The sequence below is a fragment of the Myotis myotis genome, unplaced genomic scaffold (genome assembly GCF_014108235.1).
Source record: "Myotis myotis isolate mMyoMyo1 unplaced genomic scaffold, mMyoMyo1.p scaffold_m19_p_6, whole genome shotgun sequence".
Lineage (NCBI taxonomy): Eukaryota > Metazoa > Chordata > Mammalia > Chiroptera > Vespertilionidae > Myotis > Myotis myotis.
In genome coordinates, this window is record NW_023416368.1 from 46,981,556 (window position 1) to 47,053,644 (window position 72,089).

At 38.3% G+C, this 72,089-nt stretch overlaps 1 pseudogene; it reads right to left on the reverse strand.

Moving 5' to 3' along the window:
* Positions 1-9,070: 9,070 nt before the first annotated feature.
* Positions 9,071-34,321, reverse strand: LOC118657957 (annotated as a pseudogene).
* Between the last annotated feature and the right edge of the window lie 37,768 nt (positions 34,322-72,089).

A 72,089-nucleotide genomic window follows, 5' to 3' on the forward strand; every position in this document is an offset into this window, starting at 1 on the left:
ATGTTTATATCTCTCTCTCCCTCTCCCTTCCTCTCCGAAATCAATAAAAATGTATTTAGAAAAAATAATTTAAAAAATTACACATACATAAATATCCAATAAATTATAAGCTCCTTGAAAGTAAGGACTATATCAAGTCTCCACTACATGTCTAGCAATTAAATGATGAATATTCAATGAATAGTTTTTGAATGAAAAAGAGAAAAAAGAATAAATTATTAATAAATATTATACCTGTCACATATATTTATTAATAATTACATTTAAATCATAGTTAAATAAGAAATTCATAATTGTTATTTGAAAAGGTTTCTTTTCCCTGTGTGTTTATTAATATGAAATAATGACTATTGAATTATAAAAGTACATTTTATCAAATATACTTTAAGTATGATGTAAGTCATAGTTAGGTCTGATAGGATGATACTGATCATATTAGACCATAGAAAGATTCAAGCATGTGCAGAGATTATAGGATGCATTTTTAATTTGATATTACAAAGAAAAATAATGTTTTGAAAGCTCAAATAATGATTTTACATATGGCCACACTTCAGTGTAAACAACAGATAGTTTAGACAAAACAACTTTTGTCTGATTGAATTGTGCTTATTATATATAGACTAGAGGCCCAGCACCCACAAAATCATGTGTAAGTAGCTCACCGCCCTGCCCATCGCCACTCGTAGCTCGCGCGCCCAGCCCTCTGCTGCTCAGAGTCCTCCGCAGCTCGGCTCATAGCTCGCCGTGCAGCCCTCCACCGCTGGTAGCTCTCCGCTGCTAGTAGCTTGTGCCCCGACCTGCCGGTGGGGATAGCCACTGCTCATGGGCGGGGGTGGGAGGGGTACCGAGAGGTGCTCCATGCACCTCCTGGTGACTGGTCGTTTGGTCGTTCCAGCATTATGCCCACTGGCTTTTTATAATATAGATTATTCTATATATAATCTTCCATAAAATATTATTCCCTGGCTTAATTATTTCTCTCCTAGTTTTCTTCAAAATGATTTCTAATGATGCAAAAGTGCAGCATCTGGGTAGAGTTAATTGGCTGGCTGACTTAGCCACTTCCTGTTAATATCATGTTATTGTGAAAACAATATTTAAAAGACCATAGCTAAATATAAGCATGATTAACTATCTGGAAATTCTACAAACACAACAAACTTGACTTACCTAAGTAGAATTTTTTTTTTTTTTACTTAGTTTTTAGCTCCGTTGTTTTTAGCCAGTTATAAGCATTCTAAAAATTTGACAGTGGAAATTTCTGTCAGTCTAAATAAACTGAAATCTTCATGTTCCAGATTCAATCTGAACATAATCTCTGTCAAAGGGGGCCATTTTTTTTTTAATGTCCTAGCTCCTTTTCTTTTTCTTATCTACTTTCCCACTAGGGACCTATTAGAGAAATTCTATCACAATATACTGATTCCACAGGTAAGACCCTATAGTGTTCAAACCTAACATATAACCCTAACAGTCAGGAGGAGGGAGCATGAATGCTGCATGGGAGAGGCAGTGACAGAAAGAGATCCCAGCAGTGTTGGAGCTCCTTAGGGAGCCTGTCAGCCTGCCTTTCCGTGGAGACCTGGACCAAGGAAGCAGTGGTCTCAGTTCTCTGAAGAGCATCTTCTGAGGTCACAAACATTGCCATTGCTCTAGATATCTTTGTACAATATTTTGTCTACTCTTCTATTGAGTCTCTGAAACTCTGGGATCTGTTCAACACACTCTGTTTAAATGAAAAACAAGAGATGATGAGTGAAAATGTTACAATGAAGCAATGTTCATAGCAATCGTTTGTTTTGCTGTTTGGTCAAATATAATCCCCGAGAACCCCATTCTTATTATTTAAATATGGAAACTAATTAGTATTAACTCAGGCAGGAATTTCCCATGTCAAATCTCTGGCATCGCTGGCTGTATCTGTTATGATATTGCATAAAAAATGATGAACTGCCAATTAGTTAAGAAAAACGATAGATGTTTGCAAGTATCTCAGTCTAATGAGACCGTCTGTCTTATAAAACTTTGTCACTAAGAGAGAAACCTAACCATTTACTTAGGCCTAAAGGAGAAGCAAGCAGTTGGGAGCTAAGTAATCTTATACTTTAAACAATCCTTACAGTGACAAAAGAAAATGATTATAATCTGTGAAATACTGAATTACGGTTGGCATCTGCAATGTTCTGACTAAATGGGTATGTCTTTGGGAATTCAATGTCTGGAAAATATTAGTGGCAGATAAAAGACAAGGGCAAACTTGTAAAACAGAGAAAGGTATTTTACAATATTGTGTCTAAGTATTTAAGACAAATTAATTGGGAGATATATATATATATATATATAGGGGAAGGTGAGGGTGGATTTTCTAAGCCATCCTATATAATAAAAGAGAAACATGCAAATTAACCATTCTCTGTAACTTGGCTATACCCACAAGTCATGCCCACTGGCCAATCAGGAGCAAGTATGCGAATTAACCCAACTAAGATGGCAGCGGCCATGGAGCTGGAGTGAGCAGGAGGCTTGGGTTGTCCCCAGTGATGGAGGAAGCCAAGTTTCCTGCCTGCCCTGGCTGGCCCTGGGCTCTGCACAAGGCTACAAAGTTTCAATTATAAAAGATAAATAAATCCCAGATACCTGCTTCCAGCCTGAAAAAAAAAAAAGAAAAAGAAAAAATGGAGAGGCTGGGAGCTTGGGTTGCCGGGGGGCATGGCCAGCATGAAAACGGCCATCAGCCACTCACCCAGGCTGGCCAGGCACCCGAACTGGACCCCCACCCTGAAGGGGCTGTGGGAAGCCTGAAAACGGCCCTCAGCCCCTCACCCAGGCTGGCCACACCCCCATGGGGTGAGGGTCCCCGTTGGGGGGCTTGACCAGCCTGCAAACAGCCATCAGCCCCACACCCAGGCTGGCCAGGCACCCCAGCAGGAACCCCAACATGATCCAGGACACCCTTCAGGGCAAACCAGCCAGCCCCCACCCATGCACCAGGCCTCTATCCTATATAATAAAAGGGTAATATGCAAATTGACCCTAACAGCAGAACAATTGGGAATGACTGGTCACTATGATACACACTGACCACCAGGGGGCAGACGCTCAATACAGGAGCTGCCCACTGGTGGTCAGTGCGCTCCTACAGGGGGAGTTCTGCTCAGCCACAAGCCAGGCTGATGGCTGCTAGCACAGTGGTGGTGGCGGGAGTCTCTCCCACCTCCTCAGCAGCACTAAGGATGTCCGACTGCAGCTTAGGCCTGCTCCCTGCTGGCAAATGGACATCCCCCAAGGGCTCCCAGGATGCCAAAGGGATGTCTGACTGCCAGCTTAGGCCCAATCCCCCGGGGAGTGGGCCTAAGCCAGCGGGTGGACATCCCCTGAGGGGTCTCAGACTGTGAGAGGGCACAGGCCGGGCTGAGGGTCCCCCACGAGCACACAAATTTTTGTGCACCGGGCCTCTAGTCCTTGTATAAAGGACAAGGTTTCATGGAATCCCTGTTAGTATTTAAAGAGTCATTTGCATCTTAGTGATCATTCCTTATCTCTTTATCACATCTCACTTTTTGATTGTTTCAGTAATTTTGGTAAGACCTATTCTATGAATGAAGTCACACATATTTTGAGACAGCTCAGACCCTAAAAACAAGCTCGCTCATCTCCCAGGCACTATGAATTTTTAACCACACTACACAGTATTTTCCATGTTATGCCCTTCCCTGGGAATGGAATGGTTCCCCTGCCCCCATTTCAATAAGCATGGCTATTGCCTCTTCAGGCATCAAAGCATGGAGAGCTGCGAGCTCATCCCCAAAGGAGAATGTGCAGAAGAGGCTGCGCTCATCTCCAGACTTGGTGTAAGCCTACTGCTCAGCAATCTAGAAACCACTGAGCAGATGCTATTTCTACTGAGCAAAATTCAGAGGGGGGAAAGGCCAGATAATGTGCTGCTTCCTAGTTTCCTATGATGCTGTTATGAAATATTTGCCTAATGTCCTGAGGGAGAACAGTGTTTATGCAAATAATGTCCCTCCTCTATTTAGAAGTGACTGGGTTCACCATAATTTTTTTAAAGGCCCTAATAGAAAAAACACCCACAAAAACAAAACAGCAAAAACAATAAAACCTGCCACTCAGTGGTCTTGGAGATGTTTGGGTAAATATTTCTGTTGTTACTGTAAACTTAAAATCCATGAGACAGCTTACAGAACCGATACTCTAGTTTACTAAAAAATATTTATCATGTGAATTACCAACTTTCAAAAATTATTTGAAGCTTCCTATGAAATGCTGATCGCTACTTTTTAATGAACCCAATTTTATGGATTTTGCAGTGTGCTGACAAAACCCTTATCAATATTATACATTGTTAAGATACAAGTTCTTACTCTTTTTATTATCTATTTATTGGGATTCTGGATTTACTGTAGTTATTTCTTAAATAAACTCTGCATTTTTATTTCTGTATTCATTCAGTTTACATTTACTGCCTTATTTTCAAATTATAGTTTTATTACTCTGGAGAACAAATTATCTCTTTTAGGTTATTCTCCTGAATTGAGGGTACATTTCAAATAACAAGGTGCACAGGAAATGCTGTCCCTGGTAAGATCACCAACAGATAGTCCTCTTCAAATGCTTTCAGTAAGTGCAGTTTTCAAATTTTATCTTTGGAATAATATGGCATTGAATATTAATAAAAATGAGAGTTCACAAAAGCTACCCCAAACTCATTAGCATTCATGAGACAAAAATAAAATTAAGATAAAAGAAAAAAATAATGATAGAAGTGAGTGCTCCAACTTCTGATGTTTTCAGAAAAAAGCTTTCATTTTTATTTTCAAGTGTTTGATAGCAACACTTTTTAAAAAACTTGCCTTAGATCTCAGTATAAATATTCATTTGATTGTTCTAACTGATCAACACAAAGTCACTAAACAAATTTTTTGAGTTGTACTTGATCCTTTAAACTGCATGAGTACTAGGTCCATAATTATCTTATTTACCTTCTTCTCCCTGACATTAGCCCAGGTCCTGGTGATTCTTAAACCTCTCATTTAATATGTTTAAAAAATACCCAGTGCTAAAACAGATAAAATATCCATCTAGTCCAATTAAATATATATTTTGGCATGAACCATATATTTGAGTAGAAGTGAGATTGCATTTTTGTTTTGTTTTGTTTTGTTTTGTTTTGTTTTGTTTTGTTGTTGTTGTTGTTTTGGTGGTGGTGTTGTTTTTTTGCCAGGCCAAGCATAACTGTTCTAACCCTCCCCCTTATTTTACTATTATTTAGGAAACAATAATGCCAGTAAGGCAAAGTCGTTAGAGTAGTCATGATTGGCCCTGCAGCACCCAGGAAATGTTTTCAGATGGTCTTATAGAAACAGAGACATGGATACATGCAACAGACTGACAGCTCTCAGAGTGGAAGGGGAAGGGAAGGGGAACTGGATGAAAGAAGGGGAAGAGATTAGCCAAAGAACCTATATGCATAACCCACTGACATAGACAACAGTGTGGTGATGGCCAGAGGGAAGCAGGGCAAGGGCTGGGTAGAGGTGGGCAAAGGGGGCAGGGGAGTAGAGACATTCGTAATAGTATCAAAAGAGTAATAAAGTTTAAAAAACCTTAGAAAAAAGGTCTCATTTTCAAAACTTACATTTTTCGACTATCTAAACTTTTTCATACTTTATATTATTTACGTTAAAATTTTGTATTTAAGTATAATATGCATATTTTGTGTACCCTCCAAGAATAGGTCGTATATGCTACATAGAGTTGTACTGATCTTCTTTATCCTATTTTATAAGTGAAGTTATTAAGAAGAATGACAAGTACCACTTGCTCTCTTTTCAGATTTTATATAATTTAAATTATGTCAACGGCAAGGTAAAGGTGGGGGTGGGGGTGAAAAATTTGAAAGCTTTTCTGAAGCCACACTCTTTCCTGTGTTCCTTGTTATACTAAGATACTACAGTAACAGTGACATCAGTTACAAGAATGAAAACCACATCACTGAGGTAGCCACGACTTATTCACAAGTAGATGTAGCTATGGCTCCTAGGACTGAAGTTCAAATGGAAGAGGTGGTTATGGGGACCCGTGCCTTTGGGATAAGTCCCCTGCATCTAGGACTCCATCCTTTGAGGAGGTTAGCCAGGTTGGTACTGGCACCTGGGGGATTTGGTGGAGAACTTAAAGATCTGGCCCTGAGGTAAACATACGTGGCAGCTGTGCCCTTATCTCTTATCTCTGAGTGCTGTTGGGTCTGGGAGTTAGCAAACAGATATAATATGTGGACAGAAAGTTACTCTTGATGCTGAGGTGAGAGCTCTTAATGAGGCAACACTGTCAACTAATTTAAAAAAATTGACTTTGGGTGGTGGGCACATGGTCCTATATACAGATTTTGTAACTTAGTAATCCACATATGAAACCTATATGTTCATGTTGACCAATGTCACCCCAATAAAATTTAATGAAAAAAAATCTCCATGCCGAAACCGGTTTGGCTCAGTGGATAGAGCGTCGGCCTGCGGACTGAAGGGTCCCAGGTTCGATTCCGGTCAAGGGCATGTACCTGGGTTGCGGGCACATCCCCAGTGGGAGATGTGCAGGAGGCAGCTGATCGATGTTTCTCTCTCATCGATGTTTCTAACTCTCTATCTCTCTCCCTTCCTCTCTGTAAAAAATCAATAAAATATATTAAAAAAAAAAAAAGAAATCTCCAGGTTTCCAATTTCCCTCCAGTACTATTGGAAGAATAGAGTAGGACTGGCAGGGGAGAAATATGATTTGTAAGTTCTCGTTCTTTGTGTGACAAAGCAGAGTACAAAGTAGAATATTTTAACTGAGAGACAACAAATTAAACACACACACACACACATCATTCATGAACTGTGGCTTTACTCAGTAAACCCAAAGTGACTAATTTCATGAAAAACAAACACTGAAATTGCTTGAAATAATGAAAAGTAAAAATATGCTAGGAATTAGCATAATTTGCTAAATAAATATTTATTGGCTAATGGTTATGATCTCAAATAATGAAGCATCTCAGGGACTTTCTGCCCATGGTTTATGACACATGCTGCAACAATGCCTATTGCCAGTGGACTGAAACTGGAAGAGCATTAGGGTTTCAGAGTCTAAACTTTTAGTACTTTTGTCTTCTAAGACGATGTAACATTTTCCTTTTCTTCTGCAGGTACAGGTAGGACACTCTGTTCTACTTGGACAGGGAAAGGTGGAACCTTTTGCTCTTCTTTTTTTTCTTTTTTTTTTTTTGTCTCTCACACAAAGGAAATTTACAAAAGTAATAATAATATCAAAAGAGGAATCAACCAAAATATTAGCAGGTAATTCATCTTTTGTGCTTTTCTGGCTCTGTTCTAAGGGACAAGCCACTATCAATAGTGACTCCACTTCCTTTTTTCAGGCAGTAGGGAGGTTCCTACTCTTAGTTGCAATGACAGTTATTTCTGTTGTCATAGACCCTGTTCATATTGCAGGTGTCAGATGAACAAATTATATAGAAGTGACACAGAGACACACTTCCTTTCAATGCAGAAGTGTCCCACACCACACTCTGTACCAACTTTCACATCACCCATGTCAGGTATATTCATTCCCAAATGGTGGACTGTACCCCAACAGGTGACAACATTGAAGTGGGTCCAATGCACAGTGGAATGCTCTTACAGATGGGGAATTCCTGTCACACTCTCACACTGAATCCTCCTACAAAATATCAGAGGTGCTACATATGTACATAAAATGGAACCACAGTTCCCAAAAAGATCCCCTAGGGCAGTGGTCGACAAACTGTGGCTCGGCCTCGCGAGCCACACATGGCTCTTTGGCCCACTGAGTGTGTCTCTTCCACAAAATACCGACTTCTGCGCATGGGCCAGGCAGTTTCAATCACACTGTACGTGTGCACCCGCACGTGGTATTTTGTGGAAGAGCCACACTCAAGGGACCAAAGAGCGGCATGTGGCTCCCTAGCCGCGGTTTGCCGACCAGGGCCCTAGGGTGTTCATTTTTCTGTAGCAACTCTGATGTGTGCACTCCTGGCCTCCTTGACAAAAATGTTCTAACGTTGTTCATCATGGACAATACATTTCTTTTCATAGCAGGAGCCTTCAACACTGGCCTTGCATGGCTACTCAGTGTGCACATACACATCTTCTGGAACAGGGGTCCTCAAACTACGGCCTGCGGGCCACATGCAAATACAAATATTGTATTTGTTCCCGTTTTGTTTTTTTACTTCAAAATAAGATATGTGCAGTGTGCATAGGAATTTGTTCATAGTTTTTTTTTTTTTTAAACTATAGTCCGGCCCTCCAATGGTCTGAGGGACAGTGAACTGGCCCCCTGTTTAAAAAGTTTGAGGACCCCTGTTCTGGACAATCATAGGATGTCCCATCGCACCACTCTGGGAGATCACATGCCTTTTCCTCTTTTCTACAAATGCTGCCTGTTGGTAAAATCTGCAAGTGTTTGCAACAAAGCCCCAAAGCACAGACAGCCTCAGGTTTCAGAGTGCAGTTTGACTGACAAAACAGGTCTTTCCTCCACAAATCACCACCACCACACCTTTCCTCTGGTTCTACAACATGGTTCCCACAGCCTGTTGGGATGATGATTACCTTTTTACTTACTAAAGAGAACGAATGTCCCAGCCTTCAACTTATACTCCACAGGTGAGAAAAACTGCTGAATTTAGTTCCATTCTTTGGGTATGGATTCATTATGTACCTAACATTCCCACACAAACATCCGGGACCATCATGTGGAATGCCAAAATTATGACAATAGTATGCGGCAAATTCTGTGAGCCGGGGTCCATGAAACTAGTAATCCCACAATTCAATTTATTGCTGCCTGCTTCCATAGAAAAACCCGTGCCATAATCCCCATACAGTTTGTTTTACAATAAGTTGTGCAGTATCATGGGTCACACGGCATTAAAGCCCTCTCTTTTCCAGATGCAAAATGCTGGCCTTAAAGAATTCAGGTTTGTTAACTCAAGGAGATTTCATTAAGTCCACATTGCAATTCCAACTTAAATCACATTAATGGTCAGTTTCTTATACATATGCTCTACTGTATTAATAGTTGAGCTCATTTCGGACTGCACAGTCATGACATTACTTTCCAAATAAACACATCGCTCCTTGTCTATCACCAATGCCAGTTAAAGTGTCCCATTGTAGGCTCCCCAGCTGCTGTCATACCCACTTCGCAGCCAAGTGGAATTATCACTCTCTTAAAACTCCAATTGTAGCTATTTCTTCTTCTGATAATGCACATCTCAGGGGTGGAAATTATGTCTCCTGTGTATTAACTTTATATAAGATGTTCAAATGTGGTAGGAAGCCTCTTGGGCTCTATTTCATAAATAATATCATATATATGTATGATCATATATATGATACATATGTACTATATATATATATATATATATATATATATATCATATATATGTATCATATATATGTTCCTTGAAAGCCCCCAAAACAGGTACTGAGGGTAATCGTGGTATCTGGGTGCCCTTCCACATAACCTCGATGGTAGCTATAATTCTGGACAAAAGACTGGTCACCAAGGAGGGCACCCTAGTCTGTGTAGGTGAATGCTGGGAGGTATCCAGCCAGCAAAATCTTATTGACCTTCATATGAATGTGTCTCTGACCCTCAAAAATGCATGCTGAAAGAAAGCCAGCCTCAGCACTTCAAGCTGATGCCAGTGCTCGTTACCCTCATGGGAATCACTACTCCGGGGACTATGGCATTGGGAGTGCCCACCTTGGGACAATCCGAAAGGAACAGACACACCCCAGCCAGAGCAGCAGGTGAGTGTTCCTCACTGACAGCCATTATTCAGAACACTGATGAGAGTAAAAGAGGACAGGGCAGGAAACATCACTGTTCTGTGAGATCACACATTATTTGTCTACCTGGTAATGTTTTCTGACTTATTTCCTTAGCATATTGCCCTCAAGGTCCATGTTGTCACAAATGGCAACATTTCATTCTTTTTTTATGGCTGAATAATATTCTTATATTCTAAATATATATATATATATATGTACATATATATATATATACATATATATATATATATATATATATAGAGAGAGAGAGAGAGAGAGAGAGAGAGAGAGAGAGAGAGAGAGAGAGAGAGGTAATATGCAAATTTGTCCAGGACTCTGTAATGGTCACGACTGAACAAATTTGCATATTACCTCTTTATAGGCTGTGTGTGCAGATGAGGGGGGGGTGGGGGCGGGGACTGCTGCCCGGTGAGGCAAGCCATGGATGGCGCAGGAAACCAGCAGGCGCGCAGAGAGCAGGGAGCAGGTTCTGCCAGTCACTGCAGCCACGATCAGGTCCACAGAGAGTAGGGTGGAACAGGACCCACAGAGAACAGGAAGCAGGGCCAGCCAGACGCCACAGCCAGGATCAGGTCCAAAGAGAGCAGGGTGGAGCAGGCCCGCAGAGCGAGTGGGAGCCGAGAGGCAGGAGAGTGTGCCCAGGCCGCCTCTACTGGGAGACAGCCCCCAGCAGGCCCGCCTTTGCACGTGAGCTGCAGAGGAAACCTTTTTTTGCAGCTCATTGGCTAAGCTCCCTGTACACCACTCTCAGTGTTCTTGATAACTTTGGTAATAAGAATCCAAGAAGGTGATCTAGGGTTTTTCCAGCTCACTCCTGGAGGAAAAAATGAAGGTGCACTGCTGGAGGGGCTAAGACATGTCATATCCTGCCCTAGCCGCTTTGGCTCAGTGGATAGAGCCTCAGCTTGTGGACTGCACGGTCCGAGTTCGATTCTGATCACGGCCCCTCCCTGGCCGGGGCCCAGGTCAGGGCTCATACAGGAGGCAACCAATCGAGTGTCCCTCTCACACTGATGTTTCTGTTTTTCTCTCTCTCTCCCATGCTCTCTAAAAATCAATGTAAAAATATCCTCAGGTGAGGATAAAAAAAAAAGAAAAAAGAAAGAAATGTCATATCCTATGAAAGACACATCCTGATAATGCCTAAAGAAAGTTGTCATTTTTTTGTGGTAAAGGGACTGGAGTCCGGGTTGATGAAAACACCTTGGCGGCCATCAGTGGCAGCAGCAACGGGGTGATGGGGGTGGCACCTTCCACTGATCAGCCTGCAGAGGGAGGCCAGACTGTGGTTTAGGCCTGCTCCCCGCTGTCAGTAGTACATCCTCTGAGGGCTCCCAGACTGTGAGAGCAGGCAGGCTGGGCTGAGGGGAACCCCCCCACCCACCCAGTGCATGACTTTCGTGCACTGGGCCTCTAGTATACACATTAAGAGAAATGTATTTGAAACAGAGTAGTCTATTAATAATTTCCATATATATTAAATTTTACATAACTTCAATGCCAAATATAGTAGGATATTTTCATAAATCATGGTATATCTATATAATGCTATACATAAGCACTTGCTGCCAGAATTAAAAAATATGTGCACCCGCATAAAAAAAGGCATACAATTTTTTATAGATATTAGTTTGTATGTTAATCATATTACAGGTGTTCTTGCTCCAGCCACCTCTCTTTAACAAATGATCTAAAGTAGATATTTGACAGGGACCATGGAAATGCAATAGAAATATAAGTAAAACTAACGTTGTACAGATTCTCAAGTATTTGACTTCAACTGTTAATATAATAACTTGATACAACTTATTTCAAGATAATCTGTCAATAATAAATGTGAATGTACATACATTCAGATACATGCTTAAAGAAACACATTAACAGAAGCTTATCACATAAGGACTTTTAATAGTATAAAATATTAAAATCAACTTAGGTATATGTAGGTAGATAACAGATAATATGTTTTATGTGTTTGTGCCAATACACAATGAGATCCAAAGTAACAGCTGAAATTATTGAGTTAAATATAATTCCCAACCTGCAGAGATGTTCACAATATATTGTGACAAGATAAAATTTTTAGTACTTATACTACAAATTATTCCTTTGGTGAAGCTGTGGAATAAATCCTATTCTTAAGACTCTAAGGTTGTTCTGTGTTCCATTATGCTCTGATGCCTTCCAGTCATATTAACAAAAATTAGCATAAATATAACCCTTGTGCCTTAGATTCTCCTGATACAAAGAAACTCTGATTAATTTCAATTTGGGGCATGGGTGCCTGGCAATATAGATCATCCTTAATTTGAGTCAAAACTCTCATCAATCTCTAGAGGAATAAAATAAACCAACGAGATTATTTGTTTACTCTGGCAAATAAATTCATAAGCAACTAGAAGGAAATGCTCATAACACAATTAAGACAGGAAAACAACACTGCTAAACATTATACCTATAATGGAATACGTATTGTGATAGTCTTAAATAATCAGATATGTGGGAAATATTAGAGAAGGAAGGATGGAAGAAAAAGTGAGTGAAGGGAGGAAGGAGATGAGTGAGTGGAGTAGGCCTTAATTTTATTTTTCAGAGTCTTCAATATGATTCTCACATACTTTTTCTAATGTATGCTCCACCCACGCTCTTTTTAAGCATGTCATAAATCAATAAACCGAACTGCTTTATTTTTCTCCTGTACATTCTCTCAGGCTACTGTTTCCATGACTTTGTACTATACCATCTACAGATGTATCCTTTACAAAGATTTGTATGTCTAAATTTTACCTGATTTTGAAGAGCAACTCAATGACCATCCTTTTCACAAAACCATCAATGAAATAATATCTGAACACACACAATTATATTTTACCTAATTTTTTTTAATTTTTACATATGTGTTTCAATATGCAAATACATTAGATTATTTGGAAAAATAACTAACTCAAGGGCTGGTTCTGGGAAGTACAAAATGGGACTGTAATATCTCGCCACGCCAGAAAGATAGGAAGCACTTAAATGGATACATGTCACAAGGACACAGGTACTGCCTTGAATCGGCTTCCAGGGACCAAATCTGGGACAATTCGATCAACAGAATAACCAAGAAGAGTGATGAGTTATAAACCTTGAATTAAAATTAAAATTCACAAAGCCATACTTGTAACAAATGGTAGACAGATGGTTGGATAAGTGGATGGATAGATATATAGATCGATAGAAAAAAAAAAGTGAGCTCATGCTTTCAGTAAAAAGGCCAAGTGTGAACTGTTGAATTTAGAGGAAATAATAGAAATAGAAGTAATAATTTTGTATTCATTATATTAAAGACTGAACCAGGCAATACTCTTCACTAAATGATTAATTGGAGAGGGGGATGGTGAGGATTTAAAGTGTCCCAAGGTAGATTAAATATTGAAGATTAAAGTGAGTATCTTAAAAAGTCACAGTATAGATTGCCTATTAATTACAAAAGAAAAAAAAGTAGTAACCCAATAGTGAAAAAGTTTCTAAACTCAGTACAGTATCTGAGTAATTCTATATTAGTTCTAATGGGCCAAAAAAAAAATAGCAAAGGTTCTATTTAGTAAATAATTAGATTCAAACAACTTAATAATCATTATAGGCAAAGGCTTAATAACCATTTCAAAAAAATATACATATGTTGAAAGAAACAATGAACTATTGGGCATTGAGCAAATTCTCAAATTTGGAATCACATTAAATGCTGTAACCCTCTACATTGCATTTTGTGTACTGGTTTTCACCCCAGTGAACACTAAACACCTAGGTTTGTAAGGCTATAACTTCTTTGAAACAACATAGCATGATGCAATGTAACTGTGAGGTTTCCTCCAGAAAATATTATGTACAGTGCTTGGTAAATGTTAAGTATCATTGTGTTCCCTAGGAAATTAAAAATTTCTTAGAGCACCCCATGTTTTTATTTTGGGATTCTAGGGTGCACTGGAACATAGTTTGAGAATCATGTTTATAATAAGCATATCAGATAAAACCCTAACAGTGTGATAAAACTTAACATTATTAATGAGGGGCAGATGGACATCATGTGCCTCTAGATATGATACCCTGAACAGGACACAATATCACTTAGAAAGTATTTAGGCTAGTAATATAAAACCTAAATCTAAAAACGAGGAAGCATCAAACCAACTTGAAAGAATTTTGTTTTAAAATGAAAGTTACCACAAAACAACAAAAAATATTGGGAAGTAATTTTGAATAATATCAATTCACAAAGTACAATGAAAAGCCAACAACTTTTTTTCCATTTAGGGAGACTAAAGAGACATGACAACTCAACATAATACTTGATCCCAGACAGGATAATTTATGAAAGAAAAATAGGTCAATTGGCAACTGGAATATGGAGAGCAATTTGGATAAAACTATTATGTCACTATTAAATATACTTATACTCATAATTGCACTGAGCTATATAAAAGGATATTTTATCCTTACAAAATGCATTCTGAAGTATTGGGCAATGATAACATATAACCTACTCCTATATTGTTCATAGAAACAAAAAGATAATGAAGGAATGAAAAAGAGAAAAGGGTACATCACATGAGGTAAAAATGTCAGCAATAGCTCAACATGGGGAAAGGGTTAAGGAGACTTCTTTTGTTTTAGTATTCTTTATAATATTTTAATAATTTTTATTTTGAAATTACTTGCACATAAAAGTAAAAATACAGAAGTAACTGTGTTTTAATTTATCTACTTTATAAGTATTTTACAAGAATTTTTAAGGAATTCTGTTGGAAACACAATGTTTTTCATTATATTTATATATATATATATATCCTATATAATAAAAAGGTAATATGCAAATTGACCCTAACAGCAGAATGACTGGGAATGACTGGTCACTATGACACACACTGACTACCAGGGGGCAGATACTCAATGCAGGAGCTGTCCCCTGGTGGTCAGTGCGCTCCCACAGGGGGAGCTCTGCTCAGCCACAAGCCAGGCTGATGGCTGCCAGGATAGCGGTGGTGGTGGAAGCCTCTCCCACCTCCTTAGCAGAGCTAAGGATGTCTGACTGCAGCTTAGGCCTTCTCCATGCTGGCAAGTGGACATCCCCTGAGGGCTCCCAGGATGTCTGAGTGCCAGCTAAGACACAATCCCCCAGGGAGCAGGCCTAAGCCAGCAGGTGGACATCCCCCAAGGGGTCCCAGACTGGGAGAGGGCACAGGCTGGGCTGAGGGACCCCCCCCAAGTGCACAAATTTTTGTGCACCGGGACTCTAGTATATATATAAAAGGCGAATATGCTAAGTGTCCAGGTAATGACATCATGTAGCAACACCTGGCTTTCTCTCCCTAGCAACTAGCCTCCTTATAGTTTCTTTAGATCAGGAACATGACTTGGTTTATAGCCAGGTGGAAACATTTTACACTTTAACCACATGTCTGTGAAGTGTTTTCTGTGCCTCATCTCATTTGATCCTCACAGATGTCCTGGATTAGGTAGATAGGAGACTTGGTAGAATCCTATTTTCTTTTTTTTTTTAATTTTTTTTTATTGATTAAGTTATTACATATGTGTCCTTATCCCCACATTACCCCCTATCCCCCTCCACTCATGCCCTCAACCCCCTGTTGTCTGTGTCCATTGGTTAGGCCTATATGCTTGCATATAAGTCCTTTGGTTGATCTCTCCCCGTCACCCCCACCCTCCCCTACCTTCCCTCTGAGGTTTGACGGTCTGATCCATAATTCTCTGTCTCTGGATCTGTTTTTGTTCATCAGTTTATGTTGTTCATTATATTCCATAAATGAGTAAGATCACGTAATATTTATCTTTCTCTGACTGGCTTATTTCACTTAGCATAATGCTCTCCAGTTCCATCCATGCTCTTGCAAATGGTAAGAATTGGTTCTTTTTTTTTTTACCACAGCATAGTATTCCATTGTGTAGATGTACCACAGTTTTTTAATCCACTCATCTGCTGATGGGCACTTAGGCTGTTTCCAAATCTTAGCTATGGTGAATTGTGCTTCTATGAACATAGGGGTGCATATCCTTTCTAATTAGTGTTTCTAGTTTCTTGGGATATATGCCTAGAAGTGGGATCACTGGGAAAATGGGAGTTCCATTTGTAGTTTTTTGAAGAAACTCCATACTGTTTTCCACAGTGGCTGCACCAGTCTGCATTCCCACCACCAGCAGTGCACGAGGGTTCCTTTTTCTCCACATCCTCATCAGCACTTATTGTTTGTTGATTTGTTGATGATAGCCATTCTGACATGTGAGAGATGGTACCACATTGTCGTTTTGATTTGCATCTCTCAGATAATTAGTGACTTTGAACATTTTTTCATATGTCTTTTGGCCTTTCTTCTGTCTTCTTTCGAAAAGTATCTATTTAGGTCTGTTGCCCATTTTTTGATTGGGTTGTTTATTTTCCTTTTGTTAAGTTGTATGAATTCCCTGTAAATGTTTGAGATTAAACCTTTATCAAAGATGACATTTGCAAATATGTTCTCGCATGAAGTGGGCTTTCTTGGTTTTTTGTTAATGGTTTCTTTTGCTGTGCAAAAGCTTTTGCTTCCAGCAAACAAAAGCCTGGGGCCAGATGGCTTCACAGGGGAGTTTTACCAAACATTCAAGGAAGAACTAAAACCTATCCTCCTCAGACTATTCCAAAACATTCAAGAGCAAGGAACACTTCCAAGCACATTCTATGAAGCCAGCATCACTCTAGTACCAAAACCAGATAAAGACAACACAATGAAAGAGAATTATAGGCCAATACGCTCATCAACATAGATGCCAAAATCCTTAACAAAATTCTAGCAAATCAGATTCAGCAGTATATTAGAAAGATCATACAACATGATCAGGTAGGATTTATCCCGGGGATGCAAGGATGGTACAGTATTCACAAATCAATAAATGTGATACATCACATAAACAAATTGAGAGATAAAAATCACATAGTCTTATCAATTGATGCAGAAAAAGCATTTGACAAAATCCAACACCCTTTCTTTTTATTTATTTATTTATTTATTTTTTTATTGCTTAAAGTATTACAAAGGGTATTACATATGTGTCCATTTTATCCCCCTGCCCTAGACAGTCCCCTAGCCTCCCCTATACCCCAATGTCTTATGTCCACTGGTTATGCTTATATGCATGCATACAAGTCCTTTAGTTGATCTCTTACCCCCCTACCTCCTGCCCCGCAACCCTCCCCGGCCTTCCTGCTGCAGTTTGACAATCTGTTTGAGGCAGCTCTGCCTCTGTATCTATTATTATTCAAAAGTTTATAATGGTCTCTATTATCCATGAATGAGTGAGATCATGTGGTATTTTTCCTTCATTGACTGGCTTATTTCACTTAGCATAATGCTCTCCAGTTCCATCCATGACGTTGCAAATGGTAAGAGTTCCTTCCTTTTTAGAGCAGCATAGTATTCCATCGTGTAGATGTACCACAGTTTTCTAATCCATTCATCTACTGATGGGCACTTAGGCTGTTTCCAGATCTTAGCTATGGTGAATTGTGCTGCTATGAACATAGGGGTTCATATATCCTTTCTGATTGGTGTTTCTGGTTTCTTGGGATATATTCCTAGAAGTGGGATCACAGGGTCAAATGGGAGTTCCATTTTCAGTTTTTTGAGGAAACTCCATACTGTCTTCCATAGTGGCTGCACCAGTCTGCATTCCCACCAGCACTTGTCGTTTGTTGATTTGTTGTTGATAGCCAGTCTGACAGGTGTGAGATGGTACCTCATTGTTGTTTTGATTTGCATCTCTTGGATGATTAGTGACTTTGAGCATGTTTTCATATGTCTCTTGGCTTTCTGAATGTCCTCTTTTGAAAGGTGTCTATTTAGGTCCTTTGCCCATTTTTTGATTGGATTGGTTATCTTCCTTTTGTTAAGTTGTATGAGTTCCCTATAAATTTTGGAGATTAGGCCCTTATCAGATATGACATTGGCAAATATGTTTTCCCACACAGTGGGTTTTCTCGTTGTTTTGTTGATGGTTTCTTTTGCTGTGCAGAAGCTTTTTATTTTGATGTAGTCCTATTTGTTCATTTTCTCTTTAGTTTCAAGTGCCCTAGGAGCTGTATCAGTGAAGAAATTGCTTCGGCATATGTCTGAGATTTTGTTGCCTTTGGATTCTTCTAGAATTTTTATGGTTTCCTGTCGTACATTTAAGTCCTTTATCCATTTTGAGTTTATTTTTGTGTATGGTGTAAGTTGGTGGTCTAGTTTCATTTTATTGCATATATCTGTCCAATTTTCCCAACACCATTTATTGAAGAGACTATCTTGACTCCATTGTATGTTCTTGCCTCCTTTGTCAAATATTAATTGAGCATATTGGTTCGGGCCGATTTCTGGGCTCTCTATTCTATTCCATTGATCTATATGCCTATTCTTGTGCCAGTACCAGGCAGTTTTGAGAACAGTGGCTTTGTAATACATCTTGATATCTGGTATTGAGATCCCACCTACTTTGTTCTTTTTCAGGATTGCTGCCGCTATTCGGGGTCTTTTTTTATTCCAGATGAATTTTTGGAGAGTTCGTTCTAGATCTATGAAGTATGCCGTTGGTATTTTAATGGGAAGTGCGTTGAATTTATAGATTGCTTTGGGTAGTATGGACATTTTAATGATGTTGATTCTACCAATCCATGAACACGGTATGTTCTTCCATCTGTTTATGTCTTCCTCTATATCTTTTTTCAACGTCCTGTAGTTTTCTGAGTAGAGGTCTTTTACCTCTTTAGTTAAGTTTATTCCTAGGTAGCTTAATTTTTTTGGTGGGATGGTAAACGGGATTGTTTTTATAATCTCTCTTTCTGAAAGTTCACTATTGGTGTATAGAAATGCCTCGGATTTCTTGGGGTTAATTTTGTATCCTGCTACATTGCCAAATTCATGTATTAAGTCCAGTAGCTTTTTGATGGAGTCTCTAGGGTTTTGTATGTATAATATCATGTCGTCTGCAAATAAGGACAGTTTTACTTCCTCTTTTCCAATTTGGATGCCTTTTATTTCTTCTTCTTGCCGAATTGCAATGGCTAACACTTCCAGTACTATGTTGAACAGGAGTGGTGAGAGGGGGCATCCCTGTCTTGTTCCTGTTCTTAGGGGAAATCAACACCCTTTCTTGATAAAAACTCTCAGCAAGGTGGGAATAGAACATAATAAAAGCCATATATGACAAGCCCACAGGGCAATAGATGGGGGGCAGTGTGTTCCAGGATCACCCCAAAGAGGGTGGCCCAGGCCACCCTCTGCGGGGCGATCGATTGCAGAGCCCTGGCCTGGTGGGTGGGGCCTCCCTCTGCTGGGGGATTGATTGCGGAGCCCTATGATCAATCGCCCCAAAGAGGGAGGTCCAGGCTACCTGGCTGGCAGTGCTGCAGCAGGTAGTCGGGGCCTCCTTCTGTGGATCCTCCCCTCCCCATCGTTTTGCAGAGGGAGGCCCAGGCCACCCAGTGGTGGAACTGCAGTGGATGGGCGGGGCCTCCTGTTGAGAGGCAATCGATCTGGGGGCCCGTTATTGATTGCCCCTCAGAGGGAGGCCCCGGCCATTGGCCAGTGACGCTGTGGTGGGTATGTGGGGCCGGCCAGCAATCGCCCCATAGAGGGAGGCCCAGGCCAGTCAAACGATCACACCCCACACCCATCTCCCACAGGGGGAGGCCACCAGGCACAAATGGAAAGCAGTACCAGCAGCCGGGGGAAGGAAAGCCCCGATAGGCCCGGAAAGCTGGCCAGGCCTAGGGACCCTACCTGAGGGGTCCCAGATTGTGAGAGGGCACAGGCCAGGCTGAGGGACACCCCTGCCATGCGGGCCCCCCCACCCCTGCCCCCATGCACGAATTCCATGCACTGGGCCTCTAGTATGTTAAATAAATAAAGGCTAAAATTACCTCAAACTGAGCATATTACAAATAAATTCAGAATCTCTTCTGTATGTCCTTACCACAGAAAATCAAATATGTCTCCTTCAGTATTTGCTATCTCAGTGATTGATTCTATTTACTTCTATGAATATGATAAATACTGAGAAGTCATACTTACCTTCCCTCACATATTACATCTTATCAGTCAATAATAACCAAATTCCACTAAAATCACCTTTCCCTCCCTTTCTACTGTCATCACACTAGTTCAAGTTGTCATTTTACCCTTCCCCCTCCTTATTAGTGACTTAGCTTCTAACCAGTCTACTTGCAACCCCTGTATACCACAGTTCAAAATATACCACAGTAATATTTCATGAATTTTTCCAGAAACGCATATTCCTTTTTTGTATACTATTTTTTTTTCTGCTTAAAAAACAACCCCTCCTATTGTTTTCCTTGTCCTCTCAATTATTTTCTTACTTAACATTTTCTTTATAGATATCTACTCGATATTACTAAATCAAGAGCTTGTCCCTAACTAGTTTTGCCCTAACTAGCCAGACCATAATGACTTCCTAGGCTCTATGAGCTTATAGCTTGATGAACTTTTATTTACATAACTTACAGTTTACTTTTAGTTACTACACTACACCACATTATGAGAGAATGGCTGGTATCTGCTATTTTCTGATTGCTTTACCTGCAGCACAGTTCCTGGCCCATGGTAGGAACTACCATGTAGTAATAACTACTTGTAGAGTCAATAAATAAACAAAGAACGATAAATGCTTTGTTATGGGGAGACATAAACACCTTGTTATATGCAGCTCATATTATTTAGTAATATCATGAAACACATAATTCAGTTCTGCAGATCAGCAAAATTTACCATGTGATTCTTAAATAAGGGACATGCAGGGCATACTTATGGAAAGGCATGGGGGAGGGGGCATGCTAGACAAAGTTTTCCGTTATGCTCTACAAAACAATTATATATTTTCTTTAATGGAAGCTTATAGATATTCAAATGTAAGATTAATTAGCTGAGTGAAGGTATTCCTACAGAGAACTAGAATGATTTTTGTTGTTGTTCTTACAAAACTTAATATAGTAACAGAAATTAGAACAGTAGTTCCAAATGCTAAAATGTCAGTCATGTGAAGTAGAACAAATTAAATCTTACAGGATTAGTGAAGGGATTTGTTTCAGGATCTGGGATAGAGCTTAGCCTGTAAGGGTTGTTAGCTTGTTCTAGGTATGTGTGTTGGAAAATATCAAGAATAAGTAGCCAGTTAAATAATTACAGATTCTATGCCTTAAGTGAGGTTTATAAAAGTTTTAATTGTAAGTAATTCATAGTTAAATCCTTTGATGCATGTCTGAAATACTTTTTTTGTTTGTTTATTTAAATAATCCATATAGTCTAGAGACCAGGTATTCAGGTAACAGAGGAGTTAATTCTGTTCTAAAATTTGTAAACTCACATCTATTTCTTCCTGGTTTGAAAGACAGGGTAAAGAGGGTAAGCAGGAGAGGTACCAATGACCTGACATTAATTATGATATTTGTAAAGAACTCAGATGTGTGCCTGACACATAGAAGCTGACTTATTATAATTGTAAAGTTATTATTATTTTAGATATACCCCCAACCAAAATATATTATCCCAGATGAAGATTTATATTATTTATTATAACACCATTAAAAATCTGAGATTTAGGTTTAGAAGTATGCATCTGGACACATTTGTATACCATGAACAGATTTATTTTGATGTTAATTTGTGAAATTTCATGGAATTATTATATAGTAATCTATAACTTACTTTATCTGATCATACATGTCATAAAAGGCTAATCCCAACTACTCAAACCATAAATAATTAAGTCTATGCATGGATATTGTGTCAAGAAGTTTGACAGTTATCCTATATAATAAAAGGCTAATATGCAAATCAACCAAACAGTGGAATGACTGGTTGCTATGATGTGCACTGACCACCAGGGGGAAGAAGCTCAATGCAGGAGTTGCCCCCGGTGGTCAGTGTGCTCCCAAGGGGCAGCGCTGCTCAGCCAGAAGCCAGACTCACGGCTGGTGAGTGGCAGAGGTAGTGGAGGGAGCCTCTCCCAATTCCATGGCAGCGCTAAGGATGTCCGACTGGTGGCTTAGGCCCACTCCCCACCCCCCGAGGGCTCCTAGACTGCGAGAGGGAGCAGGTCAGAAAGCCAGGCTGAGGGACCCCCCCCCCCCCCAGAGTGCAAGCATTTCATGCACCGGGACTCTAGTGTACATGTAAAAAGCTAAGCTTCTGAAAATACTCCCATTATTTCAGGGTCTGGAATGCGTTAATGAATTTATTTATTTACTAGGGGCCTGGTGCATGAAATTTGTGCACTGGAGGGGGGGGGTCCCTCAGTCCAGCCTGCTCCCTCTCACATACTGGGAGCCCTCAGGGGATGTCCTACTGGCGGCTTAGGCCCACTCCCTACTCCCCCTGGGAGTGGGCCTAACCCGCAGTCTGGCCTCCCTTTGTGGGAGGCAACCGGGCTGATCAGGGGATGGCACCAGCCCCATCTCCCCACTGCTGCAGCCACTGCCAGTCACTGCGGCCACCAAGGCATTTTCATCAACATGGACTCCAGTCCCTTCACCATGAAAAAATGACAACTTTCTTTAGGCATTTTCAAGATGTGTCTTTCATAGAATATGACATTTCTTTCTTTTTTTTTTTTTTAATATCCTCATTTGAGGATATGTTTCCATTGATATTTAGAGAATGTGGAAGAGAAAGGGAAAGACAGAGAGAAACATCAAAGTGAGAGGAACACTTTGATTGATTGCCTCCTGCATGAGCCCTGACCTGGTCCCCAGCCAGAGAGGAGCCTGCAACCTAGGTACATGCCCTTGGCCAGACCCTGTGGATGGCAGGCCAAGGCATTATCCACTGAACCAAACCAGCTAGGCATTATCCACTGAACCAAACCAGCTGGCCCTCCAGCAGCGAGCCTTCATTTTTTTTTTTCTCCACGAGTGTGGTGGAAAAACCCTAGATCACCTTTTTGGATTCTTATTACCCAAGTTACTAAGAATATTACCAGTGGCATACAGGGAGCTTAGCCAATGAGTGGTCAGAAAAGGTGCTTCCTGTGTAGTTCACTCCAATCGCTGGCTCCTCCCCTGCCCAGGCATACAGCCTCTAGCCGAGGCTGTATGCCTGGGCAGGGGACCCCCAGGCTCCTCTGATTGTTGGCTCCACCCCTGCCCAGGCCCCTGCGATCACCGGCTCCGCCCCTGCTCAGGTCTGAGGCTTCTGGCCCAGGCCTTATGCATGTGTAGGGGACCCCCAGCCTCCTCCGATCGCCAACTCCGCCCCTGCCTCCTCCATTTGCCGGCTCCTCCCCTATCCAGGCCTGAGGCCTGTGGCCTGGGCAGGGGACCTCCAGCGCCCTCTGATTGCCTGCTCCGCCTCTTGGCATCCCCCTGCCTCCCCCGCCACCTGCCTGGCCAACAGACCTGGACACTTCAGCAGTGGGGCTGAGGGGACTAGGCGCCACCATCTGTGGCTATGGGCGCAGCCATCTTTGTGATAGAGTGACAGAGTGATGGCTAATTTGCATATTACTCTTTTATTAAATAGGATATTTTTCTTAATTGATTAAGGGATTACATATGTGTCCTTATCCCCCCATTGTCCCTGCTTCCCCCAACCCCCCTCATGCCCTAACCCTGCCAGTGTCTGTGTCCATTGGTTAGGCTTATATGCATGCATACAAGTCCTTTGGTTGATCTCTCCCCCTTATCCTCACCCTCCCCTACCTTCGTCTCTGGAACTGTTTTTGTTCATCAGTTTATGTTGTTCATTATATTCTACAAAGGAGTGAGATCACGTAATATTTATCTTTCTCTGACTGGCTTATTTCACCTAGCATAATGCTCTCCAGTCCCATCCATGCTCTTGAAAATGGTAAGAATTGGTTCTTTTTTTACCGCAGCATAGTATTCCATTGTGTAGATGTACCACAGTTTTTTAATCCACTCATCTGCTGATGGGCACTTAGGCTGTTTCTAAATCTTAGCTATGATAAATTGTGCTGCTATGAATATAGGGGTGCATATATTCTTTCTGATTGGTATTTCTAGTTTCTTGGGATATATTCCTAGAAGTGCGGTCACTGGGTCAAATGGGAGTTCCATTTGTAGTTTTTTGAGGAAACTCCATACTGGTTTCCACAGTGGCTGCACCAGTCTGCATTCCCACCAGCAGTGCACGAGGGTTCCTTTTTCTCCACATCCTCGTCAGCACTTGTTGTTGATTTGTTGATGATAGCCATTCTGACATGTGAGAGATGGTACCACATTGTCGTTTTGAATCGCATCTCTCAGGTAATTAGTGACTTTGAACATTTTTTCATATGTCCCTTGGCCTTTCTTCTGTCTTCTTTCGAAAAGTATCTATTTAGGTCCGTTGCCCATTTTTTGATTGGGTTATCTTCCTTTTGTTAACTTGTATGTGTTCCCTGTAAATGTTGGAGATTAAACCCATACTGGTGATAACATTGGCAAATATGTTTTCCTGTGCAGTGGGCTTTCTTGTTGTTTTGTTGATGGTTTCTTTTGCTGTACAAAAGCTTTTTATTTTGACGTAGTTCCATTTGTTTATTTTCTCTTTAGTTTCCATTGCCCCTAGGAGCTGTATCGGTGAAGATATTGCTTCGGCATACATCTCAGATTTTGCTGCCTGATGAGTCCTCTAATATTTTTATGGTTTCCATGTATTTTTAAGTCCTTTATCCATTTTGAGTTTATTTTTGTGTATGGTGTAAGTTGGTGGTCTAGTTTCATTTTTTTGCATGTAATCTGTCCAATTTTCTAAACACCATTTATTGAAGAGACTGTCTTGACTCCTTTGTTTGTTCCTGCCTCCTTTGTCAAATATTAATTGATGATAATGGTTTGAGCCAATTTCTGGGTATTCTATTCTATTCTATTCTATTCTATTCTATTCTATTCTATTCTATTCTATTGATCTATATGTCTGTTCTTGTGCCAGTACCAGGTGGTTTTGAGAACAGTGGATTTGTAATACAGCTTGATATTTGGTATTGAGATCCCTCCTACTTTATTCTTCTTTCTCAGGATTGCTGCAGGTATTTGGGGTATTTTTTTATTCCAGATGAATTTTTGGAGACTTCGTTCTAGGTCTGTGAAATATGCCATTGGTATTTTATTGGGGAGTGCATTGAATCTGTAAATTGCTTTGGGTAGTATGGACATTTTAATGGTGTTGATTCTACCAATCCATGAACACGGTATGTTCTTCCATCTGTTTATGTCTTCCTCATCTCTTTTTTCAGTGTTCTATAGTTTTCCGAGTACAGGTCTTTTATCTCCTTAGTTAAGTTTATTGCTAGGTATCTTATATTTTTTTTTGGTTTGATGGTAAATGGGATTTTTTTTTTAATCTCTCTTTCTGTAAGTTCACTATTAGTGTGTAAAAATGCCATAGATTTATTGGCATTAATTTTGTATCCTGCTACACTGCTGAATTCATTTAGTAAGTCTCATAATATTTTGATGGAGCTTTTAGGGTTTTCTATGTACAGTATCATCTCATCTACAAATAAGGATAGTTTTACATCTTCTTTTCCAATTTGGATACCTTTTATTTCTTCTTCTTTTCTAATTGCTATAGCTAGTACTTCCAGTACTATGTTGAACAGGAGTGGTGAAAGTGGGCATCCCTGTCTCATTTCTGTTCTTAGGTGAAATGGTTTTAGTTTTTGCCCATTTAGTTTTTGCCCATTGCCCATGATGTTGGCCATAGGTTTGTCATATAGGGCTTTTATTATGTTGAGGTATGATCCCTCTATTCCAATTTTGCTGAGAGTTTTTATCAAGAAAGGGTTTTTGGATTTGTCAAATGCTTTTTCTGCGTCAATTGATATGACTATGTGATTTTTATCTCTCAATTTGTTTATCTGATGTATCATGTACATTCAAAGAAGGACTAAAACCTGTCCTCCTCAGACTATTCCAAAACATTCAAGAGGAAGGAACACTTCCCAGCTCATTCTATGAAGCCAGCATTAACCTAATATCAAAACCAGATAATGACAACACAATGAAAGAGAATTACAGGCCAATATCCCTCATGAAAGTAGATGCCAAAATCCTCAACAAAATTCTAGCAAATCGGATCCAGCAGTACATCAGAAAGATCATACACCATGACCAAGTAGGATTTATCCTGGGCATGAAAGGATGGTATAATACCTTAATGAATGTAATTCAAAAAAATGTTTTAAGCTTTTACTACATTCAGTTTGTAATCCTAACAGTTGAGGATTATAAATGTTAATCAAATTGTATCCTAATTCTCAAGAAAAACTTAGTCAATTTAGAAGAATAGACACACAACAATAAAATCATGAGAAATATCACAAATATTGGTATTCTGAAGAAACACCTACTTCTGTTCAGGATCCCTGAGTTACAGATTGCTATGTATTCTGTATAAACAAGGTACCGTTTAAGAATGTTCATTTTAGGATTTTGATAGTTTCCTTTCCTCCAGGGACCACTAGTCAATACATTGGTTGTGTAGTTCTTGAGAGAGCTTAATAGTATCTCTATTTACCATGATCAACTGAGATTTTATATTAGTCTGAGTTGTTTTCAAGAAATGGCTGGATCTCTCATCTCTGAAGCTCCTGTTTACCTATTATTGTGCCCAGTGCAGGCATCCATTTTTTGAAGTAAGAATACTTCTTATATTTTATCTGTGGTTGGTTAAACATCTGCACCTATGAACTACCTTGCTATTTGAGTACCGGTACTGGATGTCATATACTCCTAACCAATCAATTTCCACAAATCCTGCTCCTGTGCTTTTTAGTTTGCTTGTTGTTACCATTCTAAGGATACAATATGGGAGAGCTCCCCTCTCTTCAGTAACTAGGAAAGAGTCCTAATATGTTGATTCCATGAGCCTTTCCTTGGTCTCTTCCCAAGGAAAGAAATAGCAAAGGTCAAGGAGAATTCTGCATAGACAATTCCATGTACCAACTCCCTTCATAAAAGTGGAGAAGAGAGAGAATGAGAAACACATATAAGAAATAAATTCCATGCCCATATATTCCTCCTCAAAAAACCACCTTGCTCCATCTCTTTGGATCTACTGTGGTCTATGGATATGGGTCATGAACCTGGGTCTGACTCATACTAGTATTTATAAGTGTGGGCAAGCCACTCCAACACACCTAAACATTGGGATATTATTTTACCTATTATAAGAAAAGACTTTCTGTTTGCTTGCCTGGGAAAGTGTGAAGACTGAATGGAGATAATATTTGAGGGCTTTGAGGATTATATGTGATTGGTTTCTAACCTCTTTTCTAGTTGAAATCCCCTTCTCTAAGTCTTACATCATTCCTAATAATCAAAACTCTCACACATCAAGGAAATAAAGAGATTGTCAGAGACTCATAATATTTTACATAAAAATGACACATGAAGACTGTGATTTATTTTATATGTAGTCTCGGCCCCTGTTCCTGGCACAGAGCTTCTTAAAACCACTGACATTTCCTAAGTCATGACAGCTATAAAGGTGTCTTTAGTTATGTTAGTAGGGTGATTTGGAAAGCACCTAGGTAACCTAAGTATGGCAGATGGTTGCCAGGGGACCCAAGCATATGATTAGAGTATTGGAACCTTCAGTTTCACACCCTGACCTCTAGGGAGAGGAGAGGGACTAGAGGTTGAATTGATTCCCAATGATCAAAAATTTAATCAATCCTACCTATGTAATGAAGCGTCCATAAAAACCCAAAAGGCAGAGGTTTCAAAGAGCTTCCAAGTTGGTGAACACCTGGAGATATGAAGAAAGTGGTTATCCCAGAGAAAGCATGGGAACTCTGAGACCCTCCAATGTACTTTGCCCAATAAGTCTCTTCCATTTGGCTATAATAAACTAGTACCCTAGTACATAAAATGTTTCTCTGAGTTCTGTGAGCTGCTACAGTAAACTAATCAAACTTGAGGAAGGAGTCTTGGGAACCTTTTCCAGCGGCCTGATTAGAAACACAGGTAACCACCTGGATGTGTGATGATTCAAAGCTGGGGAGCAGTCTAATAGGACTGAGTCCTTAACCTGTGGGATCTGATGCTATCCTCAGGTACATAGTGTCAGAATTGAACTGGATTATAGGACACTCAGTTGGTGCCTGAAAATTGCTTGGTGGTGTGGGGAAAAAACCCACACATTGGAATTGGTGTCAGAATGATAAGGCTGGCGCCCTATTTTATTGGCATCTCTAGTCCCATTAGCCCCCCCCTCCTATGTAAGGCAGTTACTGATAGATGTCAGGCATTGCTTTCCTTCTAATTATTTTATCTTTTTTTATATGTTTTTATTGATTTCAGAGAGAGGAAGGGAAAGGGAGAGAGAGCTAGAAACATCAATGATGAGAGAGAATAACTGACTGGCTGCCTCCTGCATTCTCCCTCCTGGGGATCCAGCTCATAACCCAGGCATGGGTCCAGATAGGAAATTGAACCGCGATCTCATGGTTCATGGGTTGATGCTCAACCACTGAGGCACATGAGCCAGGCCCTCCTGATTATTTTAAACATGTAGATATCTCACCCCCACAAACACACACACATATGCCCAGACATAGGCAGCAGAGTTCAGTGACTAAGAAAACAGGCTCCAGAGTCAGTCTTACTCCAAATATTAATTCTGCTAACCTTGGTGTTTCACTATGTTTATACATAAAACAGGGAAAATAAAATTATCTTAAATATAGGGCTGTTGTGAGGACTCAATTTGATAATATACACAAAACAGTTGTAACAGTACCCAGCATATAGCAGATGTTAGCTAATCATATTTAATAGATATTATATAATACACTAGAGGCCCGGTGCACAAAAATTTGTGCACTCGCGGGGGGAGGGGAGGTCCCTCAGCCCCACTTGTGCCCTCTCACAGTCTGGGACCCCTTGGGAGATAACGACCTGCTGGCTTAGGCCTGCTCCTGGGTGGCAGAGGGCAGGCCCAATCCCTAGGTGCAGTCCCTGGTCGGGCTCAGAGCAGGGCCGATTGGGGAGTTGGGGCGCCGCCCCCTGTCATGCACAGAGCAGGGCGGATCGGGAGGTTGCGATGCCACCCTCAGTCACACTCAGAGTAGGGCTGATTGGGGGATTGGGGCACTGCCCTCTGTCACACTCAAGGCAGGGTCGATGGGGAGGTTGCGGCGCCACACCCTGTCATGCACAGAGCAGGGACAATCAGGGATTTGGGGCGCTGCCCCCTGTCACTCACAGAGCAGGGCCCATCAGGGGGGTTGGGGCTCCGTACCCTGTCACGCACTGAGCAGGGCCCATCACGGGGTTGGGGAGCTCCCCCTGTCACACACAGAGCAGGGTGGATCAGGGGTTGGAGCACCACCCTCTATCACCCACAGAGCAGGGCCAATCAGGAGGCTGGGGCGCTGCCACTGTCATACTCAGGGCAGGGCCAATGGGGAGGTTATGGCTCTACCCCATCACACACAGAGCAGGGCCCGTGGAGAGGGGGTTGGGGCGCCGCCCTCTATCACCCACAGAGCAGGGCCGATCAGGGGGCTGGGGCGCTGCACCCTGTCACACACAGAGCCGCAGGGTGATCAGGGCGTTGGGGAGCTCCCCCCTATCAGGCACAGAGCAGGGCTGATCAGGGGGTTGGGGCACCTTCCCCTGTCACGAACAGAGCAGGGTGGATAGGGAGGTTGTGGCCCCGCCCCCTGTCACACACAGAGCCGCAGGGCGATCATGGGTTTTGGTTGCTGCCCCCTGTCACACTGATCCCGGTGCCTGGAGGCCTCTCAGCTCCGCTGATCCCAGTGCTGGGAGGCCTTGCGGCTCCGCTGATGCTGGTGCTGGGAGGCATATTACCCTTTTACTATATAGGATAGAGGCCTGGTGCCCAGGTGGGGGCCGGCTGGTTTGCCCTGAAGGGTGTCCTGGATCAGGGTGGGGGTCCCCACTGGGGGCCTGGCCAGCCTGGATGAGAGGATGATGGCTGTTTGCAGCTGGTCACACACCCTTCAGGGTGGGGGTCCCCACTGGGGTGCCTGGCCAGTCTGGGTGAGGGGCTGAGGGCTGTTTTCAGGCTGGTGGGTGACTGAGGCTCCCAACCGCTCCTTTTTTTCTTTTTCTTTTTTTATTCTGGGCCAGCTTTAGCTGTGGCTTCAGCTCTGAGGCCTCTGCTGCTGAAAGCAGGTATCTGGTTTATTTGGGTTCTATAATCTCGAAACACTGTATCAACTCCAGCTCTGAGATCCCGGCTGGCTGAAAGCAGGTTTCTGGGGTTTTGTTTAGCTTCTATATTTGTAACATAGTTGCTTAGAGTTGCAGCTCAGAGGCCCGCAAGGCAGGCGGGGAACGTTGGAGTCCTCCGTCACTGAAGCAAGCAAGCCTCATGTTCGCTTCCAGCTGACTGGCTGCCGGCCACCATCTTGGCTGGCAGTTAATTTGTATATCACCCTGATTAGCCAATGGGAAGGGTAGCAGTCGTACGCTAATTACCATGTTTCTCTTTTATTAGATAGGATGGAATTTTTCTATATTTTAAAAATTAGCCGAAACTGGTTTGGCTCAGTGGATAGAGCGTCAGCCTGCGGACTGAGAGGTCCCGGGTTCGATTCCGGTCAAGGGCATGTACCTGGGTTGCGGGCACATCCCCAGTAGGGGGTGTGCAGGAGGCAGCTGATCGATGTTTCTCTCTCATTGATGTTTCTAACTCTCTCCATCTCTCTCCCTTCCTCTCTGTGAAAAATCAATAAAAATATATTTTTTAAAAAAATTATATAAATTGTTATAAATATATATATAATATATATATTTGTCTCTATCTAAAAAGAAACATGATGTTACTGCAAATATACCACTTTGATAGTGCTAATTCTTTCCTTTTAAATGCAATATAATATTTCACCATGTAAATGTAACACTAGATGTACAAGTGGTTACAATATATTTTGATAGAATATGCATATGATACTTTTTGTATTTGTATATGAGAGATTTATAACATAAAATAAACTGAAATTACTGGTTTATATATTAAAAGTAGAACTTTTTTCCCACCACTCAGAAAAAATAGTCCATTTTTCAAACTATTATTTTGCTTTCTAAATGTTTAGGAGATTTTTAAAAATAACATGTTTGTAATACTTTATATTTCACTTTGGAATACTCAGATTAAATAATAAAATGTACCTTGTTTTTTAATGGCTTTCCAAAACTACTACGGAGTTTGGGCAGATTTTCTTAAATTTATTATCTCTGTGTATGAATTGCCTGTTCATATGAACTATCAATATTATATTGTGCTGTTTGTTACTTGTATTGATTAGGAGGAATTATTTTTATATTTTTATATTATTTTGTGGGGCATATTTTTGTGAATATCTTCTCCCAATATAATAGTTTGAAAAATTAATTTTTCAATATTTAAGTTATATAAAGTCATATAAAACTTGTTTATTAAGTATCTATATTTCCCAAATCTATCATATGAAATAAAACATTTTCAACATGCTTAAAGCCTCTGATGCACCTCACTTTTTTCCAAAGGTATTACATTTTGAATTTCATTAACATTTTAAATTATTTTAATATTTCTAAAACATATTATTTTGTTTTCATGCATTTAAAAGTCGTAGAAATTGTATAAAATCATATGTATTATTGGATACTACCTTTTCACTCAACCTTGCTTCTGACATTTATCAAAACTTGCAATATATCAAATATGGTTTTGCCATATATTTCTGGATGTTAATTTTGTATCTTGCTACATTGACAAATTCATTTATTAAATCTAGTAGTTTTTGGTGGGATCTTTAGGGTTTTCTATGTACAATATCATGTCATCTGCAAATAATGACAGTTATTTAAACATTAATAATGACTTTGTTAAACATTAATATATGCCATATCTACATTAAAAATAAAAACATTTTAAATGTAATATATAATGAATTGAGTTCAGAATATGTATCAAGGAAAGCAAATTAACCACATTGCCATTAAAAATGTTACTAGATTTTAATTTTTTCCTGTGTAATATAGTCTGTATGTCTTTCTTTTCTGAGCACCTGATATTCTCACATATTTTTGGCAGTGTCAGAAATCTATTTTCTGTAGAAATCTCTTATTCTCCTCATCTTCGAGATATAAGGCCAGGGAACAGATCTATGAAAAAAGGGGGAGGTTTTCATTCTCTAGTTAAAGGGGACCATAGTCCCTTGAAGGGGAAAAAAAAAATCAGTTCAAATAGCAATTGTTGAAAATTTTTAAATACTTTGTTCATGAAATGTATAGTGTAGTTTCATTATAAATGAACCCCATGGCTTATTAACTTTCTGAAAATGTGTTCTTTCATTCAAAGTCCCATCAGAATACAGATGGGAAGTCTTATTCATCTTGCTCATGCCCCTTGGTGCTATTCCCTAAGTAGAATTTGAAATGATTGTCAAGAAAGCTAGGGGAACAAAAATGAATAAAAAGCTAAATCATAATGGAAAGAGTAAAGAGATTTCACCAGGATGGTGGTCATCTGTGGCAAGAGATAAATTACATTTAAATATGATCAACATTATTTCACAAATACCTGCCTCAAAGAATTGCCAAAATGAACCCAAATAGCTTTGTGTGCATGTATAAATAAACAAAATCTCAACTGTTTCACAGGAAACAAGGAACAAAGGCCTCAATTACAATGTTCCTGCTGTTAGCCCCAGCACCTTCAAGGTGTCCAGTTTGGCCTCATTTTAGAAGGCAGTCAGCCTCCAGCAGCTCCGCGTTTCAACACAAAAGGTCCCATCTAGGTTCTGGTGAAATGGCACCTTTCTAAGCCCAACAAACAAGGAAACGAAGGGCTTGACACTAACAATCCAATTATCCAGTATTCTAGGAACCCTTTTGGTGTAACCTTTACATTGTTCAATTTCTATTTTAGGCTCATGGTGAGAGGTGAGAGATAGGCTCTGAATTACTCAGATTTTAGTGAAGGAATATGGAAAACTGAATTTCAGTTCTGTGTCGTGGACTGAGCCACTTCTTCACATACATGAGTTATTCTTAACATACCTTTAAAAATAAAGTGCCTTTTAGTATTTTAGAAAACTGAAATTATTCAATATGTTCCCCTTAGAACAAGACAAGTTGATTGATGTAGGCATATACCATGAGTCCTTGTACCCTTATTTTCTGGACATAACAGACATGTAAACCCAGATTTAAAAAGAATGGGTGAAATTCAGTGATTCATATTTAAAATATAATGAGCAAACTTTTGGACTTCAGGCTTTTCATGCCAGCTTGCCAGAGATTCCCTTAGTTCTCCTTTCGTTGTGTAACTATATGTAAGAGTCACCTTGAGAGCTTGCCCTCCCCGGGAAGATTCCAATTCAGTAGCTCTGCAGACAGGCATAGGTATGTAGAGTTCTTTCAAGTACCTCAGATGAGTCATATACCACCTGAGATCCACAGACTTGTAGAAAGACCCCTCTAGGTGCGGTCAGCCTGGCACTTAGTTGACTAGATTCCCTGGAAAGAAAATTTCATGTCTATGTCTTCTAAGGACACTAAATATCAGCCTGGATATAACATCAAATATCAAAAAGGTCAATAGATTTGCTAATGAAACAGCGGCTCTTCCTTTCCTCATTATTTTACTCTGCCCAGCTATTTTATCTTGGGCCACAAAGTGTTCCAAAGCAGTTTATATTAAACTAGTGGCCCATTGCATGAAGATTCCCGCAATAGGCCTTCCTTGCCCTGGCTGCCGGCACCGGTTTTCCTCTGGCACCCGGGACCCAGGCCTTTGGTCCGGCCACAGCAGCGAGGCTTGGCTTCTCTGCTCCGGATGCTCCCAGCTCCTCCTTTTTTTTTTTTTTCCAGCTCCTCTAGCGGATGCCAGGGCTGGCTGGAAGCCTGGGCTGCCACTGGTGACCCAGGTCCCCAGCCACTCCTTGAGCAGAGCCCAGACCCCCAGCCACTCCTTGAGCAGAGCCCAGACCCCCAGCCACTCCTTGAGCGGAGTACAGGGCCAGCGGGAAACTTGGCTTCCTCTGTCGCCTGGAGCAACTCAAGCCTCCTGCTTGCTCCAGCTCCGTGACTACCACCATCTTCAGTCGTCTTCAGTCTTCACTCCATGCCTGCATATGCAAATTAACCATCATCTTTGTTGGGTTAATTTGCATAGTCGCTCTGATTGGCTGGTGGGTGTAGCGGAGTGATGGAGTGATGGAGTGATGGTTAATTTGCATGTTTCCCTTTTATTAGTGTAGATAATAAGGTACCCATCCTACTCACCATACCTGTCTTCTTCAATAAAGTAACCCGAGATTTTATAATGGCTTGGGTTGCCCAGAATAAAGACAGATTCCCCAACATCCAAGTGAGGGTAGAAGCCTTGTGAGTAAATATTGTCCAAAAGGCTGTCAAGGAGATATGCCATTGTAACTTTCTAAAAATTCCTTTAAAAAGAAAGCACAATTATTTTTTTAATTTTTTTCTACTCTATGATAGATGGAACAAAGATATGATGGCTAGAATTTGAAGGAAACGAGAATATGCCACCCCAAAATATGCCTCATTGGCATAAAAATTACTGTGAGCTAAAGACACTTAAATGAAAACGAAAACAGCAGTTTCAAGAAAGGCACTCTGATTCTCCATTTGTGCAGACAAATCCTCATGGAGGACATCTTCCCGATATCAGAGGGCAAGTAACTTTCTATCAAGGACCAGACATGGGGCCCAAGAGAATCCTATATAAACAGACCTTGTTAAAGTAATTCTTCTCTTCTCTTAGTCTCCCCACATAGTTTACATTTCCATATTTGGCTCTTTGTTCAACCTAATATAAAAGCAGGCAGGTTCACCATGTCTTTAGGTCAGCGGTTCTCAACCTGTGGGTCGCGACCCCTTTGGCAGTCGAACGACCCTTTCACAGGGGTCGCCTAAGACCATCCTGCATATCAGATATTTACATTATGATTCATAACAGCAACAATACAGTTATGAAGTAGCAACGAAAATTATTTTATGGCTGGGTCACAACATGAGGAACTGTATTTAAAGGGCCAGAAGGTTGAGAACCACTGCTTTAGGTTTTCATTCCTTATCAGAAGGTACCTGTGCCACATAAAACTTTTATTTTACAAATTGAAATGCTTTTCTCCTATTGATCTGTCTTTTTTTCAAATATATTTTTATTGATTTCAGAGAGGAAGGGAGAGGGAGAGAGAGATAGAAATAGCACTGATGAGAGAGAATCATTGATTGACTGCCTCCTACATGCCCCACACTGGGGATCGAGCCTGCAACCCACACATGTACCCTGACCGAGAATTAAACCATGACCTCCTGGTTCATAGATCGACGCTCAAGCACTGACCCATGCTGGCCGGGCCTATTGATCTGTCTTAATGTCAATTTGATTCTCAGGCCCAGTTGAAAACAAAATCCATATGAGGGTGAAGTAAAATTTTGCCTCCACTAGAAACTCAAGTGGCCCTTTTTGTCTTTGAGGACAGGCTGCACATAGAGGATGTACATGACATTAGGCTTCTTAAAGGCACAGGTTCTGAATGTTGTTATTTTTTCACTGCTTCATCTTTAGAAACTGCAATAGTTTATGAAACATAGCAGACTCTTAATAAATATTTATTGAATGAATAATTTTTCCAAATTATGTTTCAAGAAAATATTAGTAACTTTCAAAAGTAAATCACTCCTTGACTTTTCCATTTGTCACTGTCAGAGTCAGAATGACAGTGAATTACCACAACTGGGATTCTTTTGGAAATAAACCATTTAGTGAAATTCTGTGCTAGTTATGGCTGTCATGACTGCAATTAGATTGAAGTTATGCACATAATTATAAAGTGGGTAGCTGGCATATTAACTGGTAATTCTATAGCAGGTGTGGGTTATTATTTAGGAAGAAGCTTCTAAGTATTGAAATAGAAAATGTCTCTGTGGCTTCTTTCTAGTTTATAGGTAATTTGTATCTATAAGTAAGCCAAAGGGATGGGGGGAGAAATCCATTTAGCATTATTCTGTATCATTAATAATAATTAACAGATAAAATTAAAATAAGCATTTTATCCATGGCAATTAAAGTCCAGATCTCTGCTGAAGTTCTATTTTCCCAGCTGTAAAACACAGGGACTTTTTCTAAATTCTGAAAGCAATGTCTTTAATTAGATTAAAAACTGTGCACAATATTGACCCAATTTTTAGCTATTTATTCAAATTTAATCATTTTCTATACTATGTAAAAACTACTGGTTATTCGCATGCATTAGAAGACATTGTAAAACTCTGGATAATATGTCTAATTTGTGAAATTACAGTTAATAGTTACCAGTGTTTTAAAAACAGGAAATGAAAACATAAAAGTTATAAATGCACTTGTTCTCTCCCTTTTTACCCTACCTGGATATTTTTGCTTTCTTGGAAATATTTTGCTAATTAAGCTTAGAAATGTGTTTTAAAAGGAATAGTCACAGACTATCATTGGGCATGCTTAAATGGGTAATGGATTATCCTATCTATAATTTTATATTTGTTTAAAATAAAATATTAAGACAAACAAGGCAGGCTAACTTCATTATAAAAATTGATTTTTCTCTTTCTTAAAACTAAGAGAGAAAGATAGTAACACATAAATAATCGATAGCTACTATAGAAACTAATATTCTAGTATTTTTCTGGTAGTGTTTCATCTTTTACAACTGTTGCCTTTGAAACTACCTGCCATGCCATTCCTGAAACCCTTTCCTCCTTGGTTTTCCTAGCAATACATTGTCTTAGTTTTCCACTACCTCTAAGACTGTGCTTTCTCTTACCCAAGGATTTCTCTTATTCCTCCCATTTCCTAATTATGAGAGGCACATCTTCATCACTGTCTATTCTTCTGTCTAGACTCATTTTTTGTTTTTCAGTATAAGTTGCACACTTAAACCACATATCCCTCAAATTTCAGTATGGATTTTCATTTGCACAGAATAGAGCTAGAGTCATCCAACAGTGAAACTATTTTTTTTTCTTCTCCAACCTTCTAAATCAGCAGCTCTCAATTTCCCTTTATTCCACTATTTTTAAAATCACTGTCTTGATATAAACTTTTCATAGCCATTTATCTCTACTTACCGTTTTCACTGACATCATGTTATCATTACAAGTTCTATTTTCTCTAAACTTAAATTCCAAAATTTTAACCTCAAATGAATTTAGCAGTGAAACATTATGCTTCTTCCATCCTCTTGTCGCAAATATTTAATTATTCTAGAAAAATGTGCATTTGTTTTTGAGGACAGCATTCTCTGATACAACATTACTTGCTTAAAGCATAAATTATTAGAGTTGACCTTAAATCAAAACATTTTTTAATTTTATTTTTTCCCATCACCATTTATCCCCTCTAGGCCATCTTCCACCTCCAACCATCTCCTCCACCCTGCCACCCCACAATCGCCACAATTATCCATGTTAAATGAATTATACATACATTTCAAAGGTGTTTAAATTATCTCTATAATTTACAAAAACAAATACCAAGTACACTATTTAAAAATAAATCATTGGGAAAACAGAGAAAAAATATAAGTAATCCACACAACTGGTTTGTTCAGTTGAAAAATACAGAAATACCTCAGAGATTTATGGGTCCATTTCCAACCACTGCAATAAGATAAATACCACAATAAAGCCAAATCACACAAAGTTTTTGGTTTCCCAGTACATATAAAAGTTAAATTTCCACTATACTGTACTCTATTAACTGTGCAATAGCATTATATGTAAAAAATGCACATGCCTTAATTAAAAAATACTTTATTACGAAAAAGTACTTACCATCATCAGTGTCCTCAGCAAGTCATAATCTTTTGGCTGGTGGGAAGATCTGGAGCTTCAATTTGCACACAGTATCTGCGAAGTGCAATGAAGTGAGGTGTGCCTGTAAAAGAAATAGATATGTTTCACCATAAATTTCTTGGTGACAAAAGAGAAAACACATTGGGTGAACTATCTCTCTCCTTCTGACAATTTGGACAAGCTTAAAGCAGGGCCACTTTTTGTGCAAACTCTGGATACTCAGCTCCCATTAGTGTGACAGAACATCTGCTGATTCATGTGACTACAGGACAGAATGGGTTGATGGTGTCGCTTTCTTCAACTTTCCTGCTTTAGGCAGCGGACAGTGTTAACACCACAGTCAGTTTACCTGGGACAGGTAAACTGTAATATGTAACGAGTATGTAATATCTTTAGGACTTATTTATATTAGTGCTTTATAAATATATTTAAAGAATTTCCTTCCAAATTGATATGTATTGTCAATCCCATAAAATGCTTAGTTAATCAATTTATTTAAATCTTCTACTCATGGATTTTGATATTTTCAAACCATTCTATTAATTATTCAAAACTCACATTTTAAAGATCTTTATTAAAGTGCAATGTACATACAATAAAATCTACTTGTTGTATGCTTACAATTCCATGATTTTCAATAAATGTATTGTTTTGCAACCATCACTACAATCTAATTTTAAGTATTCGCATTTCGGAAAAATACTGTTTGCAGTTATTTCTGGTTCCCACCTCGGCTATAGGCAACTGCTAACCTATTCCACCTATCTGGATATTTGCTTTTGTATATAAATGAAATCATACAATATGTGTTATTTGTGTTAGGCTTCTTCCATATACAACATTTTAAAGGTTTGTCCAAAGGTGCTTTGTTTCTCTATATTGCTGAGCAGTATCCATTGTTTGTTTATTCATTCAGTAGATGAATTTTGAGTTATTTCTACTTTTTTATTTTTATATATAATTAGAAATATTTCCATAAAATAATTGTGTGAACATATGTTTTAATTTCCTTGAGATGGATCCTAAAGGTGGAATTGTTTGGTTGGATCATAAATGAATGTGTGTTTTTTGAAGAAACTGTCACACTCTTTTCCAAAGTGGCTGCATCATTTTATATTCCCACCTGCAATGCAGGAAGGGCCAGAGCTATCCTGCTTTAGCAACCACGTGAGGAACAAGTGTCCAAGGCAACCAACCCAATTAACTGACAGACATGTGAATGGGTTACCTCAGAGCATGCAGCAGGTCCATTCATCAGATGGATGCAGCTGCAGGGAAGATGAAAAGAGCTTTCAAGCTATGCTCGGTCCAAATTAGAGTATCATGAGTAGGTGAATGCCTACAAATCTGGTTTTAAATATCATCATGCCACATAAAATCTTCCATATTGCTAACTAACTATAAAAAGAATATTGGATGGCATGAAGTCTTAATTTTATCATGAGTGGCAAGTTCTGCTCCTAAAGAGCATTTCTGCTTTTGGACTTGGTGTTTTTACTGGAAATTTGGGGGAATCAGTACTATCACTACCTTAAGTATCAGGATCGTGGGGAAGAACACACTCTTTTGGCAGCAGTATCCTTGTTAGCCCTGCCAATGGGAGCCACAGTGTCCAAGGGCTGGAGCAAGGTCAACCCCATTCTACTTCTACATCCTTCCTTGAGCAGCGTTGGGCTCCTGGAAGGCCGTGGCTCACTCCTACAGCAACAGTGAGAGAAACCACGATGCTCTTGCAGCAGCCAAGAGCATCTTCGACCGAGATGGTCATGGCCTCCTGAAATAGTAATGAGGCCCTCTTTCCTGTATGTTCTGGTCTTTGGGAAAAACCACTTCAGGCCTCCTTTGAACCCCTCTAATCTTTTCTGACAACTTTCTCACCCAACTCATTGCATTAAATTTCTGTGCATGAAGTGTTGAGAGAGTGTTTATAGATCAATTCCTGACTGATACTTGGTTAAATGTCCCCTGAAAATACAGTTTGAAGAGGTTTCCCTGTCCAACCCTGAATGGCAGGGATAGACTTACTGGACATAGTTTTCTTCAGAGAAAGACAAGTATCACATGATCTCACTCATATGTGGAATCTAATGAACACAATAAACTGTTGAACAAAACAGATCCAGAGACATTGAAGCATGGAACAGACTGTTGAACCTCAGAGGTAAACTAGGGGTGGGTGGGAAGAGGTCAACCAAAGAACTTGTATACATATGTGCATAACCAATGGACATAGACAAGAGGGGTGGTGAAGGCGCGGGATAGGGGGTGGAGACAGGCTATAAGAGGTCAGTGGGAGAAAAATGGGGACATATGTAACACTTGCAACACTAAAGACTGAAAAAAAAATACAAGTGAAAAATAAATAAATAAAATCTGATAGTTTTGCCCAGATAATACATAAATATTTTGGCAAAATGGTACAGACTCATGAAATCTGACAAATTTGTTTTCTGTTGAGCAAGAACTTATGTGGAGACAATAACAGGTTAGATCCTAATGAAAGAGGAATGCTCCCCTGGCTTCAGCTTCCACCGTCATCCCATTTCTGAAACAACATGAGTTATTTTTCTTTTTAACTCAAGTAATAGAAGTGTTATGTGGGGGTAAGAGAGTTACTCATTCTCCCAGTTCTTAAAATTCTCTCCTTACATTTTGAACTTCAAAGATCAAATAATTCTCTTATCCCTTGCCTATGTTACCATTTCCCTCAAAATCTAATCACCCCTTCATTAGAGAAGTCTTCCTTCCCTGACTAGGTATGCCCTCCATTGAAATATTTCACAGAACCAGGGATCTCTTCTTTCTACTATTGAGATACAATTTTATTGTTACAAGTATGATTATTGGATTCAAAGCTGTCCCCACAACTTACCTGTAAATGACATGAAGACATGGCAAAATGATTTGATCATTTATGTTACTCTTGTTCTCTCCATCTCATCTCCCAGCTCTAGCCTTAATTGGTGATTTGAACCCTAGCTCGATTTTCTGTTTGTTCTTTCCAACTTGGGAAGTTCTTCTATCTTTGTACTTCATTATCTTTTTGTTCTTGTTTTAATCCTTACCAAAGGATATTTTCCATTGATTTTTAGAGACAGTGGGAGGGAGGGGTGAGAGACAGACAGAAAGAGAAACATCCATGTGAGAGAGACACGTAGATTGGTTGCTTCCCACAGGTGCCCCAACCAGGCACAGGTATTGAGCCTACAACCAAGGTATGTGCCCTTGACTGGAATGGAACTCGGGGCCATTTAGTCTATGGGCCAATGCTCTATTTACTGAGTCAAACCGGCTAGTGCTGTACTTCAGTATCTTAATTTACTTTATAGCTATGTTACTTTATACCATGTATGCAATTTTGCAAAGCCTCAATTTACCAGTTTATTAGCAATATAACATTAGCATATTTTCAAATCTCTTAGTTGTCATTAAAATAAGAATCACATATAGTGTTATTAGGAGGATGAAACAATATTTATGAAGTGTTTATCATAGTGCCTGGTGCTTGATAAGTACTCAGTAAAGCTTACTTTTTTAATGGAGGCAATACCCTAACATGATTGCTATCACAATTAAAATGTATATAATATCGTCTAAGTAATTTATATTACTATAATAAGGGAACAGGACACACAATTGTTGCAGTTTGTATTGTAGGAGCAGGCTTTATTATAGGGAGCTATCTTTATTGTTGGATGGAAGGCCATTTGTTGAAGAAGATATCAGACAGAAAATTATATTTCTCGTTTTGTTACTAAGCATCGCTAATTAGCAATGGAGTCATAGTAATAATAGCACTAATTATAATGATAAAACTACTGTTTACTGAATGTCCACCATGTGCCAAAGAGTGTGCAAAGAAATCTAAGTGGTGGGTTAGACAAGAGTTTCAGCTCATAGATGACCACTTATTAACATTATATCTTTGGAAAATATTTACCCATGATTAAGATTCTTTTCCTTCATTAATAAATTGGGATAATAACAATTCTTATTCTATTAGGTAGGTATGAATTTTAAATGAGATAATTCACCTTCGGTTCTTATATAGTGTTTGAGCCATAAACATATATACTCAATATATGTTTAGTGCTCGATATTGGTGCTGCTATCCTTATTACTATATTATGCCTGACTTTGGAGCTTTCTAAGAACACATGACCTATTTAACCACATTCTCCACACTTCTCTAATGCATACACTTTTTCCCTAAAGGGTAACTTCTTCATTGCTCTCTTAACATGCCATCCGATTTCCACATAAGTGCATTTGCACAGAGCTCTAGTGGTGTTAGCTGCCTCTGACGGCTGAGTGAAGACAGTGAGCCACAAAGGAGTAAGCTGTACTCTCTAGTCTGACTCATTTTCTCCATCTCATGTCTCTCTTCTTCAATGCCTAGCTCAATTCTATTTTATTGAAATAAACATATCTGACTATTTCAACCCATTTTGATAACTAGAGAGCATTTTAATAACACTTAACTGCCTTTGGATTTTTACAATAAATATAGGGTTATGGTCCATACAAGGTTCTTAGCAAATTGAATGAAGGAATTTTGCCAAGGTATTTTTTTTCTTATTAAATGTGTATTAAAAATGGTGACATTTTTTTCCAGTGATTATTGTATGTGCCCATAAGACCCCCCAAATATTAACTCCTTAAATGGGACAAAAATATTTACATTTTTGCATCTTTCTGAATCTTGCAATCAGAAATTCCTAAATGTTGTGCGATAGCCTGGCTGAGCCTTCTAACTATGCGACTGATGGTGAAACTGAGAGTTAGAGGAAACTAAGAAGGAATGACAATGTCCAGCTCACTACAGAGTTAGCTGTTGGGCATAAAAAGAACCAAAAAACACCACTTTTAATCTGATTTTCCTGAGGCTAATTTAATTTTCCTACCAATTTTTGAAGGCTGGGGAAGTATACAACAATGAAATCTCCCTCATCAAGTACAGAACGGAATGAAAAGTGAAATTCAATTGCTATGTTTAAATAGAGTGTCATCTTGTTATAATAATGAGAAATTTTCCAGGAAGAGTACTCAGCTATATGAACCACAAACTTATCTGTTTGATTTGCAAATACCATTCCTTCTAATGGGAAAGATTTGAATAAGATTTGTAATTTTAAGCAATAAGACTATGTTAGCTATTTTGGTCTAAATTTAAATTTAAACGAAAGCTCAGCAATCACTCTTTTCAAAGAAGAATTTTTCATTGTTATTAATTTATTTTGTCAACAGTATAATGTAGACTAAATCAGTGGTGGTTTTAAATAAAATATTGTTGAGTAAAGGGTCTATTTAATCTCTTATCTTTCTGATTATATAGTGCATGCTGCTTTTGAAAGTTTAACAGAAAATTACAAAGGCCTGTCTGGGCCAAGATAGGGGGACTAATTAAATTATGATTAAAAAGTATTTTAACCCAAGCCATGAGTTCTGGCTTTTATTTGTTATTTTTTAAACTTTCTAGAGATTAAAATCAAAAGTCTTTAATGCAGGATTACAGACAAGCTATAATCTCAGAAAATGAGTAAATTTGTTAGGGGCAAAAATAGAATAATGGGAACCAGCTACAATTATAAGAAATATTCACCGTGCTCTATTAACCGTGATGGTTCTGTTCTGATTAGAGAAAGCACATTCTAAGCTGGCTGAGAGTTGTATGCCCTGGGACATGGGAGCTCACATCGGAATGCAGTCCTTCCTCCTTTCTGAGAACTGTCTGTCATTATGGAAAGATTTACAAGCTCGTGGTTGAAACAATGCAGTCAAGGAGGCACCACCCTTTGCAACCCCCAGCCCTATTGCCTGTCACCATTATACCTAACTCACTTTCCCATGCCTGTAATTTTTACTTTCCCACGTAATCCTTGCCCTTCTACCCAATATTAGCAGCTGGCTTATGGGGAGATGTAGAGCAGATTTTTGTGGATGACCTGCTGCTCTCCCATACTGCTGGCATTTTTTTAAAACATATATTTTATTGATTTTTTTTTACAGAGAGGAAGGGAGAAGGAGAGAGATAGAGAGTTAGAAACATCGATGAGAGAGAAACATCGATTAGCTGCCTTCTACACACCCCCTACTTGGGATGTGTCCACAACCAAGGTACATGCCCTTGACCGGAATCAAATCTGGGACCCTTCAGTCTGCAGGTCGACGCTCTATCCACTGAGCCAAATCAGTCAGGGCAGCATTATTTTTTTTTAAATATATTTTATTGATTTTTTACAGAGAGGAAGGGAGAAGGAGAGAGATAGAGAGTCAGAAACATCGATGAGAGAGAAACATCGATTAGCTGCCTCCTGCACACCCCCTACTGGAGATGTTCCCACAACCAAGGCACATGCCCTTGACTGGAATAGAACCCAGGACCCTTCAGTCCCCAGGCCGACGCTCTATCCACTGAACCAAACCGATCAGGGTCTGCTGGCATTATTGAAATAAATGTTCATATATGAATCAACCCAGTCTCTGCTGAATTGGCTCAAGTAGTGACAGGCAGGCCGGACTCCTTGGTTGTCCGGTTACAAATTCAATAATGTTCCTCTGAGATAGAATATTTTAGCAAATATGATTAAAATGTTAATAGTCTAACCTCTAATAAATTAACACTTGCAAAATCCAGTGGATCCATGAAAGGGAGATATGTAGCAAGTGCAACTGTATTTTTTTTTACATAGACTTTAAAATGAAGGCTATCACAAGAGACAACAAAGGTCACTACTTAATACTAAAGGGATCAATCCAACAAGAGGCTATAACCCTGGTTAAACATATATGCACCCAATATAGATGCACCTAAATATATAAAAAAAACTTCTAGAGAACTTTAATGGAGAGATTGACAACAATACAGTCATAGTAGGGGACTTTATCACCCCTCTGACTTCACTGGAGAGATCTTCCAGACAAAAACTTTACAAGAAAAGAAAGATTCTAAAGGACACACTGGATCAGATGGATTTAATAGACATTTATAGAACATTTCACCCTCAGTATTTACCTACAATGCAGCAGAATATACATTCTTCTCAAGTGCACATGGATCATTCACAAAGATAGACCACATGTTAGGACACAAAACAAGTCTCTACAAGTTCAAGAAGATTGAAATCATATCAAGCATCTTCTCAGATCACAGTGGAATGAAATTAGAAATCAACTACAGTAAAAACACCCCAAAACATTCAAATACATGGAGGCTAAATAGCATGTTATTAAACAATGAATGGGTTACCAACGAGATCAAAAAAGAAATCAAAAATGTCCTGGAAACAAATGAAAATAAACAAACAACAACCAAAAATCTCTGGGACACTGCAAAAGCAGCTCTAAGAGGGAAGTTCATAGCACTGCAGGCATACCTCAAAAAAAAAAATCAGCAATAAATTATTTAACCCTACAACTTAAAGAACTATAAAGAGAACAAGAAAAGCCCAGAGTAAGTAGAAGGAAGGAAACAATATAGGTTAGAGTAGAAATAAATAATAGAGAGACTAAAAAAAAAATACAAAACATCAATGAAACCAAGAGCTGGTCCTTTAAAGGGATAAACAAAATTGATAAACCATTAGCCAGACTCATCAAGAAGCAAAGAGAGAGGACCCAAATAAATAAAATCAGAAACGAAAGTGGAGAAGTAACCACGGACACCACAGAAATACAAAGGATTGTAAGAAAATAATATGAACAACTATATGCCAACAGCTGGGCAATGTGGGTGAAATAGACAAAGCCCTAGAAAAATGCAATCTCCCAAAACTGAATCAGGAAGAATCAAAAACGTGAATAGGCCAATAACAACTGATGAAATAGAAGCAGTATTCAAAAATCTCCCACCAAACAAAAGCCCAAGTCCGGACGGCTTCACGGGGGAGTTTTCCAAACATTCAAAGAACCAACACCCATCCTCCTCAAACTATTCCAAAAAAATCCAAGACCAGTGCAACTGTATTGAATGCAGATAAATGCAGCTGTATTGAACCAGAAAGTAAAGAATATAAGAGAATATAAAATATTTGGTTTTCCTTGGAAAGCAAGATTATCAGTCACAGAATTCTCTCCTATGTTGCACTGCTTCTGCTATTCCACACAGCCCAAAACCAACTGAAAAAAGCAAACTGCTACTCTTCCACCAAAAACAGGTTGAGTTTACTGATGTAGAAAAGTTTAAGTGGAAATTGTAAAGATACTTAATGCTGTTTTTTAAAGCACACCTCTGGTTATTTCACCATTCTGTTCAAAACTTTCAAGATTAATGGAAAAGCCTGGCTTCCAGTGAAAATCCGAAAGCACACAAAGGATGGGCTGCCTCCGATGGCTGTAGGAAGAGACAGATGTGAGCAGCTGACCTCCTACAGAGGGCGGTGGGGAGGCCGAGGAACAAGGTGCTTGGTCTTGTTGGCTACGTGTGAACCTAGCACCCAGAAACCAGGGCTTGAGTCATTTTTTTTCTCTTTTTCTTTTTTAAATATATTTTTATTTATTTCAGAGAGGAAGGGAGAGGGGGAGAGTTAGAAATATCAATGATGAGAGAGAATCATTGGTCAGCTGCCTCCTGCACGCTCCACACTGGGGATCAAGCCAGCAACCTAGGCATGTGCCCTGACCTGGAATTGAAACATGACCTCCTGGTTCATAGGTCAATGCTTAACCACTGAGCAATGCCATCTGGGAATGATTTGAGTCCTTTTGAAAAGAATTGTGGTTAAGAAGCCAGACTGCAGGGGCAAAGTTGCCCTTGGAGTGAGAGATCCAGCATGGGATGGACGGAAATGGGGGGCTGGAAAGGGAAAATGTAAGTTGCCAGTCAGTGGAGGCATGTCCTGGAAACTGTAGGGAGAAGATGGGTAAAGTCCTTAGAGTCCACTCAAAAATGAAATAACAATGTAAATGAAGTAATTTGACATCACCAAGTATGTAAAACCTGTTCAGCTTTGCTGCATCACCCATCTTCCTCCCATTTTCAAAACCCTGGAGGAGCAAAAAGGGTGGGGGGCGGCAGAGCAGAAGGGAGGATCAAGGAAGAAAAGTGAAACAAATACCAAAGCCATCAACCAACAAAAACACCTTGACTATATTTATCATCCCCCCCCCCCTTTTCCCACTGCAGGGTTTTGAGGTGAAAGAAATAAGGCACATGTTCTAGTTTACATCAGACAGGAAAGATTTGTCTAGATTTGACGACATCTCGTATTTTAGAAAACCTGGGAAAAATAAGACTATCCAATAAGATGTGAAAGGATGTAAAATGCTGCGGGATTTCTTTGATATATCTCCAGGACCAGAAGTTTGAAAGAAGTTACTCTAAAATATACAACTTTTTTTTTTTGTTTCATTTCCCACCAGTCTGGATTGTTTTACTTCACTAGGTGCCTAGATTTTTTTTACCGGGGGCGGGGGGGGGGGGGGGTTGACATAATTCACCCAAGGGGTATTCTTTTACACAAAATGTTTTTTTCTAACTAAATTACCTAAAAAAGAGAAAGTTGAATGCAACAGAGTCTAGCAGTTTTAAAGTAACATGTAATTTTTAAATTCTAAAACTTTACATTAAAGACAAAGTTAGGATTTGTTATGGCTCAAGTTTTTATTCTTATCAGTAGGCCTGGTAGAGAAATATGCCCTTAAATTAACCATGGAACTCACAAAGTTATACTTTTTTCAGGATAGAGAAGACAGAGGCAGCATGCAAAGAAAATGCTACTTGAAAATTCCTAACATTTACATATAAATTATCTCAAAAGTTTAATAGGGAACAAAAAGAATTTAATGTACCCACTGAATATGCTGAGAGAGAAAAACATTTTTCTGTAATACTTGCATTAGGCTACAGAATTCATACAAATCACTGTGCAGATTCTGCTGGACTGGAAAAATTAAAGCTCTAAAAGTAATACAGAGGGAATATGGGAGCCAAACCCATCAAAAACTTGCAAATATTTTCATGCATTTTGCAAAAGGTCTTCCATGATCCAGAACTTTCTATTTTAACTTTTACTTGTAAATACCAGGGCTCTATGCCAATATTTTCTATAAATAAATAAATGTATTAATGAAAAGAAGAAAGGAAGGGAAAGCAAACAGCATTTCAGTATTTTCTACAAAAAACACACTAAATTTTTGGTAAAATATTTCTTGTCAGTTTACTCTTACAGTTTTGTTAGTTTCATGAAATCTAACAGAAACGACATGTACAATAAATTTCCACAGCAAATGGAGGTGTATTTTTTCCCCAAAAATAACATTATCCCTAAAGGCCTTTTTTATCTTTTTGCAAAGTATTTCTCTACATTTTCACCATAAGCACTCCAATTACTAAAAATCCACATTATGCATGCTATATAGTTTGATCCCAAATTGAATCTAGCTTATCACTGTAGTAACATGAATACACTTAGTTTTATACCGGAAATGAAAAGGTGTCAGATCAGTTCTTCCTCTTTGATTTCTGCCTTTGACTCTGGCATTATTACAAATTGCCCTGAGGCATATCTTTCCCTTTAATACGATGTCTCAAATGCAAATTTCAGTGATCACTATTGTTCAACATTATATAACCAAAAGAAATGCCACCTAGTTATTAAACTGTCAGAACATTAAAAGTGACTAAATCATAACACACTTTAGAGCCATAGGTACAGTCAATTTTCTTCATAAGTGGCCTTGAGAAGTGCATGGGGGAATCAAAAGAACAAAAGCTGAGAGTAGGAATTTATTGTCTTCAGATATTTTAACTATGTCGTGAAAATCAACCATATCCCTGGTCCCACAAAATTAGTAAGGGTCCAGAATTTACCTCATACTAACCATCCTTTTATTATTTAGTATGTGAATCAGTTAAGGAAATATTGCTAATTATTATAATTCCTTGCAGAGGAGCTAAGAGACAAACACCATCTTATATTTAATTTTAATTTGGTCATCCCAGATACCTACTGTGAATATTTTGATTTAGTTTTACATAAGGTTCAATCACAAGAGAGGCATGTTTTATATAAAAAAAGTATCATAATGCTCTTGCTATATAATTAATCCATATCATCTTTACATGATAAATGGTATTTTAGATTGTGTGAAAATATGAGATTTCATCATTTCCACATAGGACAATGATAACAAAAGGATTTGTATATTCAAATGGTATTTTTGTTGAGTTAAATGAATTAATATAATCCACTATTCACCTTTCATTGCAAACCAAACAAACATAAAAACAGATCCTATAAAAAGAAAACCTTCAAGATATTTATAACATCCTAAATGAATGATGCAAATTATGGGCTATCCACAATAAGTATAGATGGCATTGAGTGGCCTGAATGACTATTCATTTAGAAAATAAATAGGGCTAGGTATAAAACTGGGCATATCCATGGTAAACTATCTTGCCATGCCTTGGAGACACTTTCTGTATTTTGGACTCAGTACAACCCATAGACATCAGGTATTAAAGTAATATATTTTTTAAGTCCAACTGACCATTTGAGATGACCACCAAAGTTGAGAATTGAATTTCCATTCCAATGAATCTATTTATTCTAATTAGTCTATCAATAATCTCAGCTAATTTCTACAATAGCTTCTCGTCCTTATTTCTGCCTAACACTACAACTGCTTGTGGATCTCCAACTCTCAATGAGACTTGTTTCCTATCAGAATCAATGAACTTTCATAGGTAATATGCATTTCCTACACTTCTTGCTGAGACATTAACTGTCCACAGTTTTCGTAGTACAGAATGACTTGATTGATGATGGCTGTCATCCTCTTATCTTGCAAATTCATCTTAATAATGGGACAATATGTGACAGGTTTCTGTTACTTAATTGACTTCCAGATACAAAAGTAGATTATAGGAAATGTCAATCCATATGTGTAACTATCTTATTTGTTGCTATTCGGTAGTAATTTTATTAAGCTATAATATAAAATTTCATATTTGATATTTTCACATAGATGTTTAGTTATCTCCATTCTTTTATTTATGATCAGGAGGCAACTTTTGATATGTACACTTAGAATAAGTGGGAAAATCTAAGCCTTTGAATTTTCCTAATACAGATTTTGTATCTTAAAATGAAAATGGCTTATATAGATGAAAGAGAATGCCAGACAAACACAAAAGAGTTTCAAAAGGGAGTTATATCTGAAACTTCTTTCTAAATATCCTTTATTATTTTACATCTGTCCAGGGAATCACTTAGTGTACATTTGTTAGAAGAGGGTTGTTACTACACTCATCTACTCAACATGCAATAGCACTTAACTTCATTGTCATAAACCAGTTGTAGTTGGTACCTCACAACCAAAAAGTGGGGGAGAGGAGAGGAAAAGTCAATATCAAAGCATGGATTCAGTTCTTTTTATCTCATCTCTGTGTTCCTTTGGTGATAGGATATTCAGTTTTCACTTTTCTTAAGCTATTTATTTGGACAAATACAATATCATTTAGGGAAAGGTCCACAAATTTGTATTTTAATTGAATGTATTGGGGTGACATTGTTTTTCTAAAGGCTGTTTCTGTTGCTTAGCACAAAAAACACCAATGAAGTGGAAACAAGGTTAAAAAAATAAAATAAAAGTTTCATTAAAAGTAAAACAGTTTCTTTCATTCAGAGTTTCTCTGAACCGTATATAAAGAAATTTGAGGAAGAAAGAGAACCCGGCGAAAGGGAAAATGTCGCGCAACCAGTAAGGAAAGTTATACAAGGGACGTTTTGGACTGATAAGCTCAGGCTTTGAATTCCAGATCTGTCCTATAGCACGTTACTTTGGCTGAAAGTTTAATTTATTTAAACTTATTGCATACTTGATAAAACTTGAAAATTATACCTACTTTTCAGGGGTGTTGTGAAATTTACCAATATGTTAGAAAAATACAATTTCCACACAATGTGGAAATATAATAATTTCCATTAAATGTACTTTTCATGTAATAATATTTAATAAATATTTTATATATAAAATTTATATATATATGTATATATATAAATCAATGTTAGCAGAAATCTCCATGAGACAGATATTATTATTTTGTATCCTAATAAAATCTCTAGGAGGAAAACATATATTTTTCTTGAAGAGAATGGATAAAGTAAGAAAATGCTATTAAAAATGTCTACAGTTTAATCCCAAAATCTATGATGGAAACCACAATATGTTGTGGTTTTTTTAAAAAGTGCAGTTATTTTCTTTCTCTGTTTTTATTTTCCCTTTGAGAAAGTACAGCCTTTGAAGTCAGAAATTTCACTAATTAAACTGTGTTTTATTGTTTCTGCTCATGTAAGATTCTTATACTACTTTATTCATTTATGTAACAATCATTTATTTAATGACTGTGTGCGATACTGGGCTAAAAACTGAAAACTTTGTACAAAAATGAAAAGGACAAAGCTCCTGATGTCAGGTCTAGTATAATAAAGACTGACATGTAAACAGTTATTTAGAAACATAGTTCAAGTACTCATTTATTTCTTGTTTTTGGGGGGACCCATTATGTTCCAGCTACTATAGTATGAATTGATGAGATAACAAGGAAAAACAACTAAATATTTTGATGGGGAAAGAGTAGAAAGGTTTGAAAAAGAGGCATTTCAGAGATCACAAGTAGCAACTTCAAAAAAGTAGGTTGGTTGTGTCAAAAACCATATGTGTGCAGAGCACAGAAAGAAAATTGCCACTTGTGCCCGGCCAGGATGGCTCAGTGGTTGAGGTCACCTGTTCAATTCCTGGTCAGGGCACATGCCTGGGTTGTGGGCTCGATCCCCAGGAGGGGCTGTGCAGGAGGCAACTGATCGATGTTTCTCTCTTTCCCTCTCCCTTCCTCTCGTTCTGAAATAAAACAAAAAAATAGCCACTTGTGACTCTAATTATTAACCATATATGAAATGTGTTACAAATAGTAAGACTTCAAAACCATTGTTTTAATAAGTGAATTGATGCTATAAAATTATTTTTAATGAGCTAGAAATTGAAGGAATTTATGTTAGGGAAATTTTTCAATCTTCATTTATATTTTCTTTATTTGGGAAAAAATGTTATTTACTTTTTAATGTCCATTCTTAATTACCCATTACTAGTTCTACAACTAACAAGAAATATATTATAATCAGAAATATTAATCAGAAATTGACCAAATTTGATTTAAAGCGGTATATCAAATGTATTTTACTGTATATAAAGTGTATTTTTCTTTTTATAAAAAAAACTCAAGAATGCCTCTAGTAATAAAACTTGAATTGATAGAATTTCCACCAAACAGATAATATTTAGAAAAAATGTCACTTTATACTTAAAAACACCTGTCTAATGAGCCATTTGAAAAATCAACATGAGTTAAAGAAAAGGCACATTGGTAAAGTCACCAGGTAAAAGTGATGAATAAAAGCATATCAAGGGTAAAAGTAGAATCGGTAGAATGGCAGATGGCCATAGTTAATTTTATTTTTCGGCTTTATCATTCTATTACCAAGATTAATGTATAATGGTGCCAAATTTTTCCCAGAAAATAGTCGGTAGTCAAAATAATCTTAAAATTTCAACATGCTACAGAAATTTAAATTTCCAGGTAAACTGATTTCCTATTGACTCAAAAGCTTGAGTAGAGTAGGGTGTGTTTGCCTGAGAGACCAGCTAGCCAATTGCAAAGATCACACTGATCACCTTGAGTTTACAATGAAATAGTTTTTTCTCTCAGTGTTTTGGGAATAGATGACTAATTCTCTTCAACATCATATAGAATTTGTCTCTCAGGAGAAGATTTATATCAATTTAGCTCATAAAATTGATTTATACAACCTCACTGAAAATTTACTTAGTTATATCCAGGATTTATTGTCATAGATTTCAGACTACTAAAATCATATATCAACTACATGGAAACAAAATAAGGTTGTGATAGTGACTACAGGGAACAATGGTAGAAGTTAACTAAAAATTTGTGGTAGATTGCAATGACAATCTCATTTCTTTATCCTCAACTTTAACCATGATCCTCCTCATGTTACTTTGTAGTCTCTCATAGTAAAATAGAGTTCCCTTCCCTAAGCCTTTGTTTATAGTGCCTTTTCTAGTTGTCTTAGATATGTGATAGAAGCAGTTTCAAGCCCAGGCTTCCAGAAGCATTGCATGGTTTCCATTCGTGCTCTTGTGCCTCCAACTTCACCATGATAATAGGGTGGATCTGGCCTGCTAGAAGATGAGTGACACATTGAGCAGAATCCGAGGCCGGCGTAGATCAGCCAATAGATCACTGATCCCAAGACATGTGAGCAAGTCCAACCAACATCATCAGAGCCTAGTCAATAGCTAACTGACTTCAGACCAAGGGCCATAAACTCTGATTGTTGCATGCCACTAAGCAACATGACTGTGGCAAGAGTTAACTGATAAAACATTAAACAGAATCACATTAAGCTATCCTGAGGACTCCGTCCATAACAGGCAGGTTTGTGAGCACGTGCTCTTGCATCTGTCTCAAAAATTCAGCAGCCCTACTAATAGGACTACATGGACTAAGATGTCTTCACAAAGAATAATTATACATGGACATATACCAATGGCATTTATTTCTCTCAGTCTCCTTTTCTTATGCATTTGTATTAACAGCTTTGATATACATGTGTTTTGTTTATGTCACGTATATTGGGGCGGGCAAAAGGTTTACAACTGCATTGTGACATACTTTTGAGTTAATAAGGCTATTGTAATAATCATAACCTGCATGCCTTTTTCATATGCATAACCATAAACCTACTTTTGCCGATCCCTGCATGTTATTAGAGAGCTAATTCTTTTCAGAAAATAAATCACATACACACACACACACACACACACACATTTACACATACTTGTATGTATGATATAGACTAGTATTCTCACCATTCCTAAAAAAGCCAGGTAAATATTTCCCTTGTGCTGTTTTTCACTAATTTGCACAACTTTATGACCATTTTTTTTGCCCTTGGAAATATCTTATATTCTAACACTTGAAATTAAAGTCAATTGAGTATTTTTTAACAATTATGTAATTCTGAATTGTACAATATTTAGCAATTTAGATATCTAATGTACCTTGTATGTTCATAGCTTATCAAGAGAATAATTAAATCTTTTTCTTTATACTCCCTTTGCTCTCCTCCGTGCCTCATCTTCTGCCCCCAGAAATAACAATAAACCTTTACACATAGTAAGTATATAGTAAGTGTGTGTTAACTCAGTTTATTATTGAAAGTTAATTTGGTACATATTTAAGAAACTTATGCCTTGAATGTTACTGTTTCCAGGTGGTTTAAGCTATCATGTCATTGATTTGAAGTGGATGATGTCACTATATTTTGCTATGTATTAATTCCTTAGCTCCGCTATTACATGGTTAACAACAACTAGGTGGCTTAAAAATAGTAAAACTTATTGTCTTACAGTTCCAGAACTCGACGTCTAAAATTAAGATATCAGCAGAGTCATGATCTTGAGACTCTCAGAAGAACCCTTGCTTCTGGTTGTGGCCAACAATCCTTGGTCTCCTTGGTTTCCAATTGCCTCTCTCCAATCTTCCCTGCTGTCATCACACTGTGTTCTTTTCCTGGTGTGTCTGTTTTCACTTCTTACAAGGAAACCAGTCATATTGGATTAGAGACCACCCTAAATACCTCATTTTAACTTGATTTATCTGCAAAGACCCCATTTCCAAATATAGTCACATTCACAGGTACAGGGAGTTAGGACTTCAACATGTCCTTTTGGAGGATACAACTCAACCCAGGATAATCCGTAAGTCCCAATTAATGTTTTGCCTAACCTAATACCGAGAATTATTAAGAACAAATCTTGCTCTGGCTGGTGTGGCTCAAGTTGGTTGAGCATCATCCCATGCACTGAAAGGTCACTGGTTCAATTCCTAGTCAGGACACATGCCTGGGTTGTGGGTTCAATCCCTGTTCGGGATGCTTTGGGGGCTGCATGCGGGAGGCAACCGATGATGCTCCTCTCTCCCATTGATGCTTCTTTCTTTCCTTCTCCCACCCTCCATCTCTCTAAAATTAATAAAAACATATTTGAAATAAATTATTTTTTTAAAAGAACAAATCTAGACTAACCAATAAAATTCTAGAAAGTAAGTTTGTTTTTCTGAGATATGTTAGACATTTTTCTGCCAGGCTATAGCAACCCCCACATAGCACAGCAGTGATAGTATTTATAACCTTGAAAAACCATTAATCATTACATTAAAAGAAGAGGGTACTAAAGATGGATTTGGCATGCATAGCAGCACAACCAGCAACAAGCTTTATGGGTGGCTTGACAAACACCCAACTCCAACTGTCTATAGCAGTTGTTTGATAAAAAATCATAAGCTATGAATTGCCTAGAGCTATCTGGGTGGACCTGCCAATCAAATCTTACAGAAAAAATAAGATCAATGGACTTAGTAACAAACCTTAGCAATCATACAAATAACTAGTTTGTATACAAATATAGCTCAAGCTATTAAGATTATAAGTATCATAATACTAATTTTATAAAACATCAGTTCATAAATTTGATCCATTGAGCATAACTTATGCAGATTAGAAAATCATGTCCTATCACCAATTCAAAAGCATACAATTTCAATAGCAAAGTCCAGTTATTGTTAGCAAAATAATCAATGACTATTTAATTAAATCAGTGTCCTAAATGGCCAAGCTCTCAGTAACATTTTTAATATATCATTTAAGATATATGATGTATGAGCTTCATTTCACTATTATTAAAGTCACATAAACACATATAAGGTATACATGTAGGAATTTATGTCATTATTTTTAAAATCCTATATAATAAAAAGCTAAAATGCAAATAGACCAAATGGCGGAACAACAGTCGCTCTGACATGTGCTGGCCACCAGGGGCCCTGTGCAAAACATGGCAGGCGATGGCCGCAGTGGGATGGTGGAGCAGGTGAGCGAGCAGGGGCGCTAGACCAGGCGGGCGCTGATCGCTGTCATTGGGGCCAGTCTCTGGTGGCTACTGAAATTCTTTGCTCCCACATGCCACAGTCCCACCCAGCTCTTGCACCTGCTGCTGGCGAAGGCCCTGCTCGCACCCACTACTAGTGCAGGAGCCACCGCTAGCACCCGCTGCCAGTACCTGGTGCCAGTCCTGATCACCTCTGAGGGCTTCTCCACCTCCCCCTGCTCCTGGGGGGCGATCAAAATAATATGTTACAATGAAGTTTAATTTAAAAAAGAGTTATCTGAAGTCAAATATAGCTCAGTATTATCATTTGTGCAATACAAATAAAATCCATTTCATTCAATTATCAAGCTATAAAAAATGCTGACACATTGAGGTTCTATTTTAGGTTGATCAAAGATCAAATTATGTGATTTTAAAGAAAAAAAGATATTCATTGCATAATTTTTAACACTTGCTGATTAACTTCAGAGGTTTCTCAAAAGCTTATTATCACCACAGCTACTGGATATAATTGAAATGAATATTTCAGGGTGAAAGTATCCAATATGAGATGGAATATTTGAACATAAAACTTTTTTCATCTATATAATTATTTGAATATTGATCTAAGTATAATAGCTGTTGTGTATTTTGTATATGTAATTATTATTAAAGTATTATATATACATAGTTATATAAGTCAAGAATAAAAATTACCCTATATAACTAATATTGTGACATAATAAGAAATATACTTCACCACCACCACCACCACCACCAAAAAAAGAAAAAAGAAATATAGTTAAGTATTTTTTTAGATTACATTTTTTCCAGTTCCTGGCACAGAGCTCCTAATTCTTTTGGAATTTCCTCAGAGACTGAGTGAAAGGAAGATCTTTGGTTATTTATACTAAGCCCCTTTTAACTTGATATGAGTTTATACTGATGGCGGTGGGTGACCCTTGGAGAATGGGGCTGGATATGAGTAGAGAATTAGAACTTTTAGGACCATCCTTAACCTCTGGGTTGATAAGGGAGGGGCTGGAGTTTGACTTAATCACCAATGGCCAATGATTTCATCACTCATGCCTACCTAATAAAGCCTCCATAAAAAAATGACTACATGATGGGGTTTGGAAAGCTTCTGAGTTGGTGAGGTACCCCCAGAGAAGACATGCAAGCTCTTCATCTCTTCTCTATACCTAATGTGGCTGTTCCTTAGTTACATCCTTTATAATACATGATTACAGTAAGTAAAGTGTTTCCTTGAGTTGTGAGTGATTATAACAAATTACTAATTTGAGGAGGGAGACTTGGGAACTCTCAATTTATAATCAAGTTACACAGAAAAGTGTGGAGTGACTGGAGTCTGAAGTGGGGGCTGTTTTGTGGGTCTGAGCCCTCAACCTGCACTAAGTATTGCTTCATATGAGGAGAAAACCCACACATTTAGCGCTGGATGCATTATCAGTAGAAAGGAAATTGAAGTTCTTTTCTTTCAGTAGCTATTCAGCAAGCCATCATATGCCTTAAAAATGAAGCAGTTTTTTAGAAAGTTAAAAACTTTGCCATTGTTCTTTTCCCTTTGATCTACCATTCAAAGTTGGCTTACATTCAAACTAAAATGCCATCTGTCTCATGGATTGAGATATCTTAGTACCTTGACAGACAGGGCAGTCTTAGGGGAAACTCAATCACTTTTGTCCATAATTCCTTTTTATAAAAAACTACTTGATCTCTTATGACATAATGAGGCATTTAAGAAAAGTACCATTTGAGTTAGATGAATACTGGTGAGTTTAAAGTTAAAGTTATCTATTCAGAATTGTTTAACATAGTAATTTGTTACCTTCCTTTTTTTTTCTTTTCTTTTACCTGAACTTACAAACTTACAAAAAACTTTGTATATGAAAATATGCCTGTTACAAATTCTGATATTTTGAATGTGAAGGTTGTTAGTTATTCAAGGTCACACTCAAATATCTTCCATTTGTCATACCATAGATGACATTTTCTGCAATGAATAGGCATTTGTAGGTGTTAATTCATACATCTCAAATTCACTTAATTTACATCCCAATCAAATTTATCCGACAAACATATTTTAAGATTACAGTGTAGCTAATACTATCTTAGATAAAGGTAGCTCCTGCGTAAGTGGGATGGGTGATGGTTTAATCATGTGATTTGTTGGCAATAGTAATGTTAGTCTTAAAAACAAAACAAAACAAACAAAAAAAAACAACAAGAAAAACAAAAGAACTCTTCTACCATTTTCCAAAACAGGGAAGCCACATAATTCAATTCACATAAGTGAATCAGTCAGTATTTATAAATTTCCAATGTAAAAATACAAACAAGTACAGTTTTGGAAACTGCAGGAGAACTTAATACAATAATTGTCCTTGTCCTATCAACTTAACCTTGGAGATATGTCTGGAGACAGAAATACAAACATAAAGTAGAAAGACCACATGACAATGCATGATTACATCCTAGAGTAGACTATAGCTTCCTTTTATAAAGAAATTTTCTTCAGTAGGTCTGTTAAAATGTAAGAATATATATAACACTAAGCTGAGTAGCTCAGGAGTTGTCACTGATGCCCTTTTAACACTTTTGAACCTATTAAACAAGCAAATGTAAATACTAAAATCAGTTTTGTCTTTGTTTAGGGGAGATAATTTCTGTAAAACTGAGTAAGAAAACATACTTAAGACAGAGTCTATATGTCCAATAACAATTAAAACTTGGAGCAGTCTGAGCATATAACTTTGCAGTCAATAAAAAAAAAATGTTCTGGAGGAATGTCCTACTGAGCCCCAATCTGCTGAACTATGCTGTGATGGTTGAAAATAGAGCTTATTGTAAGTCTCCAAGCTAAATTCAACACATGGGGGATCAAAGGGATAGGGAATTTTGTTTCAAGTACAGAAAGAGAGTTAAAGTGACAGGGCCCAAACAGTTCAGCAATACACATGTTAATACATTTCAGTCCATAAAAGGCCCCTGAAAATTGTTTATGTGTCAAATAAAAAGCATGTATCCAGTACATGGTCAGCTGTGGTATCCAGTAATAGAAAACTGCCCATCTACTGGCAACATTACCATCAGAGAGGAAAAGATAAGCTGTTTTTGCATGTTGGCAACTCTAGAAAAACGAGGACAAAAAGGCCTGCTTTCCTCTTCAGCACTGCATGATAACACCTTAATGCATGTGCTTTAAAACTGAAAATGAAGATGCAACCTATCATTTCCTAATCCCAAATCTGTATCCAATTTTCTGTAATAATGAAATTGTTTCTACTGTAAAAGAAAATCTTTGCTTGATGTGTACTGGAATCAGGTTTGTAAGGTTAGAAGAGATGTTCAACTAACTTAAAGATGAAAAGAAGAGCCAAAAAGAAGATAAGTAGTGATGCCTTTAAAATTACTTATAAGAGTCAGAAAGGAAAAGCTTCCCTGCTCGCTCCTCCCCCCACCCAGCCTCCCTACCTACCACACACACTTTCTTTTCTCCTCAGCCAACATTACAGGCAAGAGCAGAGCAAGGATGATGGGGCCAGGTACAGAAACTCACCAGAGCAGAAAACCCCAGATGCCTAGCAAGGGGCAAAACTGGAAAAATAAGAACCTCATCCCCAGGGTAAGTTATCCTCCCCTAGCGTGTCACTGGTCATGCGGTTTGAACCCACTGACTTTTCATAGCCTTAATCATGCAGCTTAGACCCCCTGACCTTGTCCTCCCTAAAGTTATCATCTAGGTTTCAGTTGTATTTCAGCTCCAGGCTCAGAAAGCAGCAAAGCCAGACAAGTGACCCCACAGCTGACCTCAGGACCAGCTGCATTGACTAAGGACCCCCTGCCTTGGCACCTATTCATCAGTGGAGACCAAGACCCTGAAAGAGCACACCTGGAAAGCTAATTAATATACTATTGAGACCCTCCCCTAAGATTTCCACCTGCAAGAGAGAGAGAAATAGGCTCAGGATGAAGGATCCACACCTGTTCTCCCAAGGGGAGCATGCCCACACCATTCCCTTTCCCCTTCTTCCCTCTAAGGGACCCATGAGACTTGCAAACAGAGGAGCAATGGGCAGCGGCAGCTCCTCCTGGGCTAACCCCCTGAACCTGTCTCCCAGGCCCCCTTTTCTCTGACTTCTCAGTGAGCCAAAGCAGCCCAGCCTAGGCTCTCCTGTTGCTTCTTCTATTCCTTGTTTCACTGTCCTAAGTATATTTCCGTTGCTGCCAATAAATTCTTACTTATTTTGTTACACTTTTTCTCTTGATTAAAAATTTCCCTCAAGAAGACAAGAACAAGAACTGAGGTCTCGTCTCCCTGGTAACACGATGGTACTGTCTCCCACTCACCTTTCCTTGTCCAAAACTTAAAAAAAAAAAAAAAGTCATCCATTTAAATTACAGAAAAAAGGAATTTAGAATCACTAAAACTAAAATGAAGATGTTTCGGCAGTAATGGTAATAAATATTAAAATGGGTGGCTATTTGAGATTGTGTCATTTCTTTTCCTTTAGAAAAAAATGACAATAAAAACTGAACTTCCTATTTTCCCTTCTGTAATTTAGATATAGTACTGACAGGAAACTGTGTAATGAAGAGAAAACTTCTTGAGGTCCTTTTGTTGCCTCAATTTTTAAACTTACCTGCCTGACAATTATGGGTAAAATGGGCATGATTATGTAAATAGGCTGTTAAACAGCTAGTCATATTTGAAATGGGATAAAAAAGAAATGGACTTTTTATCTGCTCCTAAATGTTTTAATGTGTCTATGTAGCGTGAAAAAATACTTTGTTGGTGAAGGTTGGCATAACTCTGTCCAAAGAAGAAATACGTAAAATAGGAAGGCTATGTAAAATAATCTGATCTTCATACTAATTATTAATATACAGCATAGATATGTAGTTACCTAGGACACCTATAAAGTCTTACAGCTTCCTTTGAAATGACAAACTAATGTTACCTTCCAAGGCATTTTTGGCACTTGATTAAAAGACATATTTCTTTATACTTATTGTGTGTATATACTCTTACTGTAGTTCAGTTACACTATGTTCCTATCTGAGATAGCATAGTGACTCAAGAAATAACTGCTCAAATAAATGAAATAATGCAATATTTATAGCAAACTCTATGGGTCTTTATTATTGAATGTCCATCCAAACCAAGTTTGGACAAAAAAATACACTTATCAAGCCTGTGATTGGTATGTTATCCCCGCCCCCAATATAATATACAAATTAGTTTCTCCAAATAGTGTATTTTTTGTCAAATCTAATATATAGAGGGGACATGAAAAAGCCAGACTAAGTGGGTGGTTAGAAGCAAAGGACTTGACAGAAAAAGCAACCATAACCTGAAGAGTTCAATGAATTTGCTCTTGAAACAGAAATAACAAAGGAAAATCAGCATGTCTTTATTTGATATATAGTGCCTGCTAAGACACTTTGCTTTTCTCATCTATTTTCTCCATCAGCAGTACAACACGCACTGCCCATGTCACACATAGAAAAAGAAAAGTTCATTACTGAAAAAAGCATCTGCATGACCCTGATCGATGCAGCACAGCAGTCAGTGACAAGGAAGAGCCAGTGGTTTCTAAAACTGTGAGTGATTTCAGTGTTGACATAATAAGAAAATAAAAAAAATTAACTTCTCAATTATGCAGCAAGATAACATGCCCTGATTATTATTCTGAAGTTATGTAAACTATATGTCAAATATAAATTATATATGTTAAATTATATACTATCTATAATAATAAAATGGTAATATGCTAATTAGACAGGATGTCCTTCCAGACATTGTTCTGAACGTCCTTCCAGATGAAGCCAGGGCCGGAGGGAAGCCCGGGTCCTGGGTACCTGTGGGCAGCCGGAGGGAAGCCAGCCCGGGTCCCAGGTGCTAGAGGGAAGCCAGTGCCAGCAGCTGGGGGAAGGAAGGTCTACTCTTGCACAAATTTCGTGCATCAGGCCTCTAGTAGTATATATAATTTTAGAACTAATAATTTTGTAAATATATATACAACTATATGTTACCTACATATATAAATTACATTTATATTTACAGTGTTCTTATATGTTATGAAATTGTTGGCATTTGCTTATTAATAATTTTAGTACTTTATGTGGAGAGTCTTTGGAGTTTTTTAGGTGTACCATGATGTGGCTATAAATTACTGTTTAATTTATTCCTTTTCATATTGTTATTGTTGTTAACATGATTTTACTGTTTTACATTCAACTAAAAAATGGGCTAGGTCTCTCTGTAAAACCTCGATAGAAGTGGTGATGACAGGCAATAGTTTTTTCTGTGGCAGTTTGATAAATGTTTCTACTAGATTACTTAGGTTTATAACCATCCTCTTATTTTTCCTTCTGCCTAAAGAACACTTCATATTTCCTTTAGTTATTGGTATGTAGTTGAAAAATAGTATTTTTATAGCCTTGATTTTACTGTTATTTTTGAAGGTTATTCTTATTGGCTATAGACTTTTAGGTTGGCTACTTTTTTCATCACTTTGAAAATATTTTCTTCTCTTCTATTCCTCATTGCTTGTTGCTGCTATTATAAGCTCTCAATGTGTCTTGTTGCTCATTTGAAGCTAATGGTTTTGTTACTGATTTTATACAATCGTGTTCCTAAGTGTGGTTTATTTTTATTTTTCCTGTTTGGCATTTATCAGATTTGTTAAATCTGTGTCATGGTGCCTTTCATTATTTTTAGAAAAAAAAATTAAGCATTATTCCTTCAGATATCATTTCTCTTTTCTTCCCACAGTTATATCCATATATATAACTTTTCTATTATATCCCATGTTGTATCCCATATATTTTAATATATTTATTGTATTATAGCTTTTGGTCTCTCCCTCTTCAGTCTGTATATATTATTCTGACATACCTTAGTCCACTAAATATTTTCACATTTATTTTCTTTTTTTAAAAAAAGAATTCTTTATTGTTTAAAGTATTACATATATCTCCTTCTTTCCCCATTGACCTCTCCCCGGCCACTACTACCCCCCAGCACATGCCCTCACCCCCCGAGTGTGTGTCCATTGGTTATGCTTATATGCATGCATACAAGTCCTTTGGTCGATCTCTTAACCCCACCCCTCCACCTTCCCTCTGAGGTTGGGCTGTCTGTTCCATGCTGCTATGTCTCTGGATATATTTTTGTTCATCAGTTTATGTTGTTCATTATATTCCACAAATGAGTGAGATCATGTGATATTTATCTTTCTCTGACTGGCTTATTTCGCTTAGCATAATGCTCTCCAATTCCATCCATGCTATTGCAAATGGTAAGAATTCCTCCTTTTTTACAGCAGCATAGTATTCCATTGTGTAGATATACCATCATTTTTTAATCCACTCATCTGCTAATGGGAACTTAGGCTGTTTCCAAATCTTAGGCTATTGTAAATTGTGCTGCTATGAACATAGGGATGCATATATCCTTTCTGATTGGTGTTTCTGATTTCTTGGGATATATTCCTAGAAGTGGAATTACTGGGTCAAATGGGAGTTCCATTTTTTTATTCACATTTCTTTTTTATTGTCAAAAATAGACACTGAGCTCTTTATTTTAGCTATTATTTTTTCCAGTACTAGACCTTCCATCTATATCTTTTTATGATTTCTAGTTCTCTGGAATACTTCCCAATAGTATCTCTCATTTCACTGATTTTTAAGCAGTATTATTTTAATATTCATGGCTGATATCGCCTTTATCTGGATCTCCCTATGAATCTGTTTCTTTTATTCTTGTTTTTTAATTATGTCTTGTTTTCTTTGTCTGCCTATTTTGATTAAGTTCCAGAAATTAACTCCAATAAACACTATTGGGAGTTAATTTGAGGTTCTGAATGATGTGAGTTTACTTCCAATACTGAAACCTAATAATAAATCTACTAAAATAATAGAGTGTTTTCTTTTAATTCAGATAGACTATGGAGCAAGTGTACATTTAGTAGGTTAGGTTTGATTACTTGAATCAGAAATTCAACAACATTCAGGCTCTAATTCATTCTCTAAATTAAAATTAACTATTGATAGATAAAGGCTAAATGGTATGGTACTCTTTAAAAGAGCATGTGAGCCCTGGTCGGTGTGGCTCAGTCAGCTGAGTACTGTCCCATGTACCAAAAGGCTGCAGGTTTGGTCCCTGGTCGGGATGTGGTCAGGTTGCATAGAGGAGACAACCAAACAATGTTTCCAATGTCTCTCTCTCTCTCTTTCCCTCCTTCTTCCTTTCTGTCTCTCTAAGAAAACCAATAAAAATCATATTTTTAAAAAGTGTGTGAACTATAGTCATTGCAATCAATGATAATACCAAGGTATGAACAAGTTATAAAAACGCCAACACTTGAATGAAACCAAACCTGTGAGAGACTTATGAAAATAATAACTGTGACATTTGAATTAGCAATGATTATGAAAATAATTATTTTAAGCTATAATTATATTTGCTTTTCTTTTACTATTTTAATCCACGGAAGTGAGAAACTTTTACATTTATCTTAATAAAGCTGATTGTGTGCTTCTGTGCTTTCAAAAGAAATGAGAATAGATTCACAAAGGAGCAGAATCCTCTCTTGAGACTGACAGTTCCCTAAGCTTTGCTGATATCCTTCTTTTTTATTGACAGGCCACAAACAGACTTGATGGAAAATGCCTGTCGTTTCTTTAGTTTTTATAAAAAATGACAGGTAATTTCACAATCCTATTTTTAACTAATGGCTACTTAGCAGCAGCCTAATGAACAATTATTTAAAGTAACTACAATAATGCTATAAATCAAAACTAACATTTCTTAGAAATATTATAGCCAGAAAATTGTTGGCAACATCACACACATCTGGTCGACTCCAGAAAGGGCAGGTAACTGCAATTCCCGTGGACGGAATGGGCATTCATCAGTGAGTGACTTTAATCTGCATCATTTGGCATCATGTTCAATGTTCTATTCTTACTTTCAGTTCTATTATACTAAGGAGATTACTTAATTCTATGGTATAAAATTATGAATAAGTGTATCAAACTTTTTAAATGTTTAGAGATCTTACATAAAATGGATATATTTATATATCCTGAGAAACATCAAGCAAGGTCTCCAAAATGCCCAAGCAGAGTCATGTGAAGAATCAACAAAATGTGGGGAAGGGCTCATTGGGAAAACATTGGCTTTTACATTAAGAGATTCAGAGAACTATAGAAAAGTTGTGTGTAAAATACTGATATAATTTGATTTAATTTTTAAAAGAATTAATCTAGATACTGAAAGATGATAGAATTTTGTTGAGCTAGAGTAGAAGGAAAAAAAAACAGAAAATGTATTAATAATACAGCTGTGAGGTAATTGTGGTTTAGACATGGAGGTATTGGAGCTGGTGAGAATTGGTCAGATGCTGAATATACTTTTTTAAAAAATATATATTTTATTGATTTTTTTTTACAGAGAGGAAGGGAGAGGAACAGAGAGTTAGAAACATCGATGAGAGAGAAACATCAATCAGCTACCTCCTGCAGACCCCCAACTGGGGATGTGCCCGCAACCAAGGTACATGCCCTTAACTGGATCAAACCTGGGACCCTTGAGTCTGCAGGCCAACGCTCTACCAACTGAGTCAAACCAGTTAGGGCCGAATATACTTTTGAAGCATAGCAGAATTTGCCTCCCCAAATATGCCACTTTCATATAAGGATTATTTTTGCCTAAAGGCACTGGAGAAGCAGATACAAGAATAGCTTTCTGCCCTTCCCTCATTTGCCAAAAAGCAAAACATAAATTTACCTAGGTGTCCATCCTCCCCTTTCTACCAGGAAGAACAAATGTTAATCACCAGAGACTATATTACACCCTTACCAGACTAAAGACAGCACCAGAAGAATTCATATAACAAAGCTTACTAACTACCTTTTATTTACCACTAGAGGCCTGGTGCACAAAAATTTGTGCACTTGGGAGGGTCCCTCAGCCCAGCCTGTGCCCTCTCGCAGTCTGGGACCCCTTGGGGGATGACCACCTGCTGGCTTAGGCCTGCTCCCTAGGGGATTGGGCCTAAGCTGGAATTCAGACATCCCTCTGGCAGCCCAGGAGCCCTCGGGGGATGTCCACTTGCTAGCAGGGAGCAGGCCTAAGCTGCAGTCAGACATCCTTAGCGCTGCTGAGGAGGCGGGAGAGGCTCCCACCACCACCGCTGTACTGTCTGCTGTCAGCCTGGCTTGTGGCTGAGCAGAGTTCCCCCTGAGGGAGCACAATGACCACCAGGGGCAGCTCCTGCATTGAGCATCTGCCCCCTGGTGGTCAGTGTGTGTCATAGTGACCAGTGATTCCCAGTCGCTCAGCTGTTAGGGTCAATTTGCATATTACCCTTTTATTATATAGGATAGAGCCCTGGTGCATGGGTGGGGGCCGGCTGGTTTGCCCTGAAGGGTATCCTGGATCAGGGTGGGGGTCCCCCTGGGGTGACTGACCAGCCTGGGTGAGTGGCTGATGGCTGTTTGCAGGCTGGCTACAGCCCCTTTAGGGTAGGGGGTCCTTGCTGGGGTGCCTGGCCAACCTGCATCAGGGGCTGATGGCTGTTTGCAGACTGGCCAAGCCCCCCAGCAGGGACCCTCACCCCATGAGGGTGTGGCTGCCGGGGTCCTGCCCCAGCAGGTCCAGGGGTTCCCAAAGGTGTAGACGGAGTCGGCGAAGAAGGAAGGACATGGAGACAGTGTTCAGTTGATCAGCAGCCTATCCAGGATCTCTAGCCAGGATCTTCAGCCAAGTTCTGGTCTGGATCTCCAGCGAAGTTCTGGTTTGGATCTCCAGCCAGGTTCTGTGTCCATGTTGTCTTGCTAGGTTCTCCAGCCAGGTTCTCCAATGCCAGGTCCCTTGAAACAGCAAGGATGGACCGGCTCCCGGCATGTGGCCATCCTGGGTGAGGGGCTGATGGCTGTTTGCAGCTGGCCACAGCTCCCAGTCACCCAAGCTCCCAGTGGAGGCTGGCTAGAAGCAGGTATCTGGGATTTATTTAGCTTCTATAATTGAAACTTTGTTGCCTTTTGCGAAGGCCACAGCTGGCCAGGGCAGGCGGGAAGCTTGGCTTCCTCCATCTCCTGGGCAACCAAGCCTCATGCTGGCTCCAGCTCAGTGGCTGCCAGCCGCCATCTTGGTTGATTTAATTTGCATATAGTCGCTCTGATTGGCTGGTGGGCGTGGCTTGGGCGTAGCGAAGGTATGGTCAATTAGCATCTTTGTCTTTTATTAGTGTAGATTAGTTTTCCCCCAGATATTTACCTTCTCAATTTGCAGCCCTTGGGAACTTAAAACTACCTTCTTTTGTCCTGTCCTTATACATGTTTTTGTTCTTGTTGAAAAATCTATATAAGTCAAGTTCTAAACCATCTCTTGAATTACTCACCTCTAAGTTTCTCCCATGTATATGAGTTATACATGTTAATAAATTTCTCTTTGCTTTTCTCTTGTTAATCTATATTTTATTAGAGAGCTTCAGCTGAGAACCTAGGATGGGTAGAGAAAACATTTTTCTTCTCCCACACATTTCAGATAGAGGGGCAATTTACTTCTGGATTGGCTGTGGGATATAGGAGTATAGGATAAAAAGAGTGCTTTAGCAGAGAAAGTATGGTTGGAGAATATCATTTGCAAATGTATCCCCAATTCTTTACTTTTTTTTAATCCATACTTTTTCTAATGTGACTTCATGGTATCTACTCAAAGCCCATTGAATCCAGGCCAGCCTTGTGACATCTTTGGCCGATAGATTGCAATGGAAGTATCTAGCCAAACCTCTAGACATCAATGTGTTTCTGATTTCTCTTTTGGAAGCTTGCCATTGTCATATGAACAAGCCAGGCTAACCTTCTGGATGCTGAGAATCATGTTGCTCAATCTCTCTTTCATCCAAGCCAACTAGCCTGTCAACCTCCAGAAATGTGAATGAGGCTATTCTGACCAACTATCCATCAGACAACACTCCAGCTGAACCCATATTTATGATGAGTAAGCAGTAAAATCAACAGATCCTGCCCCTGATTAGCAGGACCACTCAGAAGACATATGATTCCAGAGCAATAATAAATAGTCTTTATTTTAAGCCACTGAGTTTGGGATAGTTTATTACAATAATTATAATAGTCAAGGGAGAAATTCTGAAGTTACTTCTCTTGTTAAGGTAACAGGGATATGAAAAGGATCTATACAAATAAAACTAAGAGATAGCAGCCAGTAGGGTTGGTAAAAATCCAGGTACTCATGGTAGCTTTTAATCTGGAAAAAAAGTATTTCACACGAAACAGAAGTACCAACTCTGTCGAGTATTGCCAAATCAAGGAAGACAAGGGCTGCAAGTTGACTACAGGATTTAATAATATAGAGGACTTTGCTGGCCTAATTTCAAAGATGCTTCCTTAACCATGATGACAGAATGAGAACAAAACAAATTTTATGAAAGAAACTGAAGACTACTATACAAATTTAATTACAAATTGTAAAATTTTGAAATTCTAGATAACTTCCTTTTGGCTGAATACATATGTTTTCTAGTAAAATAGAATGTATAACCCTATTGTAAGATATTAAATAGAAACATCAATTAATCCTTCAAATTATTGATACAGATTTCTACTCTTTGTCCATACCAAAAAGCACACTAAAATTCAAGCATCATCTGACTATAAACCATTATATGTGTGACTTACATTGTACACTTCTTTCATTAAGATAATTTCATGTATGATTGCATACTATCACATAAATAAGATTCCAAGGAAAAACGTGGAAAACAATTTTTAAGCACATAAAACATTCCTTAGTTGTTTTGACCTGTTACAGATAACTTCTATGTATTATAATTTTATAGTCCAATATAAAAATTGTGTATAAAAATTTGGCATTAAAAGGAAATCCTTGGTATTTATTCATAGGCTTTAATTTTTCTATAAGTAAGATTGGCAGATTATTTAGGTACTTGTTTTTTATTTTTAGCTATACTGGCTGATCCTCACATAAGATTAAGAAAGTGAATTATATACATCCTGAGTGTTCAGTCTTATCCGTGCTGCGCAGGAGGCCATGTTTACCCTCTCTGCTACCTGTTACCCCCGACTGATACAGAGAACATTATGCTATGAGTCCCTCACTTGGCACTTAATATAGGTGCTCCTAGTAACTTTTGTGCACCCAGGCCCAACAGTGGCAGAATGAAATAATTACAGCCACATCAAAGTGATTAAAAGCAGTCTGTGGAGAGGGGAAGAGCACCCTAATTGTGCCCCAGGGAAGAACTGCTTCGGAGGGATACTTAGGATTACTTTGAAGTTAAAGTAACTATTCTGGCCTCTCAGCTGGCTTTACTAAGTAGAAATGTATAAGCTCTCATGGACTCAGGGGAGAGAATAAGCTGAATAGCTAGTATGAGCATTGATCGCTTAATCTCATGAGGTGAAGCCCTGCACAACACGATGCAAAAACAAGCTATGTGATTTCAACTTGAGTGACCCCATTGCATTAAAGCTAAATTAGACCAATGCCGATAAGCCTCAAGAAATAAATGTCCTTCTAAAGAAAGCAGTAGTTTAATTTATAATTCTGCCTCAAGGTTTCTCTGCTAAAAATAATCAGCTAGAAAAGAGCTAATGCTTTTGGTTTAATTTAGAATAACATCAAATGAATGTTATAACTGACCAGTGATGATTACATATTTTGAAAGCACATGATATTGACTTTCTCAAAGCTATAGGAAAATGTAAAATTTGTCACTCAGTTGTGTTCTGGTACCTGGAAGGAGAGTGTAACTCCTACATTTAACTTACTGCCAAACGATGAATTAAAAACCAAGGAGAAGCACTGATATAAATAGAACTGGTGGTCTAAATTCCCTTTATTAGAGATAATTTCCATTCTGACCTAGAGCTTTGTTATTTAAAAATAAATCTTAAATGTTGTTTTGTTTCAAACTCAAGATGTTATCGAAATTGCGTAAACTAGTAGGGACTATACCTGCTTTTTAACTGTAATAATAAGAATCAAAACTGATTTAATTCAAAAATGCTCTTTTTTATAAACACTTTGATAAATAATATTTTAAATGTCTGTTAAATATATGTATACTATTGTAAAATTCGGTGTCTTTTTAAAAATTCACCACAGGTATGCCAATTGTAAACTATTGTTATAAAACAGTAAAAGAGAAAGTAGAATTATATGGCCTTATCTTTAAAAAGTAAAATTTAGTTTTTGCAAGTACCTTTTTTTTAAGTATTTTTTAAAAAATATATTTTATTGATTTTTTACATCTAGGGAGAGGGATAGAGAGTTAGAAACATCTATGAGAGATCTATCAGCTGCCTCCTGCACGCCCCCTAGTGGGGATGTGCCGCAACCAAGATACATGCCCTTGACCGGACTCGAACCCTTCAGTCCGCAGGCCGTCGCTCTATCCACTGAGCCAAACCGGTTTAGCTAAGTATTTTTTTTTTTATTGATTTCAGAGAGGAAGGAAGAGGAAAGTAGAGATAGAAACATCAATGATGAGAGAGAATCACTGATTGGCTGCCTCCTGCACACCTTCCTACTAGGATCGAGCCCACAACCCGGGCATGTGCCCTGACTGGGAATTGAATTGTGATGTCCTGGTTCATAGGTCCATGCTCAACCACTGTGCCATGAAGGCCAGGCACAAGTATTTTTTTGTGTGTGATACATTTTACAAAGTAATAGTATCTTAAAATAGAAATTACTTCTATTTAAAATTTAAGTTGTAAAACCATATTCATAAGTGTTACAAATATACACTTCAGAAAAATACTTAAATGGATCATTTAAAAGTAATGTGTAGATGGCTTTTTTTCTTGTTTTAATTATTTAGATACTACTGAGAAGTATCAATAAAGATTAAAGTGAACTACAATTGAATATGTATATAAACAAAGATTTATATGAGCAATGGGACATAACTATTATAATTTATAATCACCTATTTCATGTTCTCACTTAGCATAACATTTCTGGTTTTTTTACTACTTTTCTAGACATTTAAATATTACTGTGTGTTTTAATATTTAAAAAAGCCACCTGTAGTTTTATGAAATTTTAACACATCAGTACAGAATAATATTTGGTTTCTGCATTCTCCACTAGCCATGCAAGCTCTCTTACTTAAGTTTATTTGTATGTTTATTTCTCAACAGTGCTAACAGAATAATACTGTGTAGAATGGAATATGTTACTTCTTTTCCCTCCTTGAATTTTTACTAGTTGTTGACTGTTATTGGAAGGCTACCATATGGTATATAATAAAGATTTCATTTTAGCATGCTACAATATGTTCTATTAAAACCAGAAGGAAAAGAAACTTGGATACAAAGGTCATGAAATTGCTGCAATATACCATACCAAAAAAGAAGTTGTTACTAATTCATCTTATGAATATAATGATATACATTTCAATATGTGTACTAAATGAAATAGATTTAAATTATTTTTAAAATATTCCTTCTTTATGCAAATAATAATAATAATAAATAGCAGTGTGGCAAACTGTATATTTAACTCTCAAAGAAACATATTTAAGAGCTTGGGTCCATTCAGGCATTCAGTAAAATTTATTGATTACCTACAATATAGTAACCACCAGGCAGAAAGATGAACAAACTCAGTATCAGTTCTCTCGGGGCTTATAATCTACTAATGGTGTTGTAGACATATAATCAAGTAACCATAAAAATGCAGTAGGTTCTATTTTTAGTAGACATTTGAAAATGATGATCTGTGGACCCTGAGAAGAAAGCACTTAACTCTGCATAATAATTCAGGGAAGACTTCCCAGAGGAACTATCATTTCAGCTAAAAGTTCTTTTTCCATTATTCAAATCTCCCCAAATGCCAAATCTATATGTCCATAAGTTTAATAACAATAAAAAAAGAATGATTTCACAGTTTCTACTCTTGTGCCCCCGCAATCCATTTCTACAGAGCAGTCAGACTGATCTTTTCAAAACCTCATTCAAAACAAGCCACTGGTTTGCCTAAAGTGTGTAGTCACTGGCTAGCAAGATCCATAAAACTAAACGTGGGCCACGTTCTTAATGATTCTGTGAACTCAAATCCTTTCACTCCTCACTTGGTCTGCACTGTAGACCTGTCTTTGCTGCCCTTGTTTCATGTATTCAAAGGCACTTCATTCATTCACTTTATTCCAGGATCTGCTCAAATGCAATCTTGTGAGGGGAGAAAGGCCTCTCCTGATGACCCCAGCTGCCTCTCCTAGGTATAATAAAAACAAATGTTTGATCTTTGTCCCCAGGTCCTTTGCCTGGGCTTCTAAAGCAAAGCCCTTGGCAGCTCCTCTGTGGGG